Source organism: Enhydra lutris, unplaced genomic scaffold, assembly GCF_002288905.1.
Source record: "Enhydra lutris kenyoni isolate GAN:26980312 unplaced genomic scaffold, ASM228890v2 scaffoldscaffold18, whole genome shotgun sequence".
Lineage (NCBI taxonomy): Eukaryota > Metazoa > Chordata > Mammalia > Carnivora > Mustelidae > Enhydra > Enhydra lutris.
Window position 1 is genome coordinate 13599698 of NW_019154102.1, and position 71717 is coordinate 13671414.

The 71717-nt window shown below is 43.9% G+C and overlaps 1 protein-coding gene across 3 annotated transcripts; it reads left to right on the forward strand.

Moving 5' to 3' along the window:
- The first annotated feature begins 19373 nt into the window (after nt 1-19373).
- LOC111148065 (UDP-GlcNAc:betaGal beta-1,3-N-acetylglucosaminyltransferase 2) lies at nt 19374-47151 on the forward strand. 3 transcript variants are annotated; one of them, XM_022504441.1, is made up of 4 exons: nt 19374-19588; nt 22489-22545; nt 38685-38808; nt 44594-47151. In XM_022504441.1, exon 4 carries the CDS (start codon nt 44603-44605, stop codon nt 45794-45796), a length of 1194 nt encoding a protein of 397 aa, XP_022360149.1. In that variant the 5' UTR covers nt 19374-19588; nt 22489-22545; nt 38685-38808; nt 44594-44602; the 3' UTR covers nt 45797-47151. The 3 variants fall into 3 exon arrangements, with proteins under 3 accessions (XP_022360149.1, XP_022360148.1, XP_022360150.1); XM_022504440.1 differs by lacking the exon at nt 38685-38808; XM_022504442.1 differs by lacking the exons at nt 22489-22545; nt 38685-38808 and having other exon boundaries at nt 44594-47128.
- The last annotated feature ends 24566 nt before the right edge of the window (nt 47152-71717 follow it).

Consider the following 71717-nt stretch of genomic DNA (forward strand, 5'->3'; position numbering starts at 1 on the left):
TAGACCCCAGGCTGTGTGACTGGAGCAAAGCCACAAACCCCCTGTGCCATCAAGACCACAGGGACACATTCAGGAGCAACAGCAACAAGGTGATGATTGCCTCAGCATGAGCGACACCCCAAAGAGATCACTCTGGGCCAAGGAGGAGAGATGATCTGGAACTAGGCTTTGTTGCCAAGCAACCCCGGAGGGGATGAAATTAACTCAGTCTGTTTTTCATGTAACTGCATCTCAAATGAAAGCTGAGGCCAGAGTTGATCCCATGCAAAATTAATAATCACCACATGATTCTTTCTTTCAAGTGGCTGTTGCCGAAAGACAGGGAACTAAAAAAACCAGTATACCCCTCTTTAAAGGGGTAAGGGGGGGAGAAAGAGAACAAATACATACAGATCCCATGTTTTTCCATTTGAGTCTTAGGTAGGAAATCAAGCCTTTCTCTCTTAGACTGCTGTTGACTCTCCCTGGTAGGAAACCTGCTTTAAAACCAGATCCCAAGTAGACGAGATAATACGTACCAAAGAGCCAAGGGAGGATATTTTTCCTAGTCTCCTTTTAGTCTCCTTTTTTAGAAAATTTAAAATGCACGTTTCCCCATTAGTATGTTCAGGGAAGATAAATTATCATAAAAATAAAAATAGCCCTTCCACCTACTCTCCTTAACCCAGCACTAATGGCTGAAAGAGGAGCCCAGCTTGATATGCTCACTAACTCTTTCTCTTCAAGGGCTTATCAAATTTAAAAGGCAAAAATGACAAAAAAGAGTGGATTCCCCCATCTGCTGCCCCCTACTTCTGCTGCATTAATTTGGGTAAATTACCTGTGTGGTCAGGGAGGAGCAGTGGCCTTCTCCCCAAAAGAACCTTTGATTATTATTTTGTAGTTGTGCCATAAAATGTAATTAAAAATAAAGCTTTTTTTAGCCAAAGAAACTAGTTTTATCTGAGAAGGAAAGCTTTCTTGCCCAGCAGAAGGTGAGACTTTGTGGTGGGCAAAGTAGCGACCAGTGGTCTTCCTCACTTAGCACTTATGGAATGTATTTGCTGGTGTTGGGACAGGATATTCCCTTGTTCCCTTTTGCCACTCCACCATGTTCACCGTATACTAGGCCAGTTTGAGCAAGCCTCCTCCTCTGTGAAGCAATGAGTACCCGCGGACAGAGTGGGGCAGAATGTGCTGGTACACAGAGAAAACCAGAGAGCGAAATGTACACAATGGATTTTGGGAAACTCTGTCAGTGAGGGTCTCAGCAGGAAACAGATGCTATATTCACATTGGATGCTTTGAGTAGCTTTTAATAAAGGGGTTTTTTAGAATGGTTGGTGGGGAAACCACAAAAGACAGGTATTACCTGGGGCTGATCACTCTGGGTTGGGAGTCACTCCCATGCCTCAGCCTGCAGAGTGAGAGAATTGGCAGGCAGAGGGATGGGATAGAGCAGGCCACCTTACACAGTGTAGCTGTCAATCGGGGGAAGGAGAGCCCTACATCATTTGCCTCCTTCCCTCTGATTTCTGGCAAGGGCTCACCATATGCTGAAACCCACTAGAAGTCAGAGGATCAAGAAATCCTTGAATGTAGAAACGTAACACACAGAAAACAGGAAATGCTAAATCTAGCTTCATCTGCCTGGCTTCTGGTCTATTCATTCATTCAACCAGCACCTACCGATCGGTGATTGTGCAGGCACCCAACTAGGAGACGCAGCAGTAAGCAAGGCAGCCCTCATGGAGCAGACAGTCCCTCTGGCCACGTCAGGCCTAGGCAAAGCTGCAAAGTACATCCAGACTGAACATTCAAGATCACAAGCCCTCCAACGTGTACCATGGTTATTGCCTGACTTTTCTTATCCCGCTTCCCTCTTGGTCAGGAATAAAGATTTTCTTGTTCTATGTGTTAATTCCAATTTAAATAAATCAAGAGGGGCACCTGGCTTGCTCTGTTGGTGGAGCATGCAACTCTTGATCTCAGGGTTGTAAGTTCGAATCCCATGGGGTGTAGAGATTACTCAAAAATAAAATCATAAATAAATAAATAAAATGTCAAACAAGCAAAAAAAAAAAAAAGAAAGAAAGAAAGAAAAAAGATTCTCTTGTTACCATAACTACTGGTAGCATGTCTGAGTAGGTGCGTGTTAAGGCATGGGTGTTAGAAGGGCACTTACAGAGGAATCCAGAAGAAGGAAGATAGCTGGGCCTGAAGCAAGACAGGAACAGAGGTAAAGTCAGGTCACAGGAGTTTCTCTGCAGGGCATGGCCTTCAAGCAACCAGCTCCTACCCATGTCTGCCCTCTGTCTCCTCCATGTGCATCCAGATCCTAGCTCTTCTTCCTGTAGGTTTGGCTCAGCCCATCTTTCTATGCTGGCCCACTGAGGCACTGCCTAGCCTATGCAGGTGGCCCTTGGCCTAACCCCCTGTCCCCAGCCCAATAGTGGCCATTCCTGGGTTAGAACAGCTTGGTGCTATCTCTGAGCAGAGCGCTCGGGGCGGTGGGGGGGAATCTCCCCTCTTTAGGAGACCCTGGCTATTGGCAGAGCCCCTGGCTGACATTCCCAGGGCCCCCACTACTAGATGGCAAACTCTTAAAGGTCAAGGATCTGAGTCTTACATTGGTTTTCCAGTAGCACATGGCATTGTTTCTTTTAAGTCAGTCACTCAGTCACTATTTACAGAGTAGACTGGGCATAATAACCCCTAAGTTGCAACTAGCTACCTCAACTACATCTGTTCTTGGGAATCTTAAAGCACAAAGCCACTTGACATTTGTTGAGAAGGACTTTGTTGATCCATAGGCGGCAAAGCCAACCTGTGCTAGGCTGATGAATAGACACACTGGCGAAGTGTGCATCCTGTTGGGGACAATGGCTCCCTTTTTCCTGAAATGCCTCCCAGCTGTGTGTGGACAAGCCAGGGCTAGGCTCAGTTCCTTGTACTAAGAAATCTCTTAGTGCAGCCTGAGAGCAAGTGAGGGCACTGCCTTCCTGCTATGGTAACTCTCTTGTTCCATTTCAGTGATATGAGCGTACTGACCTTGTACAGAGAGACTGACGCCATCACCTCTTCCCAGAACAAAGCTAGCCCTTCTGATGGCGAGCATCGTACTCCATGCTGTGAATCAGAGAGTTTTCCTTCCTGATTGTTTTGAGGGATAGGATTCCTTTGGCTGATAATTGGCAGTATGAGCTAGAGTAAGATTGCTAGTAGAAATGTTTATGAGGGGCGCTTGGGTGGCTCAGTTGTTCAAGCATCTTCCTTAGGCTCAGGTCATGATCCCAGGGTCCTGGAATGGAGCCCCACATCGGGTTCCTTGCTCAGCGGGGAGCCAGCTTCTCTCTGTCTGTGTGCGCCTCCTCTTGCTCGTGTTCCCCCTCTCTCTCTTTGTCAAATAAATAAATAAAATCTTTTTTAAAAATGTTTTTGCGCTGTCCTACACTTCTTGCCTAGAGATTTTAAGGCAGAAAACAAATGTTTCCCTTGCAGGAGCAGTTGGCACTTTCCACATGGCATAGCTTCTAAACTAAATCCACCAGTCCTTGGGAGACTTGCTTATCCAGAGACTCAGCTGGGTAACAACTTGAAACAGCAGGGTTGACCCTTAGGACAGGGGAAGGTTTTAATTAACTTCATCTGAGAACTTTCCAAGGCCTTTCAACTGTTTTTAGAATGTTGTGTTCTAAGCTATAGAGGTTAAAACCTCCTTTCTCTGGCATCTAAAAGTACCTTTAGAAGCAAAGTAAGAACAGCTTTTGGCCTCTGATACCACCACACATCACCCAGGCCTGAACCTGCCACCGAAGAGGAGAAACTGTCTCTGGGGTCTTCTTAGGGCCAGAATGGCATGTTTGACCCTAGACATGAGGACCTGGAGGTCTTGGAACAGACTGCTTGATTGCCATCAATGCTCGAGTAGGCTCTGGGTCTTTTCCCCAATGCCTAGGACTTTGGGAGACAGCCGGTGAATGTAATGACCAACTGGGCAGTATTGAATATCTAGAGAGAGGAAATGGTACCATGAGGCCTGGGCTTCCTGACATCTTAGAGCAGAAATTACTTGTTGGGACTAATGGATCTAAAAAAGTCAAGGGAAAGGGCATAAGAACTTTTTTTCCACCTGAAAGGATGTGCTGTACCTTTTCTCTTTTTTCTTTTCTTTCCTTTCCTTTTCTTTCCTTTCATGGTCCTTTTGACTGGAGCCTTTTGACTGGAGCCAAAAGGCAAATGCTTAAGCAACTGAGCCACCCAGGCATCCCAGAAATAGTCACATATTTTAAGAGTGAGCACCATGCTGTATCTTCCTTAGTCTTGCTTGTAACAGGAACTCAGGTACTATTTCATTGAAGTGGTTCTCCACCAAGTCACATGACTTCACCCATTCCCCAGTGTTCATTTTCTCTCTGGTTCTGTCCTTTAACTGATCTCCCATCTCACCAAGTCAAGAAAATGCTTTCATTGTCTTTTCTATGCAAGCTGCTGCCTTGCACAGAAGTTCACTTATAAACCACCAAAGGAGAACAGGAAGGGTAGGGAAAGAATTGGTTTCACCTGGCATGACCTGATTCTAAGTCAAACTGGCAAAAAGCCTGTTCTACCCTAACTCTTCCTTTCCAACTCCCCACTCTCATTTAAAAATGAACAAACAGGGGCACCTGGGTGGCTCAGTGGGTTAAAGCCTCTTGCCTTCGGCTCAGGTCATGATCCCAGGGTCCTGGGATCGACCCCACATCAGGCTCTCTGCTCAGCAGGGAGCCTGCTTCCTCCTCTCTCTCTCTCTCTCTCTCTCTCTCTCTGCCTGCCTCTCTGCCTACTTGTGATCTCTGTCTGTCAAATAAATAAATAAAATCTTTATTAAAAAATGAACAAACAAATATTAAAGAAAATTAATGTTTTCTGATTATAAAAAAAATAAATCCCATTTGGAAAAGAGAATAAGACACTCTTCTCCACCCTAATACATTTAAAAAATTAATTTCCATGGTGAATTTCTGAAGCCATGCTTGGTTCTTCCTTTCCAGGGGTTTCCAGCCGAGGCAAGTGAGTAAACCCCTCTATCTCTGGTCCTTGATTCCATAATTCCATCGTGGTGCCTGTTGCCCATTGAAAGTGCTTCAGTCCTAGGTCTGTGATTACATGCAGATGCTCGTAGCTGCCCAGATGTTTACTTTAACCAGATTTTACTGATGAAAGTATAGAAGGGCAGGAAATGGGGAGAGGGGCCCAGGACTGAATTCTCTCTCTCTCTCTCTCTCTCTCTCTCTCTTTTTTAAAGATTTCTTATTTATTTTACAGAGAGAGAGAGAGATACAGGCAGAGGGAGAGGGAGAAGCAGATCCCCACTAAGCAGAGATCTGCATGCAGGGCTGGATCCCAGAACCTTGGAATCATGATCTGAGCTGAAGGCAGATGCTTAATGGACTGAGCCACCCAGACATCCCAATGCTGCATCTTTTCAAGAATGGACATCTCAGGGGCACCTGGGTGGCTCAGTGGGTTAAAGCCTCTGCCTTTGGCTCAGGTCATGTTCCCAGGGTCCTGGGATCAAGCCCCACATTGGGCTCTCTGCTTAGCAGGGAGGCTGCCTCCTCCTCTCTCTCTCTCTCTCTCTCTCTGCCTGCCTCTCTGCCTACTTGTGATCTCTCTGTCTCTCTGTGTCAAACAAATAAATACAATCTTAAAAAAAAAAAAGAAGAAGAAGAAGAATGGACATCTCATTCTTCCATTCAGGGAAGGTTGATTGAGTCCTTTCTGCCCAGGCACTGTGCTGGGTATTAGATGATAGAGTAGGCAACAGTCACACGTTTGTTTTTTTTTTTTAAGATTTTATTTGTCAGAGTATGAGAGAGAGAGAGACAAAGAGACAGAGTGCAAGCAAGGGGAGCTGCAGGCAGAGGGGAAGCACACTCCTCTCTGAGCAGGGAGCCCAATGCGGGACTGGATCCCAGGACTCTTAGATCAGGACCTAAGCCCAAGGCACACGCTTAACTGATTGAGCCACCCAGGCACCCCTGGTACTGAGGTTCTATGTTTAATATCAAATAGCACTGGACTAGACCCAGAGCCCTAAGTTTGACTCCAGGTTTGACTCCAGTAACTAGCTGTTCCTTAAAAGAGTATCTCAGACTCTGTTTATTATATCATTTGTGAAATAATTGTTGATTTGATTATCTCTAAGTTTCTAAACATTGCCCTGACCCATAGTTTAAGAATAATTCTTTATTTGGTTAACCTATTTTCTCTCTCCACCATGGTTCCTACTCTTTCCACCTTAAAGACTTACCCATTTTACTGTTTCTTGTTACCCAGCCCTACTGTTCTTCCCTGCAGAAAGGAGCAAAATGTTCTCTTTTCCAGTTGTTCCTGTGTAAGCAAACTCACCATCTCACTCCTTTGTCATTTTTCCTGCTCTTTCTCTGTGCTCCTTCTGTTGTCTTCCCTGGCTTTTATCTGCAATAAGGCCCCACAAAAGCAGGTTTGCCTCTCTGATCTAGGGCTTTTACTGACATAATCAATTAATTAACATGCCTTTATGGGGCAACGACAGTGAACAAAGCACAGCTCAATGCTGTTAAAAAGAGAATATGGGTTTAAGACATGTTCTCAGACTTGCAGAAGACAAGATCTCTGAGGCTTAGCAGCCTTCTGGTCCACCACTGACCCCCGAAGCTGGTGCTGATAACCGCCCTGCCAGGCCCAAACCTTCTCTTCTCTGGGCTGCGGCATCGCTGCTCCTCGTCTTTCTCCTTCCTGTCTCACTTCCTCTTGACTTCCTTCTGCTAGATCCTCCCTTTGGCCCTTTCATTATATCTGGTTCCCAGGTGCTCTGTCCTAGGCCCTCTTCTCTTCTCAGACTCTTCATTCCCTGACCATCTCTGCCACTCCCATGACTTCAGTTACCAACTATATGCTGATAATTCCCCCAAAATATGTATTATCATTCATATTAATGTGTCTGCAGCAGCACCTACGATCAAACACATTAACATATGGGGAGTGAAACATAGAATAAATAAAAACTAGAACTACCTTCTCAAAAATTCTAGTCAGATTTTGCCATCAAGTTAGTTTTAGTGCCTCCCATTTTCCAGAGCTATATGGATTTTGGGTTTGCACAGGATTATGGACCTGTATGAGAAGGGATGGCCTTTATCACTCCAGAGAGGGAAAAAGGATAAAGAGCTGTTTTGTACTTCCCCTTCTACAGAACAATGAGTATCTACAAGACGTTTCTTCTGCTAGAATGAGGAGTAACTACAAACTTGCTTTTTCTTGTTAAAATAATAATAATAAAATAATAAAGTTCTGTCGCATCTTGGCTCCCCACTACACTAGTGGCATCACTGTACCGGGAATTTCTCACTTAGCTGGAATGCTTAGGGTTTCTGTAACACATAGTCTCTGTACTTCCTGAATTCATATACAACACTCACACAGCTTTAATCCTTCGGTATTTAATTAGGTATACAACAATGAACAAAGTAAGTTTCCCAGCTCCTTTCAGTGGTGACTATTTTCATACCCTAGCATAACATTTCCTATGAGTTGGCCCAACAGCCAGATTAGTAATGGAGTTAGAGAATGTTCAAGAAGCTAGGGGTGAGGGATGGTGGGACAGAGCAGCACTGGGAGGCCGAATAATACGTTACTTTAGTATTTTCAAGGAAAGAGAAAAATTCATGCAAATATCTCTACACCCCCCTCTTTTTGTTTTGCAAAGCCTTTTTTTGTCCAAGTCTCATTTTTGGATTAGGCCCTTGTTGACTATGTCTGTTGAAGTCCTAGATAAAGGCTTATTTGTTTGACCTGTCGTATCCAGAATTGCTCTAACTGCTCGTTTTGATTTTCTTATTGTGTAGACTGCGCTAAGAAGCTTGGCAGGAAGCACACTATGGAAATGTGGAACTGAACAGCTTAATGTGTGTAATTTGGGAAGTTCAGCAGATGCCAGGGCTTAGCAGGCTCTCGGCTTGTTCAAGACTAATCCTGTGGATTTTCATTCTTATGGGCATCCTGCCCCGTAAGTCTGAGGGCCTAGGTCCCACCCAAAATCAGTCCACACAGCCACCTCCCAGCTGTCCCACTCTTAAAAGCTAGGTTGGGAGCTGACAAAGGCTCTCCTATCACCCCTCCTAAGGAAGTGGAAGGGTAGTGAGATCATTGGGTTCCAGGGATGGTCCTGGTAAAGGCTGATATACAGCATTTTCTCTGGACATGAGTATGGACTCCTAGCTGAGACTTTCTAGGAGACATGTGGGACTACAAATGCACATCCATCCGACCTATAGTGGGTGACATGTTGTGCCCCCCAGGTCCCTCTCCAAGACTGAAGCACTTGTTTCCCCATCTACTGGAAGGGTTCATAGTAGCCACCATCAGCTGAGTCCTTTTCTGAGACTTCTCTGCTGAAAAGAGTCACCTTGCCCATGGTCATGTTCCCTTTCCCAAGGGCAGCTCACATCTAATATCTGGTTGATGCAGGAGTGAAAAGGCCCAGGTTTGTCACCCCAATTTTGGACAACTCTGAGACATCCCAGCACCAGAGCTCCCTGAAAGATCACGTAGGCTTCTTTTTTCTTTTCTTTTCTTTTCCCTTTCCCTTTACTTTCCTTCCCTTTTCCTTTCCTTTCTTTTTTCTTTTCTCCTTTCCTTTTTTGCTTTCTTTTTCTTTTTTAAAGTACATGCCATGCCCAACATGGGGCCCAAACTTATGACCCCTAGATCTATATCATATGTTCCACTGACTGAGCCAGCTAGGCACCCCCTTTCTGAAATGTTTGATTGTCAAGATTCTTCCAGAAAGTTTTCTGGTGACCCAAACTTTTTTTTTTTTTTTTTTTTTTTTACTTCTAATGCTCATTAATTTGATTTTGGCCAATCAATTAAACTCTGCTTCCTTTTTCTACAGCTTCACAGGCACAAAGTTTTTAGAGTTAATGAAATCCAAAAATGTCTCCTTGCAGCTGCGGGGTAGAGGGAAGGTGACTCCTAAAGGGTGCTGCCTCAGGAAAACCGTGCCCTGGAATAGCTTTAGATGAGAAGTGAAGGAAATGTGATGAAAAGCATTTTAATTTGCAGAGGAACAAGGGCTTAAACCTAATGTTTGGTTCAGAAGAGGATACTAATTTTTAGAAAAATGTATTCTCTCCTTTCTGTAGTTGATTTTGAAATGTCAGTTCGTAGCTGTCCCAGTTTGGTGCTGAGGAAATTGCCCAGCATGGTTGTGGGTGGGAGCCTACTTGTCTCTATTTCCCTCCACCTACATGCTGTTTCTTTCTTCCTTCCTTCCTTCCTTCCTTCCTTCCTTCCTTCCTTCCTTCATTCCCTCCCTCCCTCCTTCCTTCCTTCCTTTCTCTTCTTCTTTCTTTCTTTCTTTTGCTAGTTGAGGTTTAATTTATTAATAGTAAAATGCACAAATTCAAAATGTATGTGTGCGGGTACCTGGGTGGCTCAGTTGGTTAAGTGTCTACCTTCAGCTCAGGTCATGATGCCAAGGTCCTGGGATCAAGTCCCACATTAGGCTCCCTGCTCAGTGGGAAGACTGCTTCTCCCTTTGACCTTCTCCCCTCTTGTGCTCTCTCTCTCTCTCACACACTCTCTCCCCCCTCTCAAATAAATGAATAAAATCTTAAAAAAAAAGTGTTCAGTGTGGTAAATTTTGACAATGGTGTGTTCCCATTTAGCCATCATTCCAATTCAGATAGAATATTTCTCTTATCTCAGAAAGTTCCCTTACACCTCTTTTAATTTAATTCCCTTCTTGTCCCTGGGGCAACTGGTGTTCTGATTTCTATCACCATAGGTTAGTTTTTACCTGTTCTTGTACTTCATGTCTATTCTTTTATGTATGGCTTCTTTCACTCAACATGTTTTGAGATTTATCCACCTTGTTACCTGTATCCTGCTTCCCTTTTAAGACAATCCACGGGCATGCTAGTTTTTTGCCTTAAGCATCTTTGCTGCAAGCATTTCCTCCATATGAGTTATTGGCTGTAAGACAATTTTGACATAAAAGGTAAAATGGCAAAAAATAAAAGAAGGACATCCATTAAAAAGAACATAATGAAACTTGGAAAATGAATAGATTTAAAAGACTTCATCGCAAAGTACGAAATACTCGAATACATTCAAAATGTATAATGTTGATTCATGGCAATACTGCACCAATAACTGATTTTATTTTGTAGATTGTACCTAAGTAGTTGTCTTCAAAGTCTTTCAGAGAATTATTTTTATTGTTATTATTATTATTACTATTTTGCTCGTTGATTTGTTTCCCATTTCTTGGCATCACATTTTTTCTTTTTTTGCTAAGATTTCTTCCTTCATTAAGAGAGGCATCAGATTCCAAGTACTGTGCATGTACAATGCACATCTGTAACTGGGCTTCCTATGATGTTGTGAAAGCCTTCCATACTGCTGTTTGTTCTTGGTATACTGTCACTTGTCCACTATTAGAGGTCCCAGAGTTCTAGGGAAATGTGGGTTCAAAACTATATGCCACCATATAGACCATATAGACCATTATGCCATTATGAGAGCTAAGATTTACATCATATAAAAATGGGAGGGGCGCCTGCGTGGCTCAGTGGTTTAAAGCCTCTGCCTTCCACTTGGGTCATGATCCCAGGGTCCTGGGATAGAGCCCCACTTGGGCTCTCTGCTCCACGGGGAGTCTGCTTCCTCCTCTCTCTCTGCCTTCCTCTCTGCCTACTTGTAATCTATGTCAAATAAATAAATAAAATATTAAAAAAAAAAAGGGAGGATTGCCTCGAGAAATGAAACCAAACTGTCAAACAAACCAGACTGTCAACCAATTACATTTTTATCTTTTTTTAAAAGATTTTAAAAGAGATTTTATTGATTTATTTTAGAGAAAGAGAGAGAGAGAGAGGAGGGGACAGAGAGGAAGGGAGAGGGATAAGCAGACTCCACACTGAGCACCGAGCCCCACACTGGGCTTCATCCCACGACCCTGAGATCATGACCTGAGCTGAAACCAAGAGTTGGCCACTTAATCAACTGAGCCACCCATGTGCCCCTAAGATTTTATTTTTTTAAGTAATCTATACACCCAGCATGGGGTTCCAACTTACAACCCTGAGATCAGGAGTCATATGCTCTACCAACTAAACCAGCCAGGCACCTCTACTTTTTAATCTTTAATGGCAAAATTGCCTTATTGTTACTTAGTTATTTGACAGAAATGCTTACAACAAAGATGTCTACAGCAAAGACACTGACAGTGAAAGTAACTGGAACCATCTGTGGGGTCCACTGCTCTCTGACTTCTTTGTCATACTTAAGGAAAAGGCCCTGCCCCTCCTGGCGATGGTTTTGCTGACACATCTTGCCAAGTGAGTTTCAACAGTCACTGGGTCCTAAAAGACCAAGCAGGCGGCTCCTCCCAGGTATAGCCCATTGATTTTCCAGTTCTCAATTGTGATGCTGATTAATGATATCCAAACACTGTGGAATAAAGATGGAGCAGCAATTCCTCTTGTGGGCTCCCAGGACAAATGCTGATAATCCCTAAGATTTATGCCAAGATACCACCTGTACTTCATCCTGATGAGGTCTTGGTCCCACTGTGAAGGCCAAGAGTGAAACAAACTTAGAAAGCACCAATTATCTATAGTTACTTGGTCATAAATAACCTTATTTTCCCTTCTTGGGAACTCTTCGAGATAGATTTTGCTGTATCCATGAGGACACAGAGTGGGATTTGAACTTGGGTTTGCAGATTTCCATATCATGATTTTTCACCACCAGCTGCCAAGACTTAGCTAAGCTCCTGTATCCATCTGAGGTGGCACCTGGCTATCTGAAGGTGACAGACCTCACCGTTATACCCATATCTGGATGGCTGAACAACTGGGAAGGACTTGAAGATTTGCATACTTTCTTTCTCAGTAAGAGCCAACTGGAGTTGGCAGACGAATCTTCATTTTTCAGAAATGTTCTCTGTTCTCCATAGCCAAGCAGCTGTGACCTTTGGTAAAGGTCAGCAGATCTTTGTTATGCCCCTTGCAAATCACTGTTTTGTAACAGTTGTGTTTACAACTGAGCCGGTTTCCAGACCTGGGGTAGCTAGCGGGATGATGCCAGCAATGAGGCATTAGGCTCTCTAATAGGCTTATGCCTTGATAATCATTTTAATGGCACTGTCTCGTGCTTGATGCTGCAATTATGGGCCTCTCCTCTTGAATATAATTTTGCAGTTTGATAATAATTACAAGTATGATTTTGCATTTCTTTTTAATGAGAGTTCCATTCCCCAAACAATATTATGACCCTAACAGAGATGGCTATTTGTGCCCCTTCAAGTTACTGACCTTATATGACGTCATGCACAAGCTGGTCTTTACTCACCTGGGAATTCTAGGTTCTTCTAGCATCAGGATTCTGTGGGAGATGGAGCAAATCCCCAGGGAATCATAACATTGATTTCTGATATCTGCATCTGATAATGAGGTTTTATGTCTTTCTGTTGTTGCAAAGTCAAAGTAATCTTGGGATAAAGGGTCTGCTTCAGGCTGGTGATTTTTAACCTGTGACTTAACTGACCAACATTCAAGAGATTATCTGTAGTATCAGGTGTTTGGCCTCCCAAAACCTACTTTTCAGACCTCATTTTTCTCATTTGTCAGTTCCAAGGGATTTGGACTGGAGCTCCAAGAATTCCAGTGCCAAGATTCCATACTTTCCATCAGTAATTAATATTTTAGCTATTGACAGAGGGGGTTGTTGTTTATGGCCCCAGCTGGGACTAACAGATTCACAAAACACTGCTGTCCTTCTGGAGCAACCCAAGTCCATAGCATATACAACATTTAGGGATTTCTGCTGTGGCTGCTGCCTGTGTCTGCTTGCCCCTGAAGCATGATGGGATCTTTTCCAGATCTGTGCGAAAGGGAGGAGAGAATTACAGAGCTTGGGCACCAACCAGGCTAGTTACTGAGGAAGAAGGCCTTCATTCTGAACCATGTCCAGAGGGCTGCAGGAGTTGACTCCCGTGGCTCCAATACAGCCCCAGAGGCTAAGGCCATCTCCGGCCTTGCAGGTCTCGGGCTCTAGGGTCGCAGCTCTGTGGGGTGGTATCCGAATGGTGGGTTTATGGGTACTCCTGGGCCATGAAGCAGAGGCAGTAAAGAGGAAAGGAGGCAGGTGTGGGGCTGGTGCTGGGCTTTGATTTGGTGGTCATGTAGGTCCCCCAGGCTGGCTGGGTACAGTGAGGCAAAGAGCAGCATTTCTTTTCCAAAGCCTGTGGTCTGGCCAGGCAAAAATGCTAGATGTGTGCTGGCACCAAGGATGGTCCAGGAAATTTGCTAAAGATCAACCTCTGTTTCTTCCCCAGGCAAACAGGGGACAAGGGAGACCTAAACATGAGAGGCCCAGGGCAAAGAACACACGTGTTGCTGTGTTGCCCAGGCTGCCCAGCCACCGGGGGCGGGGTGGGGGGAGGCGCACACAGGACTGTAACTGAGAAGGTGCATGGCTATCGGGGTGACAACAGGCTGGGCAGCAGGGGTACCAAAAGAGCATCTGTGACCTAGAAGATTTTGCGGACCCATGTCAGACTGCCAGACTGACAGTCTTTGCAGCCACAAAGGAACGGGCACTTGCCAGTATTCTTCACAGCTTCAGTGAGTAGCCTGGGTGCCTTTCACCCCACCTTCTCCAGGAAGCCTCCCAGACTTTCCCAATTCTGGCTAATTGTTCTCTTTTCTGATCTCAGAGCTCTTACTGTCTGCACCTTACAATTTAGCACTTAATCAGACACAGCTGTGCATTCCTCTCTAATTGTTTTGGGTGTGTTTGTCCTGTCTCTGGGCAAGACTACAGCTTCCTCCAGAGCAGAGACTCACAGTCTTTTTGGGAGGGCTCCTGGGAGAGATATGGATGTAGGTGAGGGCGTTCTGGACAAGGGAAATCACTCACATCCCTACAGTGATTTACAGTTTAGAAAGTGCTTTTTTTTTTTTTTTTTTTTTAAACTAATCTCTACACCCAACATGGGCTCAAGCTCATGACCCCAAGATCGAGAGTCACATGCTCCACCAACAGAGCTGCCAGGTGCCCCTAGAAAGTGCTTTTACTTAAGTTTTTGTCTCCACTCTTTATAATTGCCCTGAGAAGTGTGTGTGTTTTAGCGTCCACAGACAATGAAACTGAGACAGGAGAGGTCAACAACCTGCCTCAGGAAGAGGCAAGGTGAGTAGCAGAGGTGAGATAAGCCTGGGATTCCTGACTTGTGGCCAGAGTCCCATAAGAGCTCATGTGTTGACAGCAAAGTCTCTAGTGGAGAAGAGGAGGAAGGAGAAGGGAGGCCTCACATGCCTTTCCCTGATGGAAATCTTGGGGCAAAACAAGTGAGGGGGATGTTGCTCTGGCTTATAGAGCTATGGGGTCGGGCTTCATAGAGACCACTCATTTCTCTTTCCATTATCATTCTCTCATGGATCCTCTAGCCATCATCCGGCACAATCCTTTGCTTTTCCTGGCATCTGACCTCCCACCTCTACTCACTCCCACCCTCCAAATCTTTTTATGTAATCCTCTGGGACTGTAGACTTCAACAAGCAAACCGAATTGAAGGTTGCTCCATCCACCCTTCCATATATCTTTAAGCTCTACTCAGAATGAAATCCCACCTTCTTTGCTTTCCCTGAAGCTCTAGGAGATGAAGGTGCTCACTATTTCATCTGTGTGTCCCCCAGGGCCCAGAGGTGGGGTTAGTCCTCTTTCTCTGATTATTTCTCCTCCACCTCTTGTAAACACTCTTATTCCTCCACTCTTGAGGAGACCACTGCTAGCCATATTTCCTCTTCCTTTCTGGTGGTTCCCATCTTCCGACCTCCTGGTTCCTCCTCCTTCTTCACTTTCTTATGACTTTAGCTCCCAGATCCATAACCTTCACACTATGACCCTGACTTTAATTCCTGCCCAGATCTTCCTGGGTGGCTTCACTGCCCACACGGATGACCTATCCAATACCCTGCCTCTCAGTCCCTTGGTGGCCTCATATTCTCTAGTGACTTTCTCCTCTACTCTCCCCTATCGTATCCTAGCTTCACCATGATCTAAAGCTCTCCACCTCCTGAACCACTAACTTAAGCATCCAGACTGCTGACCCAAGTCAGCAACCTCCTCTTCTTCCAACACGACTAAACATTGACTCCTTTGACACCTCTAGCCCATTGATTTCTGTCCTTTCTCTCTTATCATTCATCATGTCAACCTCACTTTTGCCAAGGTTCTCAATTCCTTGGCAAAAGGAATTTGCTCCTCTTCCCACCTGAGCCTGCACCAGAGCAGACACCTGAGCTCTGCTGGAGGAAATCACACAGGAGAGCCAAAGGGTACCTTATAAGTTCACACCACCAACCTCAAGTGGGTTGCATGCTGCCTTGCCATGCTGCCTTATCATCTTGCCACCTCCCAACCTGCCCACTTTCTGCAATGACTCTGTCACACCTTCTCCACTCTCTTCAAATCTGATGACTCTGTCACACCTTCTCCACTCTCTTCAAATCTGTCAGCTCTCCCTGCCCCAACCCCAGCCTCCTGTGTGTCACAGAGCAAAAGAAAGTTATCCTGTGGAAGGATTCTATGTCCCACACCAAACCTGCCTACTTCAGTCCTCCTCTAACTTCCTCCCTCCCATTATAATAGAGGAGGTAGCCTCCTGCATGAGGTTAGCCTTTCCACCCATACTCTGGTTCTGTCCTCTCCCATGGTCACAGGAAACTTTATTGTCTATTGTTCTCTCACTGCTATACCTTCATCTTCCTCTTCTCTATAGGATCCTCCATATGGGCATTTAAATACACTCAAGTTATTCTATCCTAAACCCACTGCTGACATAACATTTCCTCTCCAGCTGTTTTTCTCTCTGACCCTTCAAACTTTTCTGTCTGCATGAAGTACCTTTCTTCATTTCTTCACCTCTCACTCACTCCTCAATCCACTATAGTCTATCTCTTTGCCCTTCACTGTACGAGTCACTGCTCCGTGAAACTCCCAGTGACACCAAGGTCAGTCAATCTAGTGGCTGTTTAGTCCTCATTTCCCTTGGGTCTCTCAGCCATTTTGAGTGTTGTTGACTACTGCCTCCTTATTATATGTTCTTTCCCTGGGAAATCCCTACCTCCCCAAGCTCCTAATTTTCTTCCTACCTCTCTGGCAACTGCTCCACTTCATCTGCCAGTAGTTTGCCTCTGTCCAGCCTTTAGATAAGTTCTAGGCCCTCTTCCGGTCAAGCTCTATACTCTCCTGGGAGACCACCTTATTCTCCTGGCTTTATTACCACCGCTACTTACTACTTCTGTTTCAGCCTCCCCTCAGAGAACAGAACCCTACAAACAACAACCTACTCAACATCTTCACTTGGACACCTCACAGGCACCTCAGACCCACCTTGACCAAATGTGAACCTTGGGAAGGTTTTCTCAATTCTCTTCCCTGAGAGTCCCCCAACTGAGAAAATGGCACCACTGTCCCTCTGGTTGAAGAAACAGAGAACTGGGAGTTTTCCTTGATTCCTCCCTAATTAAGCAATCACCAAATCCTGCTGGTATTCTTCTCTCCATTTGCTTTACCACTTAGATAAACAGCCCTTTCATTTATATTTTAGCAACTGCCTCCTAATTATCCCTCAATCCCCATTTTCCCTCTACCCTTTTCCTTCTTCACATCTGGTCAGAGTGATCTTATAGAAAATGGTATTCTAGGCTCTGCAAAATGCAGCCCCTGCTTACCTCTCCAACTTCTCCCTCAACCACATCCCCCTTGCAGTATAAACCAGCCAGAACTCTGTTCCACTCATCTCTTTGCCTGAGTAAGTCCTGCTCACCCTTCAGAGCTCAACTCAAATGTCACCTCCTCCTGGACTCCCCCAAATGGTCCTACCACCGTGAACTTCTGCAATTGTCAGTTATATAATTGACAGTGCATTGAATTGTGAAGCTGTCTCTCTCCAGCTAAACTCTGAGCTCCAAGAGGGAAGAGTTTGTCTGTCATGGTCACCACTCCAGTGTCAACACATATTTGTTAAATAAATAAGTAATACATCTTTACCTACTGATGATGGACCCAGGCCCCAACCCAAGAGTAAAGACTACAGCTAAGTGGGTGTGGAACTTAGTGTTGAGTAATTCCCCCAAAGGAACAGTGTTAACTGTTACAAATACACTCCCAGCTGCATTAATTAATGGCAGGATGGAAAAATGCCCTTATTTTTAAATTTTGGGGCCTGGGCAGATACAAAGGACACAAGCTTAACTTCCTTGTTGGATCCCAACTTACACTGTAGGAGTTCCTTTACTAAAAACTCCTTGGCAGGCAGCTGAAGGTATGTCTGTGGCTACCGGGTACCCATTTAAAGGGAAGACACACGGGCATAGAAACAGTATGTCAATCTGACAGCACAGAAAAATCTTCAGATGTCAGTCTTGCCCCACCACAGCATTTAATCAGAACAGCAGCCTAGAGATATCTTTATTTAAACCAAGGAACATGGACTCAGGAATAATTACTTTGATGTAGAATGAAAGCAGAGGTTTGTTTATTAATTTATACTTTCTCCAGAGTTCTTGAAGAATTTTTAATTTCTATATTTCTTAAAAAATGTTTTATTAACTTTCTAAATTGTGACAGTTAATATAACTGGAAAAATACAAAATGCAGAGTCAGTATAAGGGTGTAAAATTCATCTCCCTCCTTCCCACACTCCAAGCCCACACTTGGGATACCCATGGTTAGCAGTCAGTGTGCATCCTTTTTATTTTTCTATGAATATACAAAATCCAACTTGTGTCTTGAACTTTCATGTTTTCAGTCTTAGGAGAATCATGGGATCAACATAAAAGCAAAAAGGTCTGAAGCCTGAAAATAAAAATTTTCCCAGGTCTGACTCCGAATTCCTGTTTCTAAAAGCATGTACCCACGTGGCTCAGTGCATCCAGCTGCAAGATACTCTTTTGCTCGGAGCTTGGATCAGAGTAAGGGCCCAAAGTCGAAAAGGCTGAACTCCTAGGTGCCCGAAATCCCTACATTTACATTTCTTTCCCCTTCGGCTAATTCCTCCTCAGAAAGCCTTCTGAAAAATGCACATATTTGAAGGTGGAGTGTCCTTAATTGCCGGGTCTGGTCGGTCTGGTCACGTAAAGGGGATCTCTTTCTTCCTGAAGAGATAAGGACCAACAGACGGAGGTGTTTTGTGATGGGCCTCGGGCCAAACTTGCCTCCCCACGGAGCACGCGCGTGACAAGCAGGCTGCGCCCAGCCTTTCAGACCTGCGCAACCTCCCCATCCGGTTGCGCTAGGCTTACCTGGGGCCCCCAAACTTGGGTCCAGAGTCAGGGTCTCACCTTAGAATGCAGTGCTCTGGCGAGCCAGCAGGGGCGCTGGGCTGAGGGTGCGTCTGTGGTTCCAGGTGTTTCGGCCGGCGGGTGTCGTAGATGCCAAGTCCTCACCCGTAGTGGGGAGCCAAAGGTGTGTGTCAGAGCTCAGCTCCTAGGTGTCTGCCCTGCCCCTCTGGGTGGCGGCGCGGGTTGAAGGCGCAGCGTCTGGACACCTTGCATTTCTGGCTTCCAAGACGCGCGTGGAACCTCGAGGAAATTCTAAGACACCACAAGGAGCAGAACTAAAACTTCCCCCTCACCAGTTCCTGGGCAGCTTCACAAATTCGAAGATCGGGTGGCAGTGCCAAGTAGGGCACCAGTGTAGGCCTTGGGCTCTAGGGCGTTATTTGGGGGATCTAAGAGATGGTGGCAAGTATTGGGTGGGCAGAGAGCAATGGTCAAGTCCCACTCTGGCCCTGGTTCCCCCTTCTCCAGTGGAACTCCGGGTTTTGCAGGGGTGCACACACCCAAGCACTGGAACGCCGGCTGTGGTCCAGTCTAGGCCCAGTTACAAACTGGTTCTGGCTGGAAAAGGTCACTGGAGTCCTACCCAGGCTATAGGCTTAGTACCCCAACATTAGGCGCACCGCAAGAGGGGCGACCTGCAATTGGAGAGATTTCAGTTAGACCGGGGTTGGAATAGGGTCGAACTGTCCTGTTCTTCCGAGGAGGTCTACTTCCTGGGGGCCCCTTCCCCCAATTTAACCCTTTACTTTCCACGTGTGGACCTGGAGGCCCCGGAGGGTCTCTGGAAGCTAGGAGGAGCACCAGCCTGGGCGAATCTCCGGCGCCAACTGGCAGACAGGCTGGAGCTCGGCCTTCCCCAAACTTGGGGCGCCAGGCTGCGGGCCCGGCTGGGCGGTGACGTGAGGGGTGGTGCCGGGCCTGATTGGCGCGCCGGGCGGGGGCGAAGGCGGGGCCGGACTCGGGCGCCCAGAGGCGGCGGCGGCGGCGGCGCCGGGAGCTGGAGCCGGGAGTGAGAGTCGCAGTGGTGGTGGCGGCAACAAGTGCTGGAGACAAGCGGTGCCGGTGACTTCCCCGCCGCCGACATCCCCGGGCCGCCCGTCGCGGAGCAACGTATGGAGCGGGAGCGGCGGCGGTCGCCGGGCTGAGCCGCGCCGAGCGGCCGGGACGTGGATGCGGCCGGGATCTCCCGCCCCCGCCCCGCTGAGCAGGAGCTGCTCCCGGACAAGGTAGGGCCGGGGCGGGTGTGCGCTCGCGCCCCCTCTCGCCCCTCTTCCCCTACCCCAGCGTCTCCCCCAGCCCGCGCCACCTCCTTTCCATCTCTGCTTCGCGCTTCCCCCTGCTCCGCACTGACTCCTCTCCCTCGCAGTCCCGTTCCTCGCCGGTTCCGGCTTCGTACCGGCGCGCCACAGGAGGAAGCCGTGCCTGGGTGGCTCCCGCCGCATTTAGGCGTCCCCCCTTCCCTCCGGCTTCCTTACACTGGAGGAAGAGGATAGCGAAACCAGGAGCAGCATGTCTTTTTAGTCTCTTGTCCTGTTTCACCCCCCACCCCCACGGGGCCCTGGGACATCCCCCCCTCCTCGCTGCACCCCAACTTCCGGGGGAGCCCGCGCGGGGGTGATGTAGGCTTTGGGAAGGGGCGTCTGGGGCCGACGTCCTCACCTGGCTTCCACGGGCGTTTTGGGGAGGGGGCCGTGTGTGATTTCTCACTCGCACCCTGTCACCCCACCCTGGCACTGCGCTGGTCTCGGTTGCCGCATGGGGAGATCAGGTGTTTTGTGAGCCAAAGAGCCGCCCGCCGCCGCTCCCCACCCCCATCTGCCTACCGCTGCCACCTCCGGGTCCCCAAAAGCTGGTTTCTGTGAAACTTAGGGAGAACCTTTCTCGTTGACCTCTAAAAAATTGTTTCACGCCGCCGGCGTTGAATGATTAACTAGGCTGCTTGTCTGAGACCTGGGGAGGGGGATGGGTGGGTGCTGCCCGGAGCCGGTGAGGCAGGCCTTGGCCAAACACCTCGCTGGAAGGGTGGGCGTGGGGGCGCTCGGTGGGACCCCGAGGGCGGAGATCCTGGAGGCTGCCCCGGAACGGCAGGCGGACCCTCCTGGAGGTAGTAAAATCAAGTCACCTTAATATCCAGGCCACGGTATTTTTCATTTAGGACCGGGGAGCCCCAGAACCCATTATCTCCCTACGAGTGTCAGAGCATGAAAGCTTCTCTCTGAGATTAATACATTGTAAGCCCTGGTGGCGAGGAGGCTCCCTCTCCTGCTTAAAACTCAGGGATGGGGTGTTTGTCTTTGCTCCCCTATCACTCATGCCTCGTGAACCTTCCCAATTTCGTAGAAAGATAGTTTTGAACAATTATACCATATTCTTCTGCCCCTCCCTTGTTGGAGCCTTGCTGTAGATGGTAGATTGCCAAACCAGTTGGTGAATATGGGCGTCTACTTGTTACAACAAATTCTTCTGGTGTATTTTGCTTCGGGAGGTGGTCAACAGGGTCAGGTACGGGAGCAGGAAGGCGGGGTGCGGGGGGTGGGGGGAGATCCGAGCCTAACCCAGTCTGAGGGCTCCGGAGCCCAGCTGTCTCCTGTTTGCGCCCATGCGGATCTGACAGCTTACCCTGGTGGGAGGACAGGCTTGGGCGATCATTTCTTCCCACTGCCCTAGTTTTCACTTCTCTTTCTTTTGAATAGAGGTTATTAAGCCTGGTGGAATTTGGGAGAGTGTTACACACACAGTCCCTGGTCTCTTAGATTAGATTTTAAGACCAGGGAAGTACAGAACACTATAGAATTCTCTACAGGGGTAAACCTATCCTCCTGCCCAGCTTTGTGAATGTCTGTATCTTTGGCTCTAACGTTTGAAATAACTTGTTCAGTTTGAAATACTGCTTTCCCCTTGGCCATCTCCCAACAGCAGGGGCTCACTGCTCTTAATTTCATGTGTGTTGATGAAAGGCCTGATTCTGCATAAAAGTTCCAAGTTACCACCCTCACTGTTCACTGGTCTTGAATCTGCCACATATGATTCTGTGACCTCGGGCAGGTTGATCATTCCAGCCGGATTTTCCATAGCGGGTTTTGGAAGCGCCTGCTCTGCAGGATTGTTTTTGAGGACAAATAGGATAATGTTTGTGAAACTCCTGGCTCTGCATCATGGGAATTAAGAAGCACTTAATGAGTGGTGGTCATTGTGTAATCAGTATGGAAGTTCCTCTAGGCATCGACTTCCCTTTACCAAAAACAGTAACTGGGAACCATTTAGACTGGTCTGACTGAGACTGAAATCAGGCAGATTTGGCAGATGCAGATAAAGTTTTTAAAATCCAAGAAATGAAGTAACCTTTTCATGAAAATAAGCATAATATGCTTGTAACAATTAATGATTTTTTTCCTGGGTTTCTGATGGATAGCTGAGTAATGGCTTACAGTTTTGAAGAGTTCCTTGTTAAAAAAACACAATTTAGCTTTCTCCAATTCTAAGATACTGCAGTTTTGCTGAAATAGGAAAGTGGAACTGATAATTCATGGTTGATTTTTCATGATACAATTTGTTCAAATGTGTGCCTTTTTAATTTTAATTTATTATTATTATTATTTTTTAAATTTTATTTTATTGGGGAGAGAGAGAATGAGAGAGGAAGCACAAGCAGGGGGAGGGAGAGAGAGAAGTAGACTCCCTGCTGAGCAGACAACCTGCCAGTTTGTGAACCAATGGACTGAATGACTGACTCACTGCTGGACGGACAAACGGAGGACTCCATCCCAGGACCTTGGGATCATGACTTGAGCCGAAGGCAAACACTTAACAGACTGAGCTACCCGGATGTCCCCAAATGTGTGCCTTTTTTAGAGATGCGTTGGAAAAAAGGGAGTTATATTAGGAAATGAAGAGAATCTTAAAAAAAAAAAAAGGATCATTCTGCTTTACATGATGTGTTGTTGGTACAAAGCTAGGATGTTCTGGATAGAAATGTATGACGCTTTTTAGCTGATGCAGGATATGAAAAAAGATGAATCCATTGTTTCTTAAAGAAACTTTGAAACTTCAAGTTTTTATGTTTTCTGGTAATGCTGGTTTGTTTTGTTTTGTTTTGTTTTTTGTTTGTTTTTGAACCATAATTCAGGGATCCGGACCAGTGCTGTGAATGTGCCTGATGCGTATTCTGTTCTTAACATACTGGGTCAGTGCTTTTCATTCTTTCTAACTTGCTTAATAGCCACAATATTTGACTTTACTTAGTTTTTTGAACAGTTTTATTGGACAGTTTGTTAAAGACTTTGACAATTAATAAATGCCAATGGTTACTTTTATAAACATTAAGATTCTTGCACCTGGGATAATACTTGGTTATATAATCTATTGCAACATGCCCAGTTGTAGTGTCTAAGTTATAAATACTGGAAAATTCTCATAAAGGCCTTTGGGTCTTCTATGGAGATGCTCAGAGGGAACTAAAATCATTGCAATCAATTGCCTGGCAATTTTAGTGTATACAGAACGTTAAAACATGAATTAAACTGGGCTCTGACAATTTGAAAGTTGGGTTTCCTGGCTGAACATCAAAAGTACCCAGGAAGAACCACAGCACATACAGCCAACAGGTGTGTAGGAACAGCTCTTTCCTCCCTCATACTCCTCCTCAAGGTGGGATAACTGTTAACTAGGTGCTTGCCAAAGATGTCTGCAAATTGTAGGATGAATAAATTCCTCTCTCTGGAGAGGCAATTACCGTTCGAATAAGAGGTATAATGTATGTGGTATAAGACTTTAAGAAAATTGATGTAATGATTTCATCATCACCTGGTGATGAGGCTTTGCTAGTCTGAACAGAACTTCGGTGGGAAGAACTTGTACTTGACAGAGAATTTGTTATTCGGGCATATGTGGTACAATTACATTACTGCTGGAAAAAGTTAATTGTACCAGTTTTCTGTATGTTAAAACTCTGAGCTCAGATTTTGCATGTATTGTATGTTGCCACTGCTGTGAACTTTATGTTCTTTGCCCATCAGCTTTGTCTCCTTGACTTTTTAAATTTTTGTAACAGAGTTCAAATTTCCTTTAATTTTTTTTTTTTTTTTTTTTTTTTTAAGTAGACGCTATGCCTAACGTGGAGCTTAAACTCAGAACCCTGAGATCAAGAGTCTCATGCCCTACTGACTGAGCCGGCCAGGTGCCCCAAAATTCAAATTTCTTTTGAGAACATTGTTGATAAAGTTATACCATGTCTTGAAATATTTTGTGTGATTTTAGTTTTAGGTGTTTCCATAGATGTTACAATTATTTTCTGTGCATCTGTGAACATTCCCTTAGAGCAGGGTTTAAAATTGTATTCTGATGTGGCTACAGAGGGGAAATTCCCAGCAGCCAGGAAGTTGATACTTTCTACTTTTCATTCTGTGGCATTTAAAAACAGGTTTATTGTTCCAGTGTTTTCACTCTGATGTGATTAGGATGTACGTCGCTTCCCAGAATACTTTTAAAAAATATTATCCGAGGGAATCAGTTCTAGAGTGTGGCCAGGTTCTGTCAGAGTGGTGGTTTAGCGGTTAAGAGTATGAACTTGGAGTCTATCTGATGAGGAAGTTTTTTTTCTTTAACTTGAGCTATAGCATACAGTAAAGTGTGAAGTGCTCTAATGTTGTGTGTGGCTCCTGAATGTCTATCCACCATCCCGGTCCAGAATTAAACATTTTCCGTACCCCAGAAGGTGCCTGTGCCCCTTCTAGTCAATATCCACCCAGTAGAGGGAAGTTTCATATTATCTTAGATGTGACTCCTTTCATACATACTGGTTTTGCCTGCTCTTGAACCTAATAGAAGTGGAATTACAGAATCATACCGTGTATAGTCTTGTGAAACAGACCTGTTTTTGAGTTGGTTTTTGCCACTATGTGACTGTGGTTACTGTGACTAAGTTACTTAACCTCTCTGAGCCTCAATTTCTTCATTTGTGAAATGGGGAAGATGAAATTCTTATCTCAGATTTACTAGGAAGATTATCTAGCACTGTGCTTGAAATGCGGTTTCCTTGTCCCCCTTTTATTTCTTTACAAAGGTGCTAACTAACTAAAGGGATGCCTGGGGGGCTCAGTCGGTTTAGCGTCTAACTCTTGGTTTCAGCTCAGGTCATGATATCATGGGTCGTGAGATGGAGCCCCACTCGACAGGGAGTCTGCTTGAGATTCTCTTTCTTTGCCCCCTCCTCCAACTCATGCATGTGTTGTCTCTCTCTTTCAGAATAAATAAATAAATCTTTTGAAAAAAGTGGTAACTAAGGCAATTATCTCTTCCTTGTTTTAATATGCTATTTCACTCTTTATTAAAGTTATGTTGGTCTTTTGCTGAAAGTTAGAAGCCAAGTCTTTGTTGATTCATTGTTGATGTAGCTTTCAGCTTAAATAAGACATATTATGTCTCGATAACTGATCTCCTATTATTTATTTTTTAAAATTATTTACTTATTTTGGAGAGAGAGAGGGCAAGTGCTTGCAGAGAGTGGGGCAGAGGGAAAGGGGGAGAGTGAGTCTCAAGCAGAAATCAAGTCAGACTGAGCACACAGGTGCCCCTCCTATTATCTTTAATTGACATTTTCTTTGTAAGTCATGAAATGACAGTCATTGAAATGTCCTGTTTAGAGCCAATCAGTCGCTGTCTCCTGCAAGTATATAAGCTATAAGCTAGGATGCTTATAAGTATAAGCTAGGATGCAGTGGTGACAGTTCACACTTGATTATGAAATCTATGGAAGAGTTTAAATAAGAGGGAATGTTGGCTGGGGTATCCACAGTGTTTTGTGAAATAATTATTTCAGAAGTGAAAGCACAGGGCCAGTTGTTAGGCTCAGACCATTGCATGCTCAGACAAACCTTTTAAAACATTTGCAGCTTAAATATACTGTAAGCAGTAGTATGTATTCAGTGGTCTCATGTTCCCAGGGTTTTGGTGGGCTTTTTGGATACTTTCTGTTTTTGGAGCCATTCTTTAACTGTAACTCAGGTCGTCCTGTGGCATTATTTCTAAAAGACTTTTTTTCTTATGGTGTTTATTTAGGGGGGAAAAATCAAGGTAAGGTAAAGGAAAATAACACTGTAACTGCTCTTAACTTGGTTTGGGTCCTTCTAGGTTCTTTTCTCTATATCTGTACACCTCTAGAATAGGCTTAGGAAAAACATATTGCTGATGCTTTAGGCAAGTTTAAAATGGATTGTGTGGGGTGGGCATGCCTAGAGATATATCTGGCTGAGAGGGCATGAGGCTTTGAAGGTTTGGGTTCAAGTCCATCCTCACTGTGGCCCCTACTTGTGACTGTACCATTGTCAGGAGTGCAGCCCCCCAATACCCCCCATCAGGACCCCAGTCTTCCAGATTACAGTGGCTGAGAGAGAAAACCCGTCCTTAGGACCACCTCCCCCTAAGACCTCAAGTCGGTGTATAATCAGATGAACATTTTGTTCACTTAGCCAGCATGCATTAATTGAACATTTACTATATGCCTGGCTCTGTGCTTGGCCCCATGTGTGTTCCTAGATAGGTCGGGCACAGTCCTGCCCTTGAGTTACCAGTCTCTGGAAACTCTAACCCAGAACAGATGAAAGGGTGCTCTTGTTGAGGTGCAAGCAATATGCAGTTTAGGGGGCAGCCAAGAAAGGCCTCCTGAGGAACTGGTGTTTGGGCTTAGCCCTAACGGATGGATTAATAACTTTTCCGAGGGCAGAGGCAGGTATCACAGGCTTGTGGCAGTGTGTCAGGGAAATAGCAGGTGATCTCGCTCGTTTGGAGGTCAGGGTGTTTACGAAGGGGTAGTAGGACATGGTGCGACCCCAGTGATCATGCATCAGATGGCACTAGATAGTCATGAAGGTCGTGGGAGCCATGGAACATTCCCGCAGAGGGGATGCGGTGACATGTCAGGGTCAGACTTGCATTTAGGAAGGTGAGCTTGAGCCTGATAGGTAGATTCAAGGCAGGTATGTTCACGGCCCTGTGTCATTTTACAGCCTCCCAATGGAGGACTATTTCCCATTGCCTCTCAGCAGTCTCTTCTCTGAAAGAATGTGGAGGAATATGTACAGACTGAAATTACTTTGTAAACTTTTCTGCTCAGAAACCTCCAGTAGCTCTTCCTCTCAGACTGAAGTCAGACTAAAGGCAGGGACCTTCTGTCACCTCCCGGGCCCTTGGTTCAGTTGACTGTAGCCACACTGGTCTCTGTGCTCTCCTGCTGCTGGCATTTGCAATGGCTGTTTCTTCTTCCTGCCCCACTCCTGCCACCTTGTTCTTACCCTTATCATCTGTGCTGTCCATTATATTTTGTCTGAGTTCTTACCAACTGTATGATGATTGGCCATGTAACTTAATTCTTGGTTGTCTGTTTTAAACACTGCACAGTTAGCACAGGTGCTTGATACTTGTTGAATTCAGTCACTTTCTGGGGGAAAACTGGGTGCCCAAAAACCAGGCTAGGGATGGTGCAGGATTGAAGTGTATGTATTTGATTTATTTGAAAGAGAGTGAGAGATAAGAGGACTGATGTTTGTGGGATGGGGTTTGGAAACCAGTACAGGAAAGTGTGAAGGGGATGATCTACAGATATATGTATGCTGGGGATCTTTTTAACATTTGGAACATTGGAGGTTGTAGTGGTGTCTCAGAGGGTCCAGGGGATGGGAGCAAGGGAAGACCCAGGAATAAGCTTGAGCCCAAAACTGTGGAGAGCACCTATTTGGGGGCATGAGGCCAGGAGCAAAGCTGTGAAGATGCAGGAGAACAAGGAAGAGAATCCGGGTTCAGTGGTCTTGAATTTGGGATGGGGTCAGTGTTAGATGCCCTGGGAAGTCAGAAGAGGTCAAGGACTAGGAAGATTCTAGAGGATGAAGGGAATTAGAAAGGTCTGGGCATGACAAGGAGCAGAACCTTTTCAGGATGTTGACAGAGAAGGGAAAGAGGGCCTTGTGCTTGGAGCTACTGGGAGGAGGGAGAGCTTTGAAGGTGAAGGAGAATGAAGATCCACCCTTGATACTGGACCCCAGGGGAGCATACAGTGCTGTCCCAGGGCACGGTAATCTTATGAGGGCTGGGGAGTGACTTACTGGAAAGGGGAGAGTGGTCCTTGTGGAGAACTTGAAGTAGATTTTGGTGCTAAGAGCTGACTTTAAAAAAAAAAACAAAAAACCTTTGTAACCATGGCAACCCACTTGGCTTCTGTTGCCTCCCCCACCCCCACAAAATAGGGAAAAACCTACATAGCCATCCTCACATGTTGATTGTTTAAATCCAATGCAGTCATGAATATGAAAGTGTTAACACTCCAGTAAGGTTATTTCTATGGAGCATAAACTTGCTAAGGTTTTTAATTTGTGCTTCAGAATTATGTTGTTTTTTATTTTCTTTAGAAAGCACTTAACATCCAGATGCTTCTCTGAAGTGCTTCTTTTTTGAGTCCTGATCAGAGAGTAATACAGTTATGTTAAAAAAAAAAAAAACAAGACAAAACAAAATAAAACCTTCAAGTCTAGCTCTAGATTATTCGTTGGGAAGCCTAGTGATGTTTGCAGAATCAAATATATTTATTTAGCATTGCAAGGGTCTAATTGGGTTGGTTACAAATACCATCTTTTCTGAATATTTAACATTTGGAACTAACAAAATATATTTTACATTTATTATTTTATGGCTGAATTTGATGTTTGTTTAAAAGGAACTTATGTAGCTTTTATTCTTAAAGTAAATGAGATGCAGGGGCGCCTGGGTGGCTCAGTGGGTTAAGCCGCTGCCTTCGGCTCAGGTCATGATCTCAGGGTCCTGGGATCGAGCCCCGCATCGGGCACTCTGCTCAGCGGGGAGCCTGCTTCCCCCTCTCTCTCTGCCTGCCTCTCTGCCTGCTTGTGATCTCTCTCTGTCAAATAAATAAATAAAATCTTTAAAAAAAAAAAAAAAGTAAATGAGATGCAGCCGTTTTATTTTTCTTCTCTTCACCACTTAAGGAATTATTTTCTTCAAATGAACTTAAAATATCTTTCATGAATACTCCTATATTTAACCGAATGTTTTTCTCTTTTAAATTTTTTTCCTTAAGTTTCTGATGGATCCTTTAAAAAAAAATCCTCTTTATAATGGAAATTTTCAAACCAGTACAGATAGAGAGAGGTATAGGATGAAGCCTCAGGTGGCTGCCACTGGTGTCAGCATGATGCCCTCTTTGTTTTCATCCCTACCCAACACATGAGTAGGAGGCTGTGTGGGCACCATCCTGAGTGGGAGGACACATCCTGGTGGACCTCCAGGTCACCAGTTGGAGAAACGGAAACTATGGGGGTGTTTGGACCCCCCATGGAGAGGGAGAGGTGAGCAGAGGGTGGACACTGGGCGATCACAGATGGCTACAGCCCCTGATATTTCCAAGTAGGTAATGGCAAAGGTGACATTCACAGACGTATTTAAAATTACATGATTTAAGCTGCTTGGTAAAAGAGGCCTGGTTTCTAAGCGGCTCTGTCCTGTGTTCATATGTTGAGCAAACATAATCTCTTTTATTTTGGCAACATAAATTTTTCTTGGCAGGTGGCCAAAGAAAGAAGTGTTCCCATTTCATCTCTTCAAATATGTGGACATACATCTTGGTCAAACAGCCCCCTTTTTAATAGAACATCTGGATAAAAGGCCAAAATGTCCGTTTTGAGGATGTGTATTTTCAGTCTATAAGATTTATTTTGATAATTTGAAAAAGCAACTTAAAAACAGTCCTTAAGCTTTTAGTGACTTCTTGAAATTTGCCATGTGAGGAGGGAAAAAAGAGGAAAGGGAAAGGAGTCTAGGAGAAGGGAACTGGGGCAGGGGGTGTTTCCTTGTTTGGTACCCCATTCTGAAGTTGCCACCCCAGGGTCACTCGTCACTAGGCAGGTTGTCTTCTGGGATGAGGATGGTCCCTGACTGGAGGAGAGGTGGCATCCCAGGAAGAGCCCTGTTGAATTGGATACTAGGCATGTGTGAGGAGCGGTGGCTGGCACTCGGGTTGGAATGCTTTCATCTCTCAGTTACAGCACGTGGGGGGGCGGTGTCTTGGTTCCACTCCCCCAGGGCTGAGGAGAGTGGGATCTTGGCTCACCTGGAACCGTTCCGGCTGGGAAGCATTGCTGGGGGTGAGGGGTAGGTTCTGGGTAACCAGCTCTTGGCATTCCTTTTGAGAGGTCCAGTTTTGGGGGAACCCTGAGTGCTGGCAGGGAAGATTCAGTGCAGGGCACCGACGGAGTAGAGGTTGTCCTCCTGGTGGAGGCTGCGGCATTTGAACCCGGGTCTTCGAGGATGAGGCTAGAATTGAGAAGCTGGAGAATGGCCATGAAGCAAAGGTGGGGGAGGGGAGGACAGAGGTTGTTTTTATGGGGTGCAGGTGCTTGGGAGTTCTCTGGGATGGGATTGGGAGAGTAGCATACTTGGATCTAGGTAGGATCAGGTCTTTGTGAGAGTGCTTAATGAGGATGGGGGTGCCTACCTCCCCTGTACCCTGACTGTGCCCACCATGCAGCTCCATGCTTGTCTTCAAGTTTGGTAGCAACAGGGATGGGAACCCATCCGGCATCCCAGTTCCTGCCACTCTCCTTCCCTTCACTGTCCGTCTTGGGAACCTTGGGCCAGGCTTGGAAGCAGTTGACTTAACTGTAAAATGAGGATACCTCAGGAACTATTTCACAGGACTGAGTACCCAGTTGGGACCTTGGCATGCTTACTGGCACATGGACAGGCCCTCCGTGAATGGGTGGGGTCTGGTATGCGCTTGCTAGCCTTGTTATAAGGCGTGTCCCTGTGCTACCTCCATCCCATTCCTTCAGTTTCTTGTCTCCCCACCCCCCGCAAGGTATTAGCTGTGTTGAGTCCTTAGATTTTAATATAACATGATTTAAATCTCTGCACATGCCAATTCTGCACAACTTTCTATGACTTTCATGCATGTTTTCAGAACAGTGAGTCAGGCAATTAACTCAAGGCTGCTCCTCTAAGGGACTCTAAATGGGTATGACTGGAGTCCTGGAGGCTGAGGCTGAGGCGTGGTACCTCATGCTCCTCGGTGGCACCTTCATTGTAACTAAGAGTAGGTGCTCTTCACGAAAACGTGTCCTGCGAACCTTCATCCTAACAGCCAAAAAATGGAGACTTCCCAAGGCAGTTTATTAAGTCACTTAAGGTAATGAATGTCATTGGTGTTGATTTAAATATTAAAGTTACATAAGGAGTCTAATACGCTATGTGCAATTTCAGTTTGTAGCATGTTCAAACAATATTTTCTTGATTCGGGGAGGTTATATTTTTATTTTAGAAGGAAGACAAATGGAAAATTTTATTTTGCAGGAAATTGATGGACATGCTCTCAAAGTCTACATTTCATAGAGTCAAGAACTGTCAAATATAATTTAATAAAATTGGGAAGGGCAGTGGTTGCTTCCAAAGTTTATCTGTGGAGCTTGTGGGAAGTGACATAGATAAATCTCTATGCCAGAGAAAATGGAAGATTGGATTTGGCTGTCCAGGTGCTTAGCAGTAAAGTGATTGTTTTAAAATAAAAAAGTTCTACGACTTTTTGTGGTCAATTATCACAACCCACAGAATTAAGTGGTGGGGGTATGACGTAATTTTGAAAGTCAATTTTAAAAAAAACTTTGATGATAGTCAACTTTTAATTTTGTTAACAAGTTGGTCTTTAGGTAAAACTTGCCTGTATTTTGACTATGTAAAAATGACAGTAATCTCTTTTCTAGTACTTCTATGAAAATATTCTCTTACTGATTTCATCAGCTTTTCTGTATAAGTGTCTGTAGACAAACGGAGCCCACATAGCAGGCACCAGATTACCTCCTCCCTTCCCTATCTTTTTACACCAAGCCATGCTGATGGCCTACTTATTTCCAGAAGCATTTATACAAGGTCAGTTTGATAACTTAGTTTATATAATGGGATTCTTTTCTAGTCCAGTACTATAATTTATGCTTGTGAATTTTTATTAGTTTCTAATTGCCTTCCAACCCTTGGGCCCATGTTTCTTTATAGATTTATTTAATCATATTAGACTGTTTCCTGAGATGTCTTTAGGTTATGTACTGCATGGAGATGACAACCACTAATGCTTCCGTGATGGCTGAGGGGTGAGACACTGAGGGGGAAGGCACTGGAATTGGAAAAAGCGTAGGGCCCTTGGGAAGAGGTGTGGCCTAGACTAACAAATAGCCAGGGGCCAGGTACGGGACTCTGGGGTGGGGGGCTAGAGATGGATGGCCTGTGTGTGAAATTAATTCAACAATGACTTGTTTAGAGTTGTGTGTACTCTTGATCAAAAAGATAAAAAAATAAACATTTTAGTTAGTCCTTGTTTCTTTACTGCTCCTCCCCTTTTACATCTTCAGATTCATTATATTGTCTGAGCAGCAGACACAAGAGATACAGAAATGCATGTGGATATGGCCCAGCCCCTGTCCTTGAGGCCTCCCACATCCTGTGGGTGTGTCAGACTTGTTAACAACAAGCGGATAATTTAGATAAATGTGTGTGTTAGGTGTTCCAGCAGCAAAGGGGAAGTAATACAAACACACCCAGGAGAGGAGGGGTTCAAGGAGGGTGCCCCTCTGGGCAGTGCTGGAGCAGCCGGCCTCTTCGCCTTTTTGTTATTTATGTTGAAGGCCTAGAATCGAAGCTATAGACTGTGAGGAAAAGACTTTGTCACTAACAGTGATTCTTACTGCTGGACTCACTGTCCTGATTATGCCCTTTGCGGGGCATCTGCTAAGACTCTGGGCCTCCTGGTACCTTGGTTTCCTCTTCTGCAAATGAGGTGATTGGCGTAGATGAGCTATCAGGCCCTGGAGAGGAAATCCTTATGGCTTCTTTTTGATAATAAGCTTGGTCTGTGATCTGTGTGTGTGGAGTGTGTGTGCTTGTGATGGAGAAAACCAGTGAAAGGGTGAGATGATGTGGTTTGTGGCCAACGCTTACTCTCTGGTCATCTTTTCTGACATGGGCTGGGGTCCTCTCCTCTCCTGACTTCCGGGCCAGCTCTGCACTGACCTGGAGCAGGGTACAGGGCCATGCTGGGATCCCTCGCTTCAGGCTGTGCTGCTGGGATGAAAAGGCAACATTTTCTCTGTGTAAACAGATCTCAGAAAGGTGTTTGCCTGGGTGAGTTTATGATTAGGCCAGTTTAGGCCCCTGTCTCTCGTTCTTTAGTGTGGATAGTACCTGACCCCCACCTGCAGGGACTCCAACTCTGGTTGGGAAGACACCTGCCTTACCAGACCAGGACCTCTGGCACCGTGCACTGTGAACTGGTGAACTGGTCTCAGCATGGGATTCTGTTTACAGGATTCCTTTCTCATGCTAATTGAGATTTTCATACCTAAATTGTTTTTTTTTAAGTCCAGCTTTATCTGGGATTCTGGAAATCTTGAGCAACAACATTAGGTGGTAGAAAGAGTGAGAGCTTAATCTTGGGGTCAGGGTCCAGGGTCCAGATGCTGGCTCCACGCAGATTAGCTCCATAACCTCAGACTAATTGCTTTATACTTTCGAGCTTGCGAAGATTAAATGAGAGGAGAACCACCAACATAGAAAAATGGGAAAGGGCTTGAAGAGTAGGAAAATCGGGAAAGAAGCATGTTAAAAGAACAGTGTAAATTAAAACAGGGAGATAGCCTTTCTTTGTAAAGATTAAAAAGAAGGACAGAGTCCACAGTCAACACATGGGTAGCTCCGTGTTCTTGGGTGTGTGGTGAATATAAACCAGTCTGGCCTTTCTTTTTGGTGGGGGATGGAAGGGGAGGAGAGGAGAATAATTGGATTGTTTACTTTCTCTCTGTAGTTTCCCAAAGGAAATAATAAGACAAAAAAGATGCATTTATGAGGTCCTTAATCATTTTTTTTTGGTTATGTGGAAAATCACCAACAACTCATTAGTGATGATTGATAAGCCAGAACAAATGCCTGTGTCCCAGCAGAGATAGACGAGAGCTCTGCTGATAGGAGACAGACTGCTCAGATCATACTCTTTCCTCTGTGAACTAAATCTGCTTTACAGAAATTAAATCTCAGTGGGGCACCTGGGTGGCTCAGTTCATTAAGCATCTGACTTGATTTCGGCTTTCTGCTCAGGCCTTGGTCCCAGGGTCGTGGGATCAAGGCCCACGTCAGGCTCTGTGCTGGGTGCGGAGCCTACTGAAGATTCTCTCTCTCCCTCTGTCCCTTCCCCCTCCCACTGAAACTAAAAATCTCAGTGAATTCAGGAGACAGCTGTGTTTGTTGTCAACACAGACATCCTTTTGGAGTTTTTCATTGTCCCTTATTTTATATTCCTGTATGATTTAATCCATTTTCTTCTCTATTTTTTTACATAGAGGGCCTGTGAAAGAAAGAGAACATATTCGAGCAGCCTCTCTGGTGGCTGCATTTGTTCAGTAAGGCCCAGGTACTGGTCCTCTTCTTCTGGGTAGAGGCCCTGAGCCCACCAGCACTCACTTCCTCTTCCCAGGGTGTCCTCCAAGCCCACAGACTGGCCCGGTTACCTCTGCCTGCAGACACCCTGTGTCCCTTCAGGTTCTGCCTTCACCTCTGCTGTCTGCTAATGGGCAGTTACATATATTCACTGTTTCAGATCCATGTTTTATAATAACCCTTTCCTCCTGACTTCAGACTCAGAAAAAAGTATGCTTGGAGATGAAGTTGGGTTGGTGACTTAACAGATGGAGAACTTGGGCCAGGTTTTGACTGTTGCATCTCAGCTCCGAATTCACCCTGTGTTGCCTGATACATGAAAATGGATCAGGGACTTCAGATGTTTTACCTTCACCTTCTGTAAGTGAAGGCTCTGAAGAGGATGTTGCAGAAGTATGGGATTTCCTTCCTGTTCTGGAACCGGGTTCTGGTAGAACCTGCTGTACTGTACTCCTAGGGACCTGCAGGGGGGTCATGGCTTTTTCCAGCTCTGGCAGCAGTGCTGGACTGGGGGAGCCTGGGCTCACCCGAGGTCACTGCTTCTCTGCCCCTGCTTGTTAACCCCATATATATTCATACCGGGCCCCCAAACCCTGGCCATTTAGTGAGCTGGCCACCTGATCTTTGTCCCAGGCTGTGGCCACAAGCTGCCCCTATCTCAGCCATACATTGACATGCTAACCTGCGGTACAAGGGGATCTCCCCACTGCCTGGTTCTGGCAGCACCCTTGACTCCCTGTGCATGGTGACTCCCTCTGCATGCCCACCCAGCAGTTTCTACAACTTGTTTTCTCTCATTTTCCTGATGGGGACCTGTATATTCCAGGCTTTGTGCCTGTGCCCCAGAGGGTTGTTCCTGCTTTCCTGGGCACTGGCCTGTCTCTGGCCTGGGAATGCAGGAACTTTTCTGCCATCCATACCTTCTCAAATAAGCTCTGAACATCTCTTCTGCATTTGTCCTTTTTCCGGTACTTTTCATCTGCCAAAGCTTGCTTGTTAGAATTCTATTCCATCTTTATAGTTACTCACCAGGTTCTGAAACTGGTGCTTAAATTACTGTGTGATTTCTCCCTCCTGGTTGGACCCAGACTGAAGTGCATCCCATGTAACCCCACTAAGCAAATAGAAGGATGGATCAGAGAGAAATCTCGGGGTTTCTCTGAAGGGCTGTTAAGAGCCTGCCAGACTGTACTGTTTGTACGTAGGTCCTGGAGCTTGGAGTGGAAACACTTACCAAAGCGTAACCATGTACAGCTCTTAACATGGGCTTCCAACACACATTAAGCTCCACAGGAATGGGGTATCTGGGTGGCTCAGTCAGTTAAGCATCCAACTCTTGATTTTGGCTCAGGTCATGATCTCTCAGGGTCATGAGATTAAGCCCCGCATAGGGCTCTGCACTGGGCAAAGCGCCTGCTTAAGATTCTCTCTCTTTCTCAAAACAAAACAAAAGAAAACGAACAAACAAAAAAAACTGCATAGAAAACAACTGCCTGCCTTTCAGCATATCTTTTCTAAGATGATAGCCCACCTTAGGGAAGTGGGTACCCTTTGGATTTTAAGTCTGTGCGAAGGCCCTTCCTTCCTTGAGGCATGTTTGCCCTGGGCCTCTATTGTCATGGTCTTGATAGGGGTAGCAGTTGCTCAAGGTCCTCCCCTTGCCAGGAAGGAGGTGTGGAGGCTCCCCTATTTGGGGATAGGACAGAGGTGGGGTCTGCTGCAGGAGGAGGGACGGAGCCCTCACCTGGAAGCATGTGCATTCCCCGCACATAGGGCACGCCCAGTCAAAGCACACGCAAGTGTGTTGCCTTTGGTGGGTCTGGGCTGACTGTGGGAAATGAGGGCCTGGGCCATAGTGTCCATCCCCATTTACTACTTCAGATCCTGTCCCCAAACTCTTAGATTTAATACAGACTCACTACTCGTGAAATTCATCTCTCTCTTAACACTAGAAAAAAATCCTTTAAATCTTTTTCTATTGTACTCTGAAAAGGGGAATTTATGTAAATATGTGTGTGTCATTTGCCAGCACTAAGTGAGTGATTTTCCAGTGTCATATACACTCTGGAGAAAAAGTGTATATGTTTTAATCCAGTTCCTACTGACTATCTCACTGTATTCAATGAACTTGACCAGATGACCAAAATATCTGTCCATTTAGCAAATGCAGAATGAATCTCAGGTGCCATGTGCTGGGGTAATGGTGGTATCGTGTGAAGGCCTCGATTATGGACTATGCCCAGGTCTAGGCCAGCATGATCAGGAGAAGATGCCCTAACCTTTGGGAGCGGGGTGCACTAGCCAGGACGTGACATTGGAATGAATTTGTTTGGAAGGAGTAGATGCTTAAAGGCCTAGCAAAAGGAAGGCACTCTACAGATGGCAGAGCAAAGCTGAGATTTTCTGGAAGAGAAATGTGTTTGCTGTGTTTACGTGTTCAAGTGTGGATGGTGTGGAGATGGTGGGGGGGATGTTGGCTGGAGATGGTGGAGAGAAGCCCGAATCATTATGACGTGCCCTGGCTGGGACCAGAAGGGCATGTGAGTGAGAGGACTGAGGCTGGTGTTTAGGCTGGGGCATATCACTGGGCAGGAGACCCTGTAGAAGAGGGGAAGAGGCCATGAGGCCCTGAGCTCTATGGAGAGGAGCTTTAGAAGACAACACAGGTAGTTAACGCTTTGAACGAGCAGTAGCCTGCCCGTGGTTGTCAGACCAATGCAGGGGACAGCATGAGCAGGGAGAGCGTGCGTGCACAGGGGACTAAAGACTGAGTAGTTGGGGAAGACGGTGTATCTGGGAGTCTGCTGGGAAGTAAGGCAGTAGGCTGTCACAGTAGCCAGTGTGGCCGAGCCTGAATAGAATAGAGGAGAGGTGAGGAGGAGATGTGTGTCACATGGGAAAACGAGATTCGGCTCCTGGTTGGACAGGGAGAGCATGGTTAAGCAACAGTTCAAAATAATTCTGGGGTGTACATCCAGGTGCCTGTGAAATCGGCCCATTACAAATAGGGGACCTAGGAAGAGGGACCCTACAAAACATTTAGTGGCTAATATTTGGAGTTAACTGGGTCAACCTGTGGTCTTACTTTTGGAGGGGATGTTTAAGATAGTGGGTAGATGGGTTTCTAGAGAGGGAGAATTTATAAAAGGCGCAGTGAGCGACAAAACTTGAGAAATGTGCTTAGTGTTGGAAGAATCAGAACCCTTGAAGGAGAACTACTGAATGTCCATTGAGTGGTAGACAACAGACTGGAATGGTATATTATATCTTCCCCATTTTACAAATGAGGAAACAGACTCAGAGAAGTCAAGTAACTTGCCCAAGGTCACACAGCTAGTAGGTAACGTAACCAGAATTTAATTCTGGGCTGACTCCAGATGCCTGGCTGACCTTCAAAATGAAAATGGATCTGGAACATTTCTATCCTCAAACATCTGCTAGGCTTGTTTTATAACTCCATACTCTTTTACACTAAACATCTGTAACTCTTGTCAGTTTGACTAAAGGTAGGGTCAAGATGGCCTCTGGGAGGATTAATTCCCTGTCATCATTTGCTAAATTTTCTTCCTTTCCCTTTTCTGAAAGTTCTGTGCATGTTTATTTGAAGAAGGAACTTAGTGATAATTTTATCTTAAGTGATAAATACTACTTGAGAACATCAGCCATGCTGGGCTTTGGGGAACTATAATCAGTTGGGGACGGGAACATGTCCTGCCAGACACTTTCATGTATAATGTTGCCTGTGGGGGTGTGTGGGTGAGCAGATTCATTGTATGTTCTTTTCCCTTTTAAGTACTAATACTCATACTAATGACTATGAACCAAATCCCTTGCATGTAGCTGGTAGTTGTTGCATGACTTAGAGATTAGAAAGCAACATCAGAGATACATGCATGTTCTCTCTCTGTGTCAGCTTCTAGGGGAGGTTAAGGAGGAAGTCCTGGGCTTGCCTGCCCAGCCCTGGCAAGGACCCAGGCCGGGCTTCTTGCTACTATGAAGGAACAGGTTCTAGGTATGGCCCAGCTCTTCAGGTCCCACTGAGCTGCTTCCCTCATACCCTGATCATCCCACTGTCTGCATCAGTGCTCAAAGCTGTTCTCTCCCCAGAATCACTTAGCTGCAAAGTGTCCCTGTATCTGTTTATCAGAGCAGAGCCTGGAAAGGTCTGGCAGGGACCAGGCAACAGATGGGAGCAGCCTGGGAGATAAAGATTTAGGAAAGCCACTCTCCCCAGGCTCCTGGAGGGTGGGGGAGAGAAGTGGTCTGCAGAAGGATGTGCCCGTTCTCCAAAACGTGTACGGACGTGTTTCCCCCGCTCTCGTGGGATGGCAGTGGGCTTGGGCTCTTTCCCCCTTGAGGATTTGTGTGTCTGATTTGTGGGGAAGGGTGAGCAGGAAGCAGGAACTCCTGGATACAAAGGCTGCTAGCCCTTACCATGGTTGAACCAAGAGCTTGGATTTCCAGCCTCCTTGCCTCAGCCTGACCGGACAGGGGTGGCTGCTCATCTTATGTAATGGTCACAAGAAAGTCCTGCCTTTCTTTCTAACCTTGTCAATACTGCAGGGCCACACCAAGCACAGGTTTTGGGTCAGGCCAGGTGTGATTGCTGGCTCTGTCCCTGACTAGCCAGTGGTAGCCACCTCCCTGAGCTCCTTGGCTCTGTGTGTGTGTGTGTGTGTGTGTGAGAGAGAGAGAGAGAGAGAGAGAGAGAGAGAGAGAAAGAGAGAGAGAGAGAGAGAGAGACAGAGACAGAGAGAGAGTGTGTGTGTAAATGTCCGGGAGTCAGAGTTTTGAGAATGAGTTCTCCTGGCCACATTAACATGTTTTCTGGCCAGCATTTTGTTTCAGTGTTTCTAGGACTTTCAGAATTGGAGGAGACCTTTTAGGATCATCCCATTCCATGGTTCCCACTCTAGTCTCCCTGAATGAAATACTAAAATTGCATGGACTGCATATTGGGAAACAAAATGAGGTATGTGAGTTGTTTTGCCCAGAATTTGGCTTATACATAGTCATTAATCAAGTTTACTTACTTACAACCCTGCCTCCCATATCTGATTTTGACTCATGGTAGTTTTGTAGGTTCAAAAGTATAAATGTAAAGCTTTAAAATATTTAATAATTTTTAAGGAGATTAGCCATGGAAAATAAGACTAATGTCCCATTAGTCATAACCCTGTGCAGCACCGTTCACTTGTAGCATGGTTTAAGCTGCTTGGGTTTGAATCCTGGCTCTGCCATTTATCAGCTGTGTGACCTTGGGCAAGTTAAATCACCTCTCTGAGAGTACCTGCCTCATGGGATTGCTGGTGCCTGGCAGGTACCTCAGTTTTTATTAAAACAGGGCATATGTGTTCATAGTTCTTTCTAATAGATGGCTTCAGATAAATAGCACAGGCTCAAGGAAAGCTGTCGGGTGGGCTAGGGTTGGATGTTGTCCCTAGAGCCTCTTCTGAATGCTGCGAGGTCCATTACAGTGATGGAGTGACTGTGGGACTGAGGCCATCACACAGGCAGTAGATGTGTGTGGTCAAGGCTATTCAAGGACAGACATGGTAAGGCAGCATTAAAGAATGTTCAAATAACCTACAATCTTACCACCCCGATTAAACCAGCTTTGGTTTTGTGTGGTTATTTTATCTGGATTTTCACATAGTTTAAGCATAACATCTGTGCTATTTTATAATCCATTTTCAGCTAACAAGTGTATTTTTCCTGTTTCTACCTCGCTTTTCTAAATATTTAATTGCAAAATAAGGAAGTTCTTTTCCATTAAACAGAACTAACTGAAGTGTTTCAGAAATTTCAAAACTGTTCAGTCCTTATGGGGGGTGGGGAGACCTCACTCCCAGGCACAAGGTGAAAAGCTAAGGTTATTCTTTGTTTGCATATGGGATTTTCTCCTCTTTCTCTTGCTCACCATAAAAATTCTGTGTTTCACAGTAAGGGTTGTATAACAACTTTCCCAGCTTTGGGGTAAGTTTTCTTACTCAAATTCTTTTTAAGCAATGTAACTTCCTGCTCAGAAAAGGACATGTATTGGTTTTATGTCTGCAATGGGAATATTTAGTCAGATATTCAGAGAGCTTTTTCCCACAGATATTTTTATGGGGTCACTGTTTCATCCTCCTTTCCATGAACTTTGGTTTGTTGTAAGAGCCTGCCAAAAGCCGAGTTCTCATGTGAGGAACCGTGCCCAGGTCACAAATAAAAGACGACATTTAAACTAGATGGAAATGTATAATTGAGAATCTCGGTTTTCCCATCCTTCCTTCTCAGGTTGGAAGAAACGCACTGAGCAAGTAGTGGTGAGAGTTAGCCTAAGCTGCATGTTTGGGAATTTGGACCTGGGAAGGCTGGCCCCTTCTCAGAAGGGGTGCTGGGAGCTTCTAGGCACTCCCATTTCCCTTTCTTTGGAGAGTCTTGGTAATGATCAAATGTACCTTGGGTCCATTTGAGCTAACAAAGAGTATTTTTCCGTGCTTTGGGTTTTTTTTTTTTTTTTAGTCTTGAGCCAGCCCTTGAGACTTTGCTATTGACCTACCTGGGTCGGGTTACAAGAATGTGGCCGTGCCTTGTAGAAAAAGGAGATCCAAGGAGCCCTGGGTTGGGAACCAGAAAGCTGCATCATGTCACCCTCATGTATTTATGAGGTATATTTAGGCAGCTCAGTTAACCATCTCTGGGCCTCCATTTTTCTCACTGTTAAGGGGCTATCCTTTCAGCTTCCCTTAGGGGATGCAGATGCAAATTGCACAAGAAAATGTTCTGCAGTCTGGAATCCTTGGGCAGATGGAAGGTGGGGATGGTGTCCCTTTGAGACCCACAGAGACCTGTGTTGGCAGAGGTGATGGGAAGACCTGGCTGGGTCTTGATCATGGAAATAAAAGCCTGAATTGCAATGAATGAAGTTGGAAATCTTGCCAGAAAACACGTTTTCTTCAAAGGATTCCCAAAAGAAGGAATGGTGCTTTCCATGAGAGAAACCTCAGACCATCACTTCAGACAGTTATGGTTGGATTCCTGCCCCATAACCTGAACGTACTACCAGCTCATTTATCTGGAATCATCTCACATATTATTCACCCGGAATCTTCCCCTAGGAAGATCAGCTCACAGGTTTAGAACTTGTTATGTAGAGTTCTGTGCTTCCCTTTTTTCTTCCTTAAGCTGACCTCTCTTACTCTAGAAATTTCAGAAGTAGTCTGCTGATAGCCATATTCCTTTTCTCAGTTGAAAATTTTGGTAGTTAGCTGTTCACAGTGCGTGCTGTTTTTTCCCGAGTACCTTCCAAATCTTCCTCATTATGGGCTTTCTCCATTCATCCTCATACTTTTCCTTATTGCCCTTGCGTCAAGCTGTTTACACGAAGCACCCAAGACATAGAGATCAGAGATACGGGGTCAAGAGCTACTGTAGCTTTAGGAGAGTTAGACCAATTTAGAGAGAATCGGTTGTTTTTGAAAACCATTTTGTCACATCTAGAAGCCAAACAAAAAACAAAAAACAAAAACAAAAACAAAAACAAACCCGAAACCAAACCCTTAAAATTATGATTTATTTTCTTAAAAGATGGCTGTTTATTTACATGTATGAAGTACCCATACAAGTACATTCTGAGTGTCCATTTGAGTTCTCTTCTCCTTGTAAGTAAGGCCTAGAACAAAAAGGTTTAAGTTGCCAAAGGTGTATGGAACTGAGACCTTCAGTTTATTCCTTAGGTTTGCCCAAAAGCTCATTTGAAAGGAACCTGACCTAAGGGGGGTGCGGACCCTAGACTTGGGTATGAGTGTTTGAATTATTCAGGTTGTGTGTGCCTTGGGGCCCTTTCAAACTGGAGTTAAGGAGTAGGAAATATCTTGTGGGTTTAACTGCCTTCTCTGGAGGAAGTTTAAGAAGGCCCTTTCTTGGGGCACCTGGGTGGCTCGCTCGGTTGTGTCCAACTCTTGATTTCAGCTCAGGTCATGATCTCAGTGTTGTGAGATGAAGCCCCACCTTTTGAGAGTCTGCTTGAGATTCTCCCTCTCCATCTCCCTCTCTCCTTCCACCCACCCCGCCTCTCCCCTGCTTGCTCACTCTCTAAATATATAAATATCTTCTTTAAAATAGGCCCTTTCTTGGTGGCTCAGTGGTGGGTTTCTTCGGGGGTGGAGATAGATAGTGGTTGAGAAGGGAGGGGAGAAATGGGATAGTGATGGGGGCTGCTAACTGGGTGAGCTGAGGGCACCCACATAACTGTCATCTGTCATGTTTTCTAGTTACGCAAAAGCTTTAGGAGTGGGAGGGTATGGGATGGGGCTTTTTTTTTTTAAACACCTTTTACTGCTGTGTCTATAGCCAAAGCTATTTAGCAGTGGTAAACACAGGCAACTAGATAGGGATCTACTAGACACATCTTAAGAGACATAAAAGAATTTGTGAATTCCAACCCATCTAATCTGGGCTGTCAGGCATATGATAACTTTATAGCATTCTTAGCATGCCAAATACTTCTACCTTGGTACTATTTGTTAAAACCCAGTAAACTTAAAAATCCTCTTATATTAAAGAAATAATAAACACTATCCTTAATTAAAATGGGTACCCAGCTTTGTTTCTAGAGGTCGGAGGAGAGTGGCTACCATTTGACTAAGTGACCTTGGAATCTCATTGACTTGGTGGCCTTGGGACCCAGCTCTGCCCTTAAGAGCGACTTCTTTAAATCTGTTTTCTCAAGTATAAAACGAGAATAAAAGTAATAACACCTACTTCATAGATTTACCATATCAAGGAGGATACTACACCATGCCTGGAATGCAACCGTTCTTAGGAATTCTTTTTTTTTTTTTTTTGAAGATTTTATTTATTTTTTTGACAGAGAGAGAGAGAGAGAGATCACAAGTAGGCAGAGAGGGAGGCAGAGAGGGAGGGAAGCAGGCTCCCTGCCAAACAGAGAGCCGGACGCGGGGCTCAATCCCAGGACACTGAGATCATGACCTGAGCCGAAGGCAGAGGCTTTAACCCACTGAGCCACCCAGGCACCCCTGTTCTTAGGAATTCTAAGTATAGATTCTCAGTTGTAGAATTAACCTGATAAGAAAATTCCTTATAGTGTCTTGCCATTCCACATTTTTGGGTTGTCTTTTAATGTCAGGCTTATCTAAATGGTTCCTCTTGTTGGTCATCGATCTCTATCGTGCTAGAACTCTGGAGCTGTATCCCCCACAAACTATTTTGTTGCTCTCTCTTCTTTTCTTCTGTTGGCCACAGCCTGGAATCTATTCTTGGCCTTTGATATTTCACGAAAATGCCATTTTCATTTCCCTTTTTCATTTTGCTATAAACAGCAGAGCTCTTAAGTATGTAGTTTGAGTTTTGACAAATGTATACATCCATGAAACCCTCATCCAGGCCAAGACATACACAGTACATTTCTATGCCCTGGAAAGTTCCCTCCTGCCCCTCTGTAAGTCAAAATGTCAATCCCTATCATTTTCACATTTCTAGGTCCTAGATTAATCTTGTCTTCTTGAACCTGACATAAATGGAATTTCAGGTCTTCTTCTTTTGTTTTTAAATTTATCTGAGAGAGAAAGAGAACATGAGCATGAGGGGAGGGTGGGGGTGGGAGAGTGGCAGAAGGAAAAGCAGGCTCCCTGGTGAACAGGGAGCCTGTTGTGGGGCTCCATCCCAGGACCCTGGGGGAGACTCTTAACGCACTGAGCCACTCGGCTGCCCTGAGGTGGTGGTCTTCTCCTTCTCCTTATTCTTTTATAAATACTTCTTTGTTTCTTTGTTTGAAGTAATCCCTATACCCAGCTTGGGGCTCAAACTTAGGGCTCTTGTGACTGAGCCAACCAGGCCCCCCCAAGGTCTGTCCTTCATGCACAGTGTTGTGGTATTGCTGCTAGTAGAAGTCATTTCCTTTTTATTGCCAAGGGTTATTCCACTGTATGAATATACCACGGTTTGTTAATCCATTCCTCTCTTGATGGTATTTCAGTCGTTCTCCGTTTTGGGCCAGTCGGTTAAAGCTGGTATGAATCTTACCATTTTCTGAATATTTGATAAGGTTAGTGTCTCCTCCACTTAGTAGCCCTGCAACCCTGGGCAAGCATGTTAATCTTTCTCCCTTGACTTGTTCTCATCTGTCAAAGGGTGGGTTGAGAAACAGTTCAGGGTGGGGACCACCATTTTCTAAAAAATGAAATGGAAATGGAGAATTTTGTGAATTTAATGGCAACTCATACATTGCAATGCACCTATAAATACATGTGTGTACTGGGTCACAATATAAAATGTATTTGCTATGAATTGTGAGCAAATCAGTTTGCAACACACTGATTTGTATGTGTGTCCTTATAAGCAAGGAAGTTGGACACCCGTGAGCTTTTTAGTAAATGCGTAACTTTGCCCTCAGGTATCTTACACAGCCACACTATTTACAGTCACTTATGTACTCCTTGCTGTAGACTAGCCACTGTTTCCAAATCTTTACATATAAAATCGTAGCGCCCTTACAACCATCCTGTGAAGTGGGTTATTGTCCCCATTTATTAGATGAGACTTCATATCAACTGAGACATCAGCTATACAACTTTCCCACAGTCACAGAGCTAGAATGGTAGGGCCATGATTTGAACCTAGGCAGTACAGGTCTAGAATCTGGGTTCTAAACCACTGTTCCAGAGAAGATAAAGACAAAAAGTCAAGTGACATATGTCCACAAATGCAAACTAATAATTACCTAATTAATACAGTGCTCTTTTTTATTACAGATATGAGAAATGAGTGTTGGACGTCGAAGAATAAAATTGTTGGGTATCCTGATGATGGTTAATGTCTTCATTTATTTGATCGTGGAAGTCTCCAAAAGTAGCAGCCAGGAAAAAAATGGAAAGGGCGAAGTAATAATTCCCAAAGAAAAGTTCTGGAAGATCTCGGACCCCCCTGTGGCCTACTGGAACAGAGAGCAAGAAAAGCTGAACAGGCTGTACAATCCCATCTTGAACACATTGGCCAACCAGACAGGGGACGTGTACGGGTTTTCCAACATAAGCCATCTAAATTTTTGTGAACCTGACCTCAGGGTCATGTCAGTAGTTTCAGGTTTCAGCAATTTGCCAGACAGATTTAAAGACTTTCTGCTGTATTTGAGATGTCGAAATTATTCACTACTTATAGATCAAACAGATAAATGTGCAAAGAAACCCTTCTTATTACTGGCGATAAAGTCCCTCATCCCACATTTTGCTAGAAGGCAAGCAATTCGGGAATCTTGGGGCAGAGAAACCAATGTGGGGAACCAAACGGTAGTGAGAGTCTTCTTACTGGGTCAGACCCCGCCGGAGGACAACCACCCAGACCTGTCTGACATGCTGAAATTTGAGAGCGAGAAGCACCAAGACATTCTTATGTGGAACTACAGAGACACTTTCTTCAACCTGTCCTTGAAAGAAGTGCTCTTTCTCAGGTGGGTGAGCACTTCTTGCCCAAATGCTGAGTTTGTTTTTAAAGGCGACGACGATGTTTTTGTGAACACCCATCACATCCTGAATTACTTGAATAGCTTACCCAAGAACAAAGCCAAAGATTTGTTTATAGGTGATGTGATCCACAATGCTGGACCTCATCGGGATAAGAAACTGAAGTACTACATCCCAGAAGTTGTTTACACTGGCGTCTATCCGCCTTATGCTGGGGGAGGCGGCTTCCTTTACTCTGGCCACCTGGCCCTGAGGCTGTACAATATAACTGACCAGGTCCTTCTCTACCCCATTGATGATGTTTATACTGGAATGTGCCTTCAGAAGCTCGGCCTCGTTCCAGAGAAACATAAAGGCTTCAAGACATTTGATATAGAAGAGAAAAACAAGAATAACATTTGTTCCTATGTAGATTTGATGTTAGTACATAGTAGAAAACCTCAAGAGATGATTGATATTTGGTCTCGGTTGCAAAATGCTCACTTAAATTGCTGAAATATATACAAACTAAATTTTGCCTAGAAAGACCTATCTTGAATAGTTCCCATGTTGTGTTCTTTCACATTAGGGGTAACTTCTATGTTAAACCATCAAAATTGCCTTTATTAGTAGTATCCATTTGAGGGCCTCTCAGCCCTCCAGTGTGGTACTTTCTGAAGAGGGAAAGCAGATTATAATTTTTTTTATGGAGGATGTGGTGGGACGATTGGTTCTGATCTTTCCTATGGCTAATGTCCATTATTTTCTAATTTGCCTCCCTTCTCATCTGAAATCATAAGCTTCTGGAATTTGACCATTTTAGGTTATTTATTTTTTACCCTCATATGATCATATCCCAACTTTCCATTATAATGAGTGAATTATCTGCAATTTAGGTGTTTATAAACAAACATCTTGGCTACAAAGACTTTGTTGTATGTGATCTAGTGGTTTTTGTTGACTGGAACTCCATTTATTTTCATGAAATTTGGATGAATTTTTTAAATTGCCTAGAAAAATTAACCTCTGTCAAAATTTTCCACCACCCCAACAGTATTTTCTTGTGTTAAGGTCAGTTAATTTTGAAGAATTAGAATCACTGTGTGACATTTATCCGCTTTACCTTGTTATGGTCTTAGGGCCATAATAAGGAGAAAGTTTAACTGTTCTTGTATTTGTTTTGATGGGTGGTATCATGATAGTTCTCAGATTTTAGTGTTTGACGGTAATGAGTATGATTCTGTAACGGTCAACTGAAAATTGAATGGACCCTAGCGACCATATTGTGCTTATGATTTTTCAGTGTGGACCAGGAAAGCGTATGTCATTTCTGAACTTTAAGTGAAAAGATGGAAACTGCAGACCTTCTCATGAGTGGATTGTCAGTTTAAAACTCCAGGATTCTATTCTTGCCATATTTTCACATGCCGCTTACACAAAATTATTCTGAGTAGTGACTGCTTCCCTGTCTCAGTGTAGAAGTGCCTGTGTTTTTATTTATTGTTCAGATCAAAGACCAAAACATTTTCTTAAATATATTTTGTGTAATATTTTATTTGTATACAGTGTTGTTGATGAAATATTTAACTAGAGCATGGTATTTTAAGTGTTAAGGTGTAACGTGTTAAATAAAGCTAACTGTTACTTTTGAATTTTAAAACTTGGCTTTTTTGTGGGGGGGGGTGGTTACAAACTACTAGAGTTGATAAACTTCTGCCAAACTGTTGCTTACATATACTATCTTGTAACATGCTTTATTGAAATATTTTTGTGTTTATAGAGATGATGCTTATTACATGTGATACTGGAGACTGTAAGAAGATGGAAATAAAGTCACTGTATTTTTAATTTTCATGTGTAATGTGTAATAATCTATGATTTCTTTTTGTTTCCTGTGTTTGATTACGTTTTCCCAAAAGAGACCGTTCCCTCTGCCCTGAAACTATTGTAGTAGCACTGACCTATAACTTTTTCTCTGTCTCAGTGGGTTCTCTGTCTTTGCCTTTAAAATTCTTAGAAGTACTTCCCATCTAGAGTCTTTAGAGGAATATAAATATTTATTTATGCTTCCATTTGTGGTGAGTAGAAAATGTAATTGGAAATAAAGCAGCGCCTTTAAAAATTTTTTGGGTATAGTTGACATACAACGTCAACGTAAGTTTCAGGTGTACAACATAGTGATTAAACTTCTCCATACATTATGCTGGGCTCATCACAAGTGTAGCTGCCATCTGTCAACTGTACAACACTATTATTATATCATGGATTATATTCCCTATGCTATACCTTTTATCTCTGGGGATTTTATTCATTCCATAATTGGAAACCTGTATCTCCTTCTCCCCTTCTCCCATCTTGCCCATCCTCCCACCTTCTTCCCTCCAACAACCATCAGTTTGTTCTCTGTGTTTATGGGTCTGTTTTTGCATTTTGTTTATTCATTTTTTTTTTTTTTAGATAGTGCATATAAGTGAAGTCATATGGTATTTGTCTTTGTCTGACTTATTTCACTTACTGTAATACTCTCTAGGTTCATCCATGTTGTCACAAATGACAAGATCTCATTCTATTTTTTGGTTGGATAATATTCCATTGTGTGTACTTACCACATCTTTACCATTCATCTGTACACTGACACTTGAGTTACTTCCATATCTTGGCTATTGTAAATAGTACTGCAGTAAACATAGAGGTACATAGATCTTTTCAAATTAGTGTTTTTGTTTTTTGTGGGTAAATACTAGTAGTGGAATTACTGGATTGTATGGTATTTGTATTTGAAATTTTTTGAGGAACTTCCATACTGTTTTCCACAGTGGCTGCCCAGTATGCATTCCCATCAGTGTTACATGAAGGTTCCTTTTTCTCTACATCCTTGCCAATACTTGTTGTTTTTTGCCATTTTGATTCTAGCCATTCTGGTAGGTGTGAGGTGATCTCTTATAGTTTTGATTTGCATTTCCCTGATGATTAGTGATGTTGAGCATCTTTTCATATGTCTGTTGGCCATCTGTAAATCTTCTTTGGAAAAATGTCTATTCATGTCTTCTCTGCATTTTTTTAATTGGATTGGATTTTTTGTGAGTTTTTGTTTTTGTTTTTGTTTTGGTGTTGTAGACATTCTTTATATATTTTGGATACTAATCCCTTACTGGATATAGTGCAAATATTTTCTCCTATCCAGTGGGTTGTCTTTATTGTTTTGTTGATGATTTTCTTCACTGTGCAAAAGCTTATTTTGGTGCAGGTCCCTATAGTTTGTTTTTGCTTTTCTTTCCCTTGCCTCTGGAGACCTATTAGAAAAATGTTGCTATGGTCAAAGAAGATGTCAAAGAAATTACTGCCAATGTTTTCTTCAAGGATTTTTATGGTTTCAGGTCTCACATATAGGTCTTTAATCCATTTTGAATTTATTTTTATGTCTGGTGTAAGAAAGTGGTCCAGTTTCATTCTGTTGCATGTAGCCGTCCGGTTTTCCCAGCACCATTTGTTGAAGAGACTATCTTTTCCCCATTGTATATTCTTGTCTCTAAAGGAGCATCTTAAAAACTGTACTGTCCTAATCCATGTCCATTTTGGGGTTCATGTCCTTTTTAAGGATGGAATATACTGAATTTAAAGCTTTCCATGTGCATTGGACTCCATTATGGTTATCAACTGATCTTTAAGACTATGAAGCCCTCTCTTGATGCCTGTGAGATGGCTTCTCCCCTGAGCCTCCACTTCATGGATGCTTTAAGCATCACAGTCTAATTCATTAAGAACTGCTCAATTGAGGCTTCAGCAGAAACACATTTGGACCCTTTTCTTGGCTACTCCCAAATACTGATTTTAAGTTTGAAGGTCAGGGCAAATGAGCATTGCCGGGTTTTAAATTTTCATAAACCCAGGCAGGTGTTAAGAGGAAAAGGATGAAGGGGACATCCTTAACCTTGGTTTCCTTTCTTAATTTTGGTCAAGGGAGAATGGAAAGAAAGGGCAAGAGGTTGAGGGAATACTTTGCATCCCCTGGAAGTTGAATCCAAATTTAAAAGCCTCCGCAAGTGTGGCCATCTCCTACTACCTGTGATTGACAATGGTCTAGAATATTTGGTGTTCTGGGTGGTCTTGGTCCCCTCCAATGCAGATAGCGGAAAATGCATTTATTTACTTATTTAAAGATTTTGTTTATTTGACAGAAATGGAATATAAGCAGAGGGAGGGGGAGCCTGATCTAGGGCTTGATCCCGGGACCCTCTGATGATGACCTGAGCCAAAGCCTGCCGCTTAATGACCAGGTGCCCTGGAAAATGCATTTATTAAGGCAAAGGATGACTTATTCTCACTTCTAGGAAAATGAATAAAGCCTTTACTTGGGCCAAATGTTAATTCAATGTGATTTGCCTTCTTAAGAAAAATGTCAGATGAAGTAAAAATTCTTGTTTAGAACAGATGAAACATGCTTCATGCTCTGGGCTGTGATTATTGGATAAATTCGGTTTTTCCTTAATGTTAATTGTATATTGGTTATATTTTCTTAAATGCTAGGGACATCTGTCAAGTAATCTTGAAGCTGAACTTCACCTTGTTAGAGTTAACAGTAAATCTGCAAAATTGAAGTATTTGTCCAGATTCATTCAGGTTTTAATGCTTTGGAAAGGTAGAGGCCAATGGCATTTCTAATATTTAAGTAGCCAAAAAAATCTTGCCACATTGTATATGAATTATTAATTTTAAGATGTAATATTTTATTTACCATTAAAAGTTCAATATGATTTATATTATATGATATGCCTCAATTGCAGAGATATTAAAATGTGAAATACTACATATTAGAATAATCGAAATACAGCATTAGTGTGTGTGTGACATGCATATATATGTAAAATTTGAAAACTCTTAAATTGAAAACATAGAGTCCTGTTGAGGAATATTTCCTGCTTCTCTCACTTGTCTGTTTGACTTACCCTGCTTAGCAGTTTCCACCCAAAAAACCATGGTGACTTTCAAGCTTTGGTAGTTGCTTTCTTCCCGCCTAGTGTGCGTTGCGAAAGGGGAGGTTTAATTGCTCTGAAGCAACAAAAATAAGAGTTTTTAATTTGACTGTAATCCAAGGGCTTATTTCTAAGTCAGAGGCCTGGCAGTTGGACCATGGTGCTCATGGCTTCTGGACATGCTGCCCTACATCAGGGGAATGCTCTCATCCTCATCCTACTCAAGCAGTAAGCCACATGAAGAAATTGCATCCTGAGTGCTAGCAAGGGCTTCTCATTGCCCTGGTGACTTACCATCCATGATATGCCTTTTCCTGGCCTGTCATCAACTAACATTCCCTTCCTGTTCACCACGAAGCCCTTCCCCAGACTGGTTTTCTTGACCATTCATTCTATTGAAATGTCATCAGTAACCCTGATCCTGGCACCAGCTTGCCCATCTGCTCTTTAACTTGAAGCAAAATGAAAAAATACTCTGCCCTTGGTTTGGGTTCTTCCAGAAAGAGACCTTAAGAGAAGGATTCTACTATAAGTAGTTTCTTGGGTACATGGTTAGGTGAGGAGGTGGCGTTGGGAAGGAAGGCAGCCAACTGCCTCCACAGAGCTGGAGCTCAGCCCAGGTGAGCCCAGCTCACTCTTGAGAACAGTGTCAAACATGCCCCAGAATGATCCCTCTTAAGGCTGAGGGGGCTGGGCTATTGGTTTATAACCACTTTATTGAGGAATAATTTACCCACCAAGATAGTGACCCATTCTGAGTATACAATGATTTTTAATCAATTAGAATGTGCTGTAACTTGCATCGCAATCCAAGTACAAAAATAATTTGGTTTTCAACAGTGCGCTCTGAGGTCCTGTGAAATCTGTCTCTTGCTTCAATAGTGTCTGGAGAGAACAGACCCAGGGAATCCTTCCTACCAGCCTCCAACCCCCTTCCAAACTTTTTCTTAGTGGCAACCTTTGAAGCCATCTTGGCCATCCTCTGCCTCTGGGACTAACCAACTCGCTGTTTTGAGTTTAGCTCCTTATTATCCGTCAGATGTGAGCTCCCAGTTTCCTCAGAATTATTCCACTGAGGTAGGTGGAGGCCGCTGTCCACCCCCCCCCCCGCCCCCATGCTCGGCAGGCCTCCGCAGGCCTCCTGCACCTGCTTCTCTCCCGGTTTCTACGTTGACCTCGGCGATGTGCCTCTGGAGGTCCCGGGCCACTTCCTCCGCGTGCTGGCGGTGGGGCGGGGGCGTGGGGCACGAGGGTGCTGAGAGTCTCTTGAAGATGCGAAATCGGTGAAGAGGCCGTGCCCTTTCCTGGGATGTGCGGAAGCGGTCCCAAGAGGAGTGTGGTAAGACCCTGGATGCCACGGACGTCGCCCCGGTTCTGGAGAGGAGCCAGAGCCCCGCCGGTCTGGATCTGCACGCCCCAGGTTCTGCGCACACAGGCCCCATCTCTGGGACTTGCTGGAGAACCACGATGAGAAGGCGATCAAGATGTGCCTCGCCCTAACTCACCTCCACAGGCCGGCTGGCCCCCCAGGCTGGGCTGGGCGAGAATCTCGGGGAGAGGATCACACTCCAACATGAGGAGGACCCCAGCAGCCTTTGAGGGGCCCCACTGGCGTCCCTCCCACCCAGCTGGTGCCTGAGCCTGTCTCAGCGGCCACGAGGCAGCTTTTATCTACCCTGGAGCCCTCTCCCAAGCCTGGGCCAAGTGGAAACAATAAAGGGTTCTGCAGCAGAAAGAAAGAAGAATTCGTTTCCGTCTTAACCATTCTTTTGCTTAGCCCTCTATAGAAATTATTTTGGCCACCTTTTTTCTTTTTTAATTTCCCAAACACTATCTTGTTCTTTTATTACTCTTCTTTCCATAGCAGCCTGTTCTTTGTGGATGCAGTGACTTAGAAGAATTAGCTCTGTTTCATTTTGATAATTCTTAATGAAGCATCTCAGGCCTTAGTTATGCTGTTTTTCATCTTAATTTTTTTTAGAGATATTATTTATTTGGGGGAGAGAGAGAGCACAGCGGGGGGTGGGGGGGGGGCAGAAGGAGCACACTCCCCGCTAAGCAGGGAGCCTGACCTTGGGCTCAATCCCAGGACCTGAGTGGACTCTTAACCAACTGAGCCACCCAGGCGCCTGTTTTTCACTTTAATTTTCATGGAAGAGAAAACTAAGTGATCCTTGGCCATTTCTGTGAATGAATGTACTGAACTGACTTGTATAAGCTCCTGGGGAGGGTTTCTTTTCAAGGCTCTTGGCCCCAAAGACTACTTGCCTGAACTGGAAGGCCGAGTGCAGGTCTGTATGAGCAGTGTCCTCTATAGGCCCATATCCTTGCAGGGATTGAGCTGGTAGACTGGGCCCCAGATGCTGGAGCTGCCTTTTCTCCTTTTTGCTTTGAGTCTATTTCAGGGTGTTCTACTCAGCTTCTCCTCCCAACCTGAACATTATGTCTGCTCAGTTTAGGAAACATTTCTTGGCATGTGAGCACTGCGCTCATGATCACCCCGTTATGTGTGTGCGTGTGTGCGCATGTGTGTTTAGAAAGGTTGGTGCAGCTGCTGTGCAGCCAGGCCCCCAGTAAGTCATCCCCGCTGCCTCCTCCAAGCTGGGAGCCTTCGTGGGGCTCCCCTGGGAAGGCCAACCCATATCCTTGCAGTGTTCTCTCATTCATGTTCTGGTTCTTATCCAGTTTGTCCAGTAATACAATTGCATATATTTCCCATCTTTCTGTTGATGGTAGCATCCTTGTTGCCAGTGCTGTCTTGGGTTTCTTCGTTTTTATATCCTGTTATTGTCATTTCAAGGTAGGGGGCAGTTCATTTTAGTAGGGGGCAGAGGCCAGCATTTCCGACTGCCTGTTCTCCTGAACTAGGCCAGGAGGCTCCAGCCCTGTTTCTCGTCTTTCCTGACCTCTGTAACATTGACCTCCTCCCCTCGATACTCTCCCCTCTGTGCTGTGAGACATGGCAACCCTTATCATCTCTGTTAATCTGCTGGTGGCGACAACTGGAAGCAGTCTGGAAGGGCCTGGGCCAGAGCTGTTTTCTTCTGCCTTGGGCTTCATGCAGCCCTTTGTGCAAAGCTCAGTAGCCAGAGATGTGACCTTGGAAGGGGGCTCTGGGTATCATTCACAGATAGCTGACCTTGCCCAGGATGCACCCCTTTAGTTGCCAGAAATTCCTGGGTGGGTGGGAAGTGATCAAGTCTCCCAGCCTCATTTGGCCCCACCCAAAATGTCCTTGGACACTGGAGGAAGGCCCAGCCCTCACCTCCTTCAAATCAGTAGCCCCCGGGCTCTGCCTCCTCTTGTTCTAGGATTCAAGGCACTAGGGTCAGAATTCCTTTCTCCACTTGTCCCACCTCCTTGCAAAATGTGGCACAAGAATGAGGTGTTAACTCATCATTGGATAATTTGTTTCCAGTCTGTGGGGTGGACAGAAGGGAATGAAAACAGAACTTGGCTGGCTCAGCACAAAGACAGCCAAGGGGCAGGCATGCAAGGGCCTAGCAGGAGACCTAACTGGGCAGCGACCCAGCAGCCAGATGACGGGTGCCAAGGTCCTGCATAGTGACAAGGTACAAGTACCACATGTTTTGCTCATTGGAAACTTGGGGACTAATGTGCCTGGCCCTGGAGCTGCAGTCAGCCCGAAGGCCAGGCCTAAGGATTCTAGCAGCAGTCTCTGATCTGCTGTTGCCCTCCTGGTTGGTGAGATGGGAGAAACCCAGAGAAGCACAGAGAAAGGTAAAGAAGATAATTGAATGTAGACAGATGCCAACTGCTTAGACAGCAGTAATGTCACACTGAGTTTTCCTCTGTGGGATATGAGAAAGGAGTGGGGGATGTTGACGGATGATGTCCAGCTTAAAGTTGGTGGGGAATGCCTTTATTTATTTGATTGTGAAAGCCTCCAAAAGTGAGTCACCATGGAAGGAATGAAGAAGGAGGGCTGTGATGCGCTGTCAAGAAAGCTGAGAACTTTCTCACTCCCCGCGTCCTGCTGGGTTGAATAACAAGACAGAAGATGCAGAACAACCTCATTGTGAGCCTGTTGGTGCACGAGGCTGGGGAGGAGCGTCTCATCATAGGCAGCCGTCTTGCGGTCACACCTCCAGAAACTGCAGAAATGCTTCTCGAAACGGGTGATGGTACAGTCCTTGCACCTGAGGACCCGCTTAACAAATAGGGGCTATTAGAGGTGTAAAATCCTAGCTGTGGTCAATTTCTGACAACACGGAAGACAAAAATACTCTCTGCCTTATCCAAGGTCTTGGCATTTTTCACTGCTGGTAGACCAATCCACTAACGTTACTCTTCTGAGGGGGGTTGATGTGTTTGGAGAAATCTCACACTTAGAAAAGTTTACATTCAAAAATAATTAAACATTAAATTTTGACTTCATTTTTGACTTCCAGAGAAGTTGTAGTACCAAGAGTACCCATCTTCCCCCAGCGAACTTCCCCTAACTGTGTTGCAATGGTCACAGTCAGCCCTGGACGAACCAACAACAGGAAATCAGCATTCTGTTGCCTACACAATTTTCTGTTCCAGAATCCTGTTCAAGGTCCCACATGGCAAGAAGTTATTTTTCCTTGGACTCCTCCAACCTGCTGCAGTTTCTTCACATTTCCTTGCCTTTTATGACTTTAATACTTTTGAATAGTTGAATGTCCTTCAATTTGGGTTTGTTTGATATTTTCTCACAATGAGAATGAGGTTGTGTATTTTGGGCAAGAAGACAACAGAAGTGATGTTTTGTTCTCAGTGCATCATGTTGGGGGTTTCTGGTGCCGTAATGTCCTATTCCTGGTAATTTTCCACATGTTCACCAGGTTTCTCCTCTGGAAGTTACTGTCTTTATCTTTGTAGTTAAAAAAATACCTCGGGGAACATTTGTACATTTAAAAGTTTGTACATTTAAAATGTACAAATAAATAAATGAGTTCACACTTGTGAAGTGCTTAGAGCCTGGCACGTAGTAAGTGCTCAGTGAGTGGTGGCTGTTGCTTTTTTTCATCACCACTGTTGCTCCCTCTGTCCCTGTTATTTCTCTGGTTTTCCTCCTCTGGTGTTGACTACTTTTACTGTTCCTTCATTATTGTCTTCATCCCATGCTGATCCACTTCTCATTGGTCACTTCCTACAGTGCCGTTGGCACTCTCATTCAGAATATCTGAAGCTTTGGGCTGCCTGGGGGGCTCAGTCGGTTAAGTGTCTGACTCTTGGTTTGGGCTCAGGGGCCGTGAGATTGAGCCTGGCTTCAGGCTCTGTGTTCAGTGTGAAATCTGATTCTCCTCTCCCTCTCATACTCGCTCTCTCTAACACAAATAAATCTTAAAAAAAAAATCAAAAATTTTTTAAAGATAGATTTATTTATTTATTTATTTATTTGACACAGACAGAGAGAGAGAGATCACAAGTAGGCAGAGAGGCAGGCAGAGAGAGAGGAGGAAGCAGGCTCCCTGCTGAGCAGAGAGCCCGATGTAGGGCTCAATCCCAGGACCCTGAGATCATGACCTGAGCCGAAAGCAGAGGTTTAACCCACTGAGCCACCCAGGCGCCCCCAAAACCCGAATTTTTAAGAAAGAGAACTGAATGCTTCTCAGCACGTGGGGATCAGGGTGGGGCAAGAGCCTGCCATTACTGAAGGGTAGGGGCAAAGCCCCTGGGCTGAGAGGAGGAAAGGCTCATCTGTCTTTGAAGAATGTGTTTATATTTTTTTAAAGATTTATTAATTTGAGATAGAGAGTGTGAGCAGGAGGGGCAGAAGGAGAGAGAGAGAGAATTTCAAGCAGACTCTGGGCTGAGCACAGAGCTGACCACAGGGCTCAGTCTCATGACCCTGAAATTACGACCTGAGCCAAAACCCCGAGTCAGACGCTTTATCAACTGTGCCACTCAGGCGCCCCCAAAATGTGTTTATTTCTGAAGTAACGATAGTTGCAGGGGAGGCTATCCCATATCCTTTGTGGTGGGAGTCTGGACAAGAGGACCATAGTCACTCTCCTTGTGGACCTGGAACGGGCCAGAGGTGGACCTCCTCCTGTAGGGGGTGGTGGAGTTTTCTCTGGTGAGGGGGTGGGTTGCAGCACTGGGCAACCTTAAGGGGTCACATTAGAGGAGGAGAGTCAGGTCAGGGGTGGAGAGAGCATGTGGGAGAGATGTGGGAGAGCCCTGCCCTTTCTTCCCACACTGGGCAAGGCTGCCCAAGTTCAGGGAACCTTGTTCCTTCTACATGGGCATGGTCAGGAGATGCCAGGGTGCCCAAGGACAGCCTGTTACCAATTGCTTTTCAGGAGGTCCCTTGTCCTACTCTAGCACACAGTGCTTTATTTACAGAACGGCTGTTCTTGGCAGCTTTCTTGGCCTTCCAGACTCTTCCTCTACTTTAGAGCATTTAGGCTCTATTTTTACTCAGAGGGGAGAAGTTTCTCATGTTTGAAAACAGCTGCCATGTAGAGGACTGTTGTAGCTACTATTTTTGCCTGCCCAGAACACTTTCCTCTGTCCTAGCTCCAGGACTGGAGGGCTGGCCATGTGACTGAGCAGGGTCTGTTGGAGTCCCCTGGGGCTAGGAGAGGGGAGCTGCTTTTTCTCAGGGTTGCTAAATGGGGCTGACGAAGTTACCCTGCCAGCTCCCTGACTATCTGCACCAAGTTTCACATTGGCCAAAGAATAAGGGAACATGTGTGGAAGCAGAAAGGGGGAAGTAGAGACAGCAAAGGTGACCCCTGGGTGCGTGGAGCCCTGGATCCAGTGCCACCCCTGCCTCACTGGCCATGTGAGCCAAGACCTCCCCTCTTTTGCTCAGGTTTGCTGGAGTTGGTTCTCTCGGTCCTGGCTGATACCATGACAGCCTCGCTCCTCCTCTGAGTTTTAGGTTGAGGCCAGCCACGAGTGCCTCCAGATTCTTCCCCTGAGACACTGGTAGGCAGCTGGGGATGAGAGTTAATAGACTTGTCTTAGGACCAAGAATTTGGGCAGAAAAACTCGGGAAGCAGGGTAGTCCTTCCTTTCTCCCAGAGTGTATTCAGTACAGGTCTGGAGATCCCTGGACAAGTGTAGAGCTTTTCGTTCAGGTTCAGGTTAAGAAGTTTTGTTTGTGTTCGCTCTGGTGACACATGAAGGGCCAACAACAACAAAGGGAGACGGTGTGCCTGTGTGTGTTTTTGCACATGTAAAATCCTGTTCCTTGGGAGGAGATGCTGGTGGTGGGGGAAAAGATTGGGCAGGGGGAGGTGCTTAGCTGACCGTGCAACCTGAGTGTGGGGTGTGGGTCCTCTATGTGTGGGGTCCTACGGTCGAGGGAAGGAGAGCCTGCGTCCAGACCCTGGCTCCCCCATAGCGGGTTAGTGAATAACGTGGCCCAGCTGTGAGAGGGAAGGCGGGTGATGCTCATTAGAAAGTTCTGTGCTCAAAGCTGCCCAGGATTCTCTGGGCCTGAGCAAGCTGGGGACCGGCAGCACAGCTGCAAAGGTTGGAACAGCCAAAGGACAATTCCCTGCTTTCATAATCATGGGGTCCTTCTTTTAAAAATGCTCTTGGTGTTGGCAGATGTGGGGAGGTGGGACCTGCATCCCTTACTGGGGGAAGTGTTGGGGGTCTGGCTGTGTGTCAGGCACTCAGCTGTAGAGGGGGCCGTTCTGTGAGTCTGAACACTGCAGTCCACCTCTCCCAGTCCCGGTTTCTTTCTCCAGTTTGCCAGTGAGAAAAGTGAGGCTTGAGAATTTATGTCAGCCCAGGTGCACACAATTAGCAAGTGAGGAGCCAGCATTTATGCCTGGGATCTCTGACTCCAAAGCCCAAGGGCTTTATTTCACTGTGGGACTGTCTCCCTGGGCCTTCTAGAAGGTGATTTGGGAGGCCATCATGATCCACCAGAGTGCCACTGGTGCTGTGACATTTCTGCCAGTCCCCAGCATAAACTTTTACTTACTCTTCGGCCTTTGACCCTTCTATCCCGGGATTTTTTGCCTCCATCAGCTGCTTCACCCAGGCTTTGTCATCCCAGAGTCTGACCCACACCCCGCCCTGGTGACTCACTAGGCAAAAGCCTAGAGTTCTACTCACAGACTTACCTGTTTGTTCAAGGTTTGTGGCCACTGAGAAGAAGTGTTATTAGGTGAGATAACTGAGACTCATAGAGCGTGTTGGCCTTTTAATTTTGGATAGGCAGTGAAAGGTAAAGCAGGCTAGTGATTGCCTAGGGCTTGGAGGTGCTGGTGGAGGGAAATGGGGCATGACTACTAAGGAGTGTGGGATTTCTTTTGGGGATTATGAAAATAATCTAAAATTCATTGTGATAATTATTGCATAACTCTGTGGGTATACTAAAAACCATTGACTTTGTACACTTTAAATAGGGGAATTGTATGGTGTGTATTATATCTCAAGAGACTTGTTAAAAAATAAAATTGCACTGAATCTAAGGGGGAAAAAAAGGTATGTCAGGGACTCAGTTCCAATTTTTGCCCCAAAACTCCCAGACCATATCAATCAATTCTGAGCTCCCCCAATACCAGTAAAAGACAAGACCTTCACATTAGGCTATACTGGATTTACTGCCCACTCCAAAAGGAGTGTCCTTTTGATGCTTTCCCCCCACATCTGGAGGCCTTCCCTGAATTGTCCATATACTTCCCAGTGCTGGTGATAAAATAAAGGTCTAAGGCCTCTCCTGATGCTGAAATTCCATAATTCTGATCCCATGACACCATGAGATCCTGCCTGTCTGTGAGCCTGAAATGGCATCTCCCAAGCACTTCTATGTACATTCTTACTAAGTTTTTGCTGTCCTGATGTAAAACATTGACATAACATCAAAGATATATAACTCATAATAAGCCACGAGGAAGATATGGGTGGCAAACTGGATAGGGAGTGTAGTCAAGTTGAAGAATAAGATAAGTCACCGAACAAGAAAACTTGAAAGTCCCTGAAATTATATAGCTCCTATAGGAAATGAACTTGACAGTTTTCCACAAGTTTGGGAAAAATCCAACAATATATATGATATTACAAATAATGAATTGTGAAGCTGAGCTGGAGAAGTGGAAAGAGACTTTTCTCAACTGTCAGGGAAGAGCAACTTTTGTTCAAACATGGTAGAGGAAAGACTAAATTATCCTCCTGCTTTTTCTATGAAAAATTATTTCACAAATTTATTGGTATATGAAGAAGCAACCAGAGAATGTGTGAATCAAAAAGTGTAGGGATAAAGTGTTAAAGAGATAAATCAAACAATTGATGAAAATATATAATTTTTCTGGGTTTCATGATCCTTGGATGTCTAAAGTTTATAGAGTTTTTAATTTGTTGTGATTTTCCTCCTTAAGAAAAAAATGATGTGTATTTGGAGCTTTGTATACTTTCTCTTAGAGGGCCACAAAATTGCATAAGCTTCAGGATCCACTGAGCCTGGATCTCCTCCACTTCCCATCAAATAGGAAAAAAACTCCTTGCTGCAGAGATCAGAATTTCTTCTTCCTACTTTTCCACCTCTGAGTCCAGCTCTATCTTACATATCCTTAGTAGGGCTCAATAATTTTTTTCTAAGTTTCATTCAATGAAAAACATTTTGGTTTTGAGGAGAGAAGGCAAAAGGGACACACGATCAAAGATGTCTGAAGGGTGGTTGGATGGAGGGGAAAATAGGGGAAAATGTGTAAACTGAGATCTCAGAATTAGAAGCTCAGGTGGAAGTTATATTCAGAGACACTTCAATTAATTGAAACACTAATAGTTGACCATAGATGGAGGACCCTGCATGGGTAGGTAGGGGGATTTCATCCAAAGTCTCCTCTTTCAACACCTGGGTGGTGATGGCAACTGTTCAGGCCCAACTAGAGGATCTGGTCCCTGGAGATTGGACTTGCCAGTGGGGCAGAGTGGAGACTGGGGGGGCAGACCCTAGTGTAAGTCTGGTCCAGCATGCAGATTGGCCCTTGAATAGTGTCAGGGAGACCTTGTAAGGAGTAGCAGAGGGGAATCTGGTGTGGTAAATGTGGAGAAGGCTACTGGTCTGACTTGTCACTATGACAGGTATGAGGCTCCAGGTAAAACAGAAGTCTGGCCTGGAGGAGGGGATTGTGCTCAAAGGAGTGAAATCAAATATCAGACTCTGGGGCAACCAGATTGGGAATCCTGTGGTTCAAGAGCAGCTTATAGGCCTGACATGTGGTCTTGTGGACAGTACAAGTTCCTGCTGACGCTTAGGAGGCTTTCCAGCTATTGGCTTCCTGCCAGCTATATGACTGGGTAACCATGGCCAAATAGCACATAAAATCTCATTTACATAGTTCAGCATTCTGAAATTTCAGTTATTTACTGGTTGCTCTATGTGACAGTTCTTTCTTCCTTAACATAAGGACAGCTACTTGGGGCCATCAAGAATAGTAGTTTTAAGGAACACCTGGGTGGCTCAGTCGGTTAAGCATCTGCCTTCAGCTCAGGCCAGGAACCAAGGGTCCTAGGATCGAGTCCTGTGTTTGGCCTCCATGCTCAGCGGGGAGACTGCCTCTCCCTCTCCCCCTGCTTGTGTTCTCTTTCTGTAAATAAATAAATAAAATCTTAAAAAAAAAAGGCATTAGGTTTATGAGGAAGGTGGTGTCCTTAATCTGATCTTTGTCATTATGCTGGCTCTCATGTTTCTTAAGCTGGCTGGGAAATACTAACAGGAAGCTCTTGAGAAAGTCTTGGGGCCCCAGGCATTTTCTGACTCTCAGTCCCAATGTAGATTGCGGATCACAGGCTGAGAAAGCCTCTCTTATGGCAGGGCTGTATTCCTAAACATCTCAAAAGATAATTGACTGTTTAAACAAAAATAATAACAATGTATTGTGGGGTTTACTAACATATGTCAAAGTAAAATGCATGAAAACAATAGTATAAAGGCTGGGAGGAGAGAAATGGAAGCATACTACTGTAGAGTTCTTATATGATATGTGAAATGGTATAGTATCACTTGAAGGTAGATTGTGATAACTTAAAAACATGCAATAAACCCTGAAGCAACCATTAAAATAAAGAAACAGAATTATAGCTAATAAGCTAGTAAGGGAGTTAAAGTAGAATCATAAATATGCTCAATTAATCTACAACTAGGCGGAAAAAGGAAACAAAGGACATATAGGACTAATAAAAAACAAATAGCAAGATGATAAATTGAAAATCTAATTATGTTGGGATACCTGGGTAGCTTAGTTGGTTAAGCATCTGACTCTTGATTTCAGCTGAGGTCATGATTTTAGGGTGGTGAGATCCAGCCCTGGGTCGAGCTCCCCACTGTGCTTGGAGCCTGCTTAGGATTCTCTCTCCCCCTCTCCTTCTGCTCCTCAACCCTGCCACATGCATGCTCAATCTCTATTAAAAAAAAAAAAAAAGATAAAGAATGTCAGATTAGTTATCAAAACAAGACCAAATGATATGCTGCCTACATGAAACACACTTAAATATAAGGTTATTTAGCAGGGGTGCCTGGGTGGCTCAGTTGGATAAGCATCTGCCATTGGCCCTAGTCATGGGCAGGGACTCAGAGTCCTTGGACCGAGCCCCTGCTCAGCAGTGAGCCTGCTTCTCCCTTTCCCCCTGCTATTCCCCCTCCTTGTGCTCTCCCTCTCTCTCTCTCTCTCTCTCAAATAAGTAAATAAAATCTTTAAAACACACACACACACACACACACACACACACACGGCTTTTAATCAATCAATCAATCAATCAATCAATAAAGTTACTTAGGGTAAAAGTAAAAGGATGGAAAAAGATATACATGCAAATTTTAGTCAGAAGAAAGCTGAGGTGGCTATGTTAAGATCAGACAGAGTTGATTTCATAGAGATAAAGTTATTTTAAAATGACAATGGTGTCAATTCATCAAGAAGATACAAAAATCATAAATGTTTATGTGGCCTAACAGATCTTCAAAATACGTAAAGCGAAGACTAAAGCAGGGAGGAATAAACAAAGTGTGGTTGAAGATCTCGTTACCCTTCTATCCAGGAAGATAGAAAATCCTTAAGGATTTAGAAGATTTGAACAACATTATTAATGAACTTGACTTAAAATGTTCCACCCAATAAGAGCAAAACACACCTTTTCTTTTTTTTTTAATTCAAGTATAATTAACATAGTGTTATGTTAGTTTTAGGTGTACAATATAATAATGATTCAATACTTCTGTACATTACTCAGTGCTCATCACAAGTGTATTTTTAATTCTTTCACCTATTTGACCCATCCCCCCACCTACCTCTCCTCTGGCAACCACTAGCTTGTTCTCTATATTCAAGAGTCTGGGTTTTTTGTTTGTTTGTTTGCTTGTCTCTTTTTATCATTGTTTTCATTCTTAAATTCCACATATGAGTGATATCATATGATATTTATCTTTCTCTGAATGACTTATTTCATGGCATTTCACTCTCTAGATCTATCCCTATTATTACAATTGCGTATTATTTTTCATTCATTCTTTTTTAAAGCTGAGTAATATTCCATTACCACTTTTTTATCCATTCATCTATAGATGGACACTTGAGCTGCTTCCATATCTTGACTGTTATAAATAATGCTTCAAAAAACATAAAAGTGCATATATCTTTTTGAATTAGTGGAATTACTTGATCATATGGTAATCCTATTTTTTTCCCACTTTTTTTTTTTTAATTAACATATAATATATTATTTGCCCCAGGGGTACAGGTCTGTGAATCATCAGGCTTACACATTTCACAGCACTCACCATAGCACATACCCTCCCCAATGTCCATAACCCACCCACCCTATTCCTGCCCCCAGCCCCCAGCAATCCTCAATTTGTTTCGTGAGATTAAGAGTCTCTTATGGTTTGTCTCCCTCACGATCCCATCTTGTTTCATTTTTTCCCTCCCTACCCCCACAACCCTCAGCCCTGCCTCTCAAATTCCTCATATCAGAGAGATCATATGATAATTGTCTTTCTCTGACTGACTTATTTCACTTAGAATAGTACCCTCTAGTTCTATCCACGTTGTTGCAAAGGGCAAGATTTTGGTGGGGGGGGGGTTTGGTGGCTTCATAGTATTCCATTGTGTATGTATACCACATCTTCTTTATGCATTCATCTGTTGATGGACATCTAAGCTCTTTCCATAGTTTGGCTATTGTAGACATTGCTGCTATAAACATTCGGGTGAACATGCCCCTTAGAATCACTACATTTGTATCTTTAGGGTAAATATCCACTAGTGTGATTACTGGGTCGTAGGATAGCTCTATTTTCAACTTTTTGAGGAACCTCCATACTTTTCCAGAGTGGCTGCATCATCTTTCATTCCCATCAACAGTGTAGGAGGTTTCCCCTTTCTTCGCATCCTCACCAACATCTGTCATTTCTGACTTATTAATTTTAGCCATTCTGACTGGTGTGAGGTGGTATCTCATTGTTATACTGACTAGTATTAACTGAGCTCAAACTCTATACCAGGCAGTGGACTGGGGCTGTTGGTCTGTAATTTTCCTTTTTGATGGGGACTTTGTCTGGTTTGGGGATCAAGTTAATGCTGGCTTCATAAATGAGTTTGGAAGTTTTCCTTTCATTTCTATTTTTTGGAGCGGCTTCAGAAGAATAGGTATTAGTTTTTCTTTAAATGTTTGGTAGAATTCCCCTGGGAAGCCATCTGGCCCTGGGCTCTTCTTTGTCAGGAGATTTTTTTTTTTACTTCAATTTCCTTGCTGGCTATGGGTCTGCTCAGGTTTTCTCTTTCTTTCTGGCTCAGTTTTGGTAGCTTATACATCTCTAGGAATGCATCCATTTCTTTCAGATTGCCTAATTTGTTGGCATATAGTTGCTCATAATATGTTGTTATAATTATTTGTATTTCTTCAATGTTGGTTGTGATCTCTCCTCTTTTGTTCATAATTTTATTAATTTGGGTCCTTTCTCTTTTCTTTTTGACAAGTCTGGCCAAGGGTTTGTTCATCTTACTAATTTTTCCAAAGAACCAGCTCCTAGTTCCATTGATTTGTTCTACTGTCCTTTGGGTTTCAATTTCATTGATTTCTGCTTCTGATGTTTATGATTTCTCTTCTCCTGCTGGGTTTAGACTTTCTTTCCTGTACTTTCTCCAGCCCCTTTAGGTGTAAGGTTAGGTCGTGTACTTGAGAACTTTCTGGTTTCTTGAGAAAGGCTGGTATGGCTATATACTTTCCTCTCAGGACTGCCTTTGCTGTATCCCACAGATCTTGAACAGTTGTGTTTTCATTTTCATTTGTTTCCATGAGTTTTTTCAATTCTTCTTTAATTTCCTGGTTGACCCATTCATTCTTTAGTAGGATGCTCTTTTGCCTCCATGTATTTGAGTTCTTTCCAAATTTCCTCTTGTGATTGAGTTCTAGTTTCAGAGCATTATGGCCTGAAATTATGCAGGGAATGATCCCAATCTTTTGGTACCAGTTAAGACCTGATTTGTGACCTAGGATGTGATCTATTCTGGAGAATGTTCCATGTGCACTAGAGAAGAATGTGTATTCTGTTGTTTTTGGGATGGAATGTTCTGAATATATCTGTGATGTCACATTTGGCCCAGTGTGTGATTTAAAGCCTTTATTTCCTTGTTGGTCTTTTGCTTAGATGATCTGTCCATTTCATGGGGGGGGGCGGTGCGTGTTAAAGTCCCCTACTATTATTGTATTATTGTTGGTGTGTTTCTTTGATTTTATTATTAATTGGTTTATATAATTTGGTGCTCCCATGTTAGGGACATTGTTAGATCTTCTTGTTGGACAGACCCTTTAAGTATGATATAGTATCCTTCCTCATCTCTTTTTTTTTTTTTTTAAAGATTTTATTTATTTATTTGACAGAGAGAGATCACAAGTAGGCAGAGAGGCAAGCAGAGAGAGAGAGAGGAGGAAGCAGGCTCCCTGCTAAGCAGAGAGCCCGATGTGGGGCTCGATCCCAGGACCCTGGGACCATGACCTGAGCCGAAGGCAGAGGCTTTAACCCACTGAGCCACCCTGGCGCCCCTCCTTCCTCATCTCTTTTTATGATCTTTGGCTTAAAATCTAATTTGTTTGATATAAGGATTGCCACCCCAGCTTTCTCTTGATGTCCACTAGCATGGTAAATTGTTTTTCATCCCCTCATTTTAAATCTGGGGGTGTCTAAAATGAGTTTCTTGTAGATAGCATAAATCAATGGGTCTTGTTTTTTTATCCATTCTGATACCCTGTGTCTTTTGATTGGGGGCATTTAGCCCATTTACACTTAGGGTAACTATTGAAAGATATGAATTTAGTGCCATATGAATGTAAGTTACTGTATATTGTCTCTGTTCCTTTCTGGTCTGTTACATTTAGGCTCTCCCTTTGCTTAGAGGTCCCCTTTCAATATTTCCTGTAGGGCTGGTTTGGTGTTTGCAAATTCTTTTAGTTTTTGTTTGTCCTGGAAGCTTTTTATTTCTCCTTTTTCAATGACAACCTAGCTGGATATAGTATTCTTGACTGTATATTTTTCTCGTTTAGTGCTCTGAATAGATCATGCCAGTTCTTTCTGGCCTGCCAGGTTTCTGTGGATAGGTCTGCTGCCAATCTAATATTTCTACCATTATATGTTACAGACCTCTTGTCCTGAGCTGCTTTCAGGATTTTCTCTTTGTCACTGAGACTTGTACGTTTTACTATTAGATGATGGGGTGTTGACCTATTTTTATTGATTTTGAGGGGGGTTCTCTGTGCCTCCTGGATTTTGATGTTTGTTCCCTTCACCAAATTGGGGAAATTCTCTGCTATAATTTGCTCCAATGTACCTTCTGCCCTTCTCTCTCTTCTTTTTCTGCGATCCCAATTATTCTAATAGAGTTTCATCTTATGGTATCACTTATCTCTCATATTCTCCCCATGTGATCCAGAGTTGTTTATCTCTCTTTTGCTCAGCTTCTTTATTCTCCATCATTGGTCTTCTATATCACAAATTCTCTCTTCTGCCTCATTTATCCTAGCAGCAAGAGCCTCCATTTTTTATTGTACCTCATGAATAGCCTTTTTAATTTCAACTTGGTTAGATTTTAGTTCTTTTATTTCTCCAGAAAGGGATTTTATTTCTCCAGAAGGGGATTCTCTAATATATTCCATGCTTTTCTCAAGCCCAGCTAGTACCTTGATAATCGTCCTTCTGAACTGTAGTTCTGACATATTACTAATGTCCATTTTGAGTATTGATTAGGTCCCTAACCATCTCTACTGCCTCTTGTTCTTTTTCTGTGGTGAGTTTTTCCACCTTGTCATTTTATCCAGATAAGAATAGGTAAATGAGAGAACAAAATACTAAAAGGGTAGCAATGACCCCAGGAAAATATACACTAACCAAATCAGAAGAGACTCAAAACCAGGGAGAGAAGAAAGGGGGAGAAAATGAAAAAATACATATAAAATATATATAAATATGTATTTTAAATATTATTAAATTTAACTATTAATAATAATCATTAACAAATATTAATAAATAAATAAATAATTAACAATGATTCAATAATTATTAAAATTAAATAATATTAAATTTATATATTATATGTCATTCATATATATATGTGTGTGTGTGTGTGTGTGTGTGTGTGTGTGTATAATTAGACTGGTGAGTAGAATAGAGCCATTCACCTGATTTTGGGTTTATTTTGGTGTGTTAGAAGAAATTACCTTCCAAAATTTTAAAGAAAGAAAAACATATATATACAAAAATAAGGTTAAACACAATCGAGGGATGGAATATGACTGTATTGATGAAAATTTAAAAATACTCTAAAAAAGGAATTGATAAGAAGTTGGTTGAAAAAGGTAAGAAAAAGAAAAAAAAAGAATAAAGAATGTGATCAGGCTAGAGACTAGAACAAAGCCATATGCTAGATTTAGGGTATATTTTGATCTATTAGAAGAAATTGTATCCCAAAATTCTAAAGAAATAAAAACCTATATGTATACAAAAAATAAGGTTAAATACAATGAAGGGATAAAATATGACTATAACAATGAAAATTTAAAAAGGTTTTTAAAAAGGTATTGATAAGATAAAATAGTTAAAAAACATTAAAATAGGAAAGAGGAAAAATTTTAAAAATAGAATAAGAAAAAATAAAATTAAAAAATTTAACTTTGAAAGACTAAAGGATCATGGGAAAAAAGCTATGAATTCTGTGTGTTGCTTTCTCCTAGCAGTTCTCATTGATTGGTGAACTTGGTCTTGGCTGGATGTTCTTGCTGATCTTCTGGGAGAGCGGCCTGTTCTTGCTGATCTTCTGGGAGAGTGGCCTGTTGCAGTGATTCTCAAATGTCTTTGCCTGAGACAGAATTGCACCACCCTTGCCAGGGGCCAGGCTAAGTAATCTGCTCAGGTTTGCTCTTGGAGCTTTTGTACCCTGAACGCTTTCCATAGAGCTTTGGAAGACTGGAATGAAAATGACGGCCTCCCAATCTCTGACCCCGTAGGAGCCCAGAGCTCAGGGGCCCCACTCCTCAGTGCACCCTCAGAGAAAAGTAGTCAATATCTCCAGTCTCCCTGGTCTCCAGCTGCACTCTGTGCTCACCCGGCGTGTGACTGAACATTTCTATCTCTGGTGCACGGCCCTGTTTGGAGTCTCCAAACCCAGCTGATTTCTGCAGTGAGCTCCCGCACCGCTCTTCCTGGAGGAGGAAGGTGAGTTTCCCCAGATCTGCTGTTTGTTCTGTCCCTGCTCAAAGAGCAGTAGCCCAACTGTTCCTCAGATTACAGTTTAAGGTAACCCTGAGCTGAGAGCCCACTCCTCAGCTCCGTCTCTGCTGCCTGCTTCCTCCCTCTGATACCTGGGTGCTCTGCCACACTGAGACACCCCTGGTCTTTCTGTGACCCTGCAGGTCCTGAGGCCACATTGTCCCTGTGAGGGTTCCACCACTGCTTAGCCTCTGGAGCAATGTCCCTCAGTGGAGCAGACTTCTAAAAGTTCTGATTTTGTGCTCTGCGGCTCTCTCACGTGCCGGGAGCCGGCCCCTCCCCCTGCCATCTATCTTCCCAAATGTTGCCTAGGATTCACTTCTTTGCACGTCCTACCTTCAAGAAAGTAGTTGATTTTCTGTTCCTAGAATTGCTGCTCCTCTTCTCTTCTCTCTCCTGTTGAGTTTGTAGCTGTTCAGAATGGTTTGATAACTATCTAGCTGAACTCCTGGGACCTGGTGATATTTAGGTCTCCTACTCCTCTGCCATCTTGCTTTTCCTCCTTGGTAATTCTATCTTTAATTTTTTGAGGAACCACCATACTGTTTTCCACAGTGGCTACAAGAGCTTGCATTCCTACCAATAGTGCACAAGGGTTCCTTTTTCTCCACATCCTGGCCAACACTTAATTTCTTCTCTTTTTGATTCTAGCCATTTTGACAGGTGTGAGGTGCTATTTCATTTGATTTGCACTTTCCTGATGATTAGTGATGTTGAGCATCTTTTCTTGTGTCTATTGCCCATTTGTATGTCTTCTTTGGAGAAATGTCTTTTCATGTCTTCTGCTCATTTTTTAATTGGATTATGTGTTTTGTGTTCAGTTGTATAAGTTATTTATATATTTTGGATATTAACCTCTTATCAGATATAGCATTTGCAAATATTTTCTCCCATTTAGTAGGTTGCCTTTTTGTTTTGTTGATGATTTCCATCACTGTGTGAAAGCTTTTTATTTTGGTGTAGTCACAATTGTTTAATTTTGCTTTTGTTTCCCTTACCAAAGGAGACATAAGAAAAAAGATGTTTCTATGGCAGATATCAGAAAGATTACTGCTAGGAATTTTATGGTTTCAGATCTCACATGTAGGTCTTTTATCCATGTTGAGTTTATTTTTTGTATATGGTGTAAGAAAGCAAAACATACATTTTCAAGTGCACATGGAAAATTTACCAAGTAGGTCATATTTTGGGCCGTAAAACTAGTCTCAATAAATTTTATAAGATTAAAGTCATAATAAATATCTTCTTAATTATAGTGAAATTAGATTGGAAATAAATTGCAGACTTCTGGAAAAATTCTCAAATAACTTATATACTAAATAACATACTTCTAAATAAGCCATAGGTAATAGAAGAAATTAAAAAGGACATTAGAAATTCTTCTTTGAACTAAGTGAACATAAAAACATGACAGTATTTTTGGAATGTTGCAAAAGGAGCAGTAGGGGGAAATTTGTAGCATTAAATGCCCATATTAGAATAAAAGAGAGGTCTCAAATCGATGACCTCAGTATCCACCTTAAGAAACTAGAAAAATGAGATGAATTAAACTAAAGGAAGCAAAAGAAAGAAATAATGAAGATCAAAGCAGAAATAAATGAAACGGAAAGCAAAGAGAAAATCATTGAAATAAAAAACTCGTTATTAGAGATTAATAATATTGATAAATCTTCTGCCAGATCATAAGGAAAATAAGCAAAGTTATCAATTACCAATCAGGCATTAAGGCGGTGACATTACTACTTAGTCTGCAGATATTAGCAAGAACATAAGGAAGAATGAACAACTTTATGCCAACAAGAAACTTTTGGATAATGTGTTCATCCCACTGGAGAGATCCACTCTAATTTGGCTAAATTCTGACCCATCGATAACATATCAAGGCCAGAAGATGACAGAATTGCTATTTACCTAGCACTGATTCAATTTTAGTGACATTGTATAGATTGCTGCCCTCCGCTCCTGGCCAAAGAAGACAGTCTTTGCCTGTTTAAAATGTGAAAGGATTTGGTAGCCAACATGTGCCCTTTTGTTCTCTCTCAAAGCTGCCAGTGATGGCAGTGGGGGCTTCTTTATGTGTCTCTTATGTCTGTGTCCACTACTTCCTATGCCCACACTGCTTTTTTTTTTCTTTTCTTTTTTTTTTTTTAGATTTTATTTATTTATTTGAGAGAGGGAGGGGGAGAGAGAGAAAGAGCATAAGAGCGGGGTGAGGGCCAGAGGGAAAAGCAGACTCCCCACTTAGCAGGGAGCCTGATGTGGGCTCAATCCTGGGACTCCGGGATCATGACCTGAGCCAAAGGCAGTTGCTTAACTGACTGAGCCACCCAGGAGCCCCCCACACATTTTTTTCAGAGAAGTTTTATGTGTGCGTATTAGTATAAGAGCATTTTGTGCACTGTATTAAGCTATATCACAGGGAGGTCACGTTTTACTTTCACACCCAGATAAGATGATTTTAAGCTACCCTGCAAATGGGTATTTCTGGGAATGCCCAGGGTTAGGGCCCAGACTGCAGCCGGTCTGTTCATATTCTTTCACTCAGTTTGAAAGAGCTTCTGTGGATGGTGCCCTCATGATTACATGATAAATACACACATACTGTTTCTTGGGGTGCCCCTTCCACTCTGCTCCACCAGAATGAGAAACCGTTTTTAGGTGCAGAGAATTTTTTAAAAATATTTATTTTTTGAATTTCTTTTCAGTGTTCCAGAATTCATTGTTTATGCACCATACCCAGTGCTCCATGCAATATGTGCCCTAGGTGCAGAGGATTTTTAAACCATTAAGCAACCCACACACCTATCCCAAAACAAAACAAAACAGAACAAAACAAAATAACGTTTCTCATAAGGGAACAGACTTGGAAGAAATATGACTATGCAAAAGCATAGGCACCCTCTTACATTATAATAAGCAATTTAGCTCAAACATTTCCTGCTGAAAATTTACATAACACTAATGAACTAGGCAAGTGGTTTTCCAAGAACTGAGGGAAATTCCAAGTCTTCACTTATTGCAAAACAGAAAACTGTTCTCAGGTTTGAAATGACAGTTTAAAAAAAAAAAAAGTTTTTTCTGCCTTTTCCAAAGCTCTAGGCAGCCTCCTCCGATGGTCTCTGAAAGAAGGCAGCTCCTCCCAAGCACTTAGTATGGGTCTGGAAACTCAGCCTGAGGCATCAGCAGAAACTTTGTTACCCGTCAGTACCTGCTCTGGGGATCCCTACCACCATCTCCTAGGGTTGCAGGGTCTCCATTACTCCAGAATAACCCATTAAAGGAAGTAACTTCGTGAGATCTGGATGCTTGTGCTCAACTCTAGTTTGTAGAGCCAAGGTAGAACTCATCCACCTTTTGGGTGTGGCCTGTGATAGGAAATGAAAGCTACAAAAATGAGCAAGGTAGAACAGGGTGTCACTCCACAAGTGCTTTACTCATTGCAAATGATCAGCTGATCAGCCCTTCAACCATGCAGTTCAACCTCATCACTAAAAGTGGGACACCTGATGTGTGCCTTCTGATGAGAAGCTCTATGACATATAAAGCATATAGGAAACAATTTTACCAAAAAGTTTTTTTTTTTTTTTAATTTTATTTTTCATAAACATATAATATCTTTTTATCCCCAGGGGTACAGGTCTGTGAATCGCCAGGTTTACACACTTCACAGCACTCACCATAGCACATACCCTCCCCAATTTCCATAATCCCAACCCCCCACACCCCCCCATTAACCCTCAGTTTGTTTTGT

What these genes read in the sequence shown, in the direction of transcription:
- LOC111148065 (XM_022504441.1), top strand. Translation starts at nt 44,603, where the DNA reads ATGAGTGTTGGACGTCGAAGAATAAAATTGTTGGGTATCCTGATGATG.